General features: G+C 45.4%; 2 protein-coding genes and 1 long non-coding RNA gene across 5 annotated transcripts; 1 reads left to right on the top strand and 2 right to left on the bottom strand.

Moving 5' to 3' along the window:
- Positions 1 to 21450: 21450 nt before the first annotated feature.
- On the top strand, positions 21451 to 44864 carry LOC138663321 (oocyte zinc finger protein XlCOF8.4-like). The gene is made up of 7 exons (XM_069749498.1): positions 21451 to 21531; positions 34594 to 34743; positions 34873 to 35053; positions 35137 to 35260; positions 35344 to 35438; positions 35631 to 35721; positions 42959 to 44864. Exons 3-7 carry the CDS (start codon positions 35030 to 35032, stop codon positions 43723 to 43725), a joined length of 1101 nt encoding a protein of 366 aa, XP_069605599.1. The 5' UTR covers positions 21451 to 21531; positions 34594 to 34743; positions 34873 to 35029; the 3' UTR covers positions 43726 to 44864.
- LOC138663322 (uncharacterized) lies at positions 42925 to 62335 on the bottom strand. Of its 3 annotated transcripts, none has more exons than XR_011318157.1 (4): positions 61992 to 62335; positions 58469 to 58528; positions 45540 to 47464; positions 42925 to 43147 (listed from the first exon to the last, which is right to left on the bottom strand). It is a non-coding gene; the product is annotated as an uncharacterized lncRNA (long non-coding RNA). The 3 variants fall into 3 exon arrangements; XR_011318156.1 differs by having other exon boundaries at positions 42925 to 43144; XR_011318158.1 differs by lacking the exon at positions 58469 to 58528 and having other exon boundaries at positions 42925 to 43144.
- A 3295-nt stretch (positions 62336 to 65630) lies between these two features.
- On the bottom strand, positions 65631 to 70248 carry LOC138666447 (oocyte zinc finger protein XlCOF8.4-like). The gene is made up of 6 exons (XM_069754670.1): positions 70162 to 70248; positions 69862 to 70032; positions 69653 to 69779; positions 69472 to 69569; positions 69183 to 69273; positions 65631 to 67301 (listed from the first exon to the last, which is right to left on the bottom strand). Exons 1-6 carry the CDS (start codon positions 70246 to 70248, stop codon positions 66544 to 66546), a joined length of 1332 nt encoding a protein of 443 aa, XP_069610771.1. The 3' UTR covers positions 65631 to 66543.
- Positions 70249 to 72089: the final 1841 nt, after the last annotated feature.

Raw genomic sequence — 72089 nt, 5'->3', positions numbered from 1 at the left:
CAGCAAGATTTTCTCTGCCTGATCCACTGAATTTGGTTCATCATAAAGCAATCCAAGCGCCAGAAAAAACGCATCAACATCACGCAATGCCGGATCTCCTGGCGCAAGGGAAAATGCCCAGTCTTGAGGGTCGCCACGTACAAAGAAATAATGATTTTCACTTGTTGAACAGGGTCACCTGAGGAGCGAGGTTTCAAAGCAAGAAACAATTTACAATTATTTTTGAAACTCAGAAACTTAGATCTATCCCCAAAAAACAAATCAGGAATTGGAATCCTAGGCTCTGACATCGGATTCTGAACCACAAAATCTTGAATGTTTTGTACCCTTGCAGTGAGATTATCCATCCAAGAGGACAGACCTTGAATGTCCATATCCACACCTGTATCCTGAACCACCCAGAGGTCTAGGGGAAAAGAAAGGCAAAACACAGTGCAAAGAAAAAAAAATGGTCTCAGAACTTCTCTTATCCCTCTATTGAGATGCATTAATACTTTGGGCCACCTGTACTGTTATGACCTGGTGGTTAGGACAATAATGGACCAGGTGGTAAAGAGCACACGGAAAGACCTGATAGTTAATAATAATACAGGACAAGCTCTGGGAGGTGGGAACTCTGCTGACCGCAATCCCTAATCCTATCACACACACTAGAAATAGCCGTGGATTGCTCCTAACGCTCCCTATGCAACTCGTCACAGCCTAAGGAACTAGCTAGCCCTAAAGATAGAAAAATAAGCCTACCTTGCCTCAGAGAAATTCCCCAAAGGAAAAGGCAGCCCCCCACATATAATGACTGTGAGTTAAGATGAAAATCACAAACACAGAGATGAAATAGATTTAGCAAAGAGAGGCCCGACTTACTGAACAGACAGAGGATAGGAAAGGTGACTTTGCGGTCAGCACAAAAACTACAAAAAAACCACGCAGAGGGCGCAAAAGACCCTCCGCACCGACTCACGGTGCGGAGGCGCTCCCTCTGCATCCCAGAGCTTCCAGCAAGCAAGACAAAAATCAAAATAGCAAGCTGGACAGAAAAATAGCAAACGAGAAAAACAAGCAGGAACTTAGCTTCTGCTGGAGAAGACAGGTCACAAGAACGATCCAGGAGCGAACAGACCAATACTGGAACATTGACAGGTGGCATGGAGCAATGATCTAAGTGGAGTTAAATAGAGCAGCCAGCTAACGAATTAACCTTGTCACCTGTGGAAGGAAACCCAGAAGCCGCAGCCCCACTCACAACCACCAGAGGAAGCCCATGGACAGAACCAGCCGAAGTACCATTCATGACCACAGGAGGGAGCTTGACAACAGAATTCACAACACAGCTGTTATGGCTGGCAATCAGGCAACACAGCGTGCAGTAATCAGCGCACATACAGAGATCTGGCAAAAACCCAAAACAATAGGACGAGCTCTGAGACGTGGAATCTCTGTAGACTGCAGTACCTGAACTGTCCTCACACAACTGGAAGCAGCAGTGGATTGCGCCTATCACTACCTATGCAACTCGGCACTGCCTGAGGAGCTGACTAGCCTGAAGATAGAAATACAAGCCTGACTTACCTCAGAGAAATACCCCAAAGGAATAGGCAGCCCCCACATATAATGACTGTTAGCAAGATGAAAAGACAAACGTAGGAATGAAATAGATTCAGCAAAGTGAGGCCCGATATTCTAGACAGAGCGAGGATAGCAAAGAGAACTATGCAGTCTACAAAAAACCCTAAAACGAAAACCACGCAAAGGGGCAAAAAAGACCCACCGTGCCGAACTAACAGCACGGCGGTGCACCCCTTTGCTTCTCAGAGCTTCCAGCAAAAGATAATAACAAGCTGGACAGAAAAAACAGAAAACAAACTAGAAGCACTTATCTAGCAGAGCAGCAGGCCCAAGGAAAGATGCAGTAGCTCAGATCCAACACTGGAACATTGACAAGGAGCAAGGAAGACAGACTCAGGTGGAGCTAAATAGCAAGGCAGCCAACGAGCTCACTAAAACACCTGAGGGAGGACGCCCAGAGACTGCAATACCACTTGTGACCACAGAATTCACAACAATACCCCCCCCTTGAGGAGGGGTCACCGAACCCTCACCAGAACCCCCAGGCCGACCAGGATGAGCCACATGAAAGGCACGAACAAGATCTGGGGCATGGACATCAGAGGCAAAAACCCAGGAATTATCTTCCTGAGCATAACCCTTCCATTTGACCAGATACTGGAGTTTCCGTCTAGAGACACGAGAATCCAAAATCTTCTCCACAATATACTCCAATTCCCCCTTCACCAAAACAGGGGCAGGAGGCTCCACAGATGGAACCATAGGTGCCACGTATCTCCTCAACAACGACCTATGGAATACATTATGTATGGAAAAGGAGTCTGGGAGGGTCAGACGAAAAGACACCGGATTTAGAATCTCAGAAATCCTATACGGACCAATAAAACGAGGTTTAAATTTAGGAGAGGAAACCTTCATAGGTATATGACGAGAAGATAACCAAACCAGATCCCCAACACGAAGTCGGGGTCCCACACGGCGTCTGCGATTAGCGAAAAGCTGAGCCTTCTCCTGGGACAAGGTCAAATTGTCCACTACCTGAGTCCAGATCTGCTGCAACCTGTCCACCACATAATCCACACCAGGACAGTCCGAAGACTCAACCTGTCCTGAAGAGAAACGAGGATGGAACCCAGAATTGCAGAAAAATGGAGAGACCAAGGTAGCCGAGCTGGCCCGATTATTAAGGGCGAACTCAGCCAACGGCAAAAATGACACCCAATCATCCTGGTCAGCGGAAACAAAACATCTCAGATATGTTTCCAAGGTCTGATTGGTTCGTTCGGTCTGGCCATTAGTCTGAGGATGGAAGGCCGAGGAAAAAGATAGGTCAATGCCCATCCTACCACAAAAGGCTCGCCAGAACCTTGAGACAAACTGGGAACCTCTGTCAGAAACAATATTCTCAGGAATGCCATGTAAACGAACCACATGCTGGAAGAACAAAGGCACCAAATCAGAGGAGGAAGGCAATTTAACCAAGGGCACCAGATGGACCATTTTAGAAAAGCGATCACAGACCACCCAAATGACAGACATCTTTTGAGAAACGGGAAGGTCAGAAATGAAATCCATCGAAATATGTGTCCAAGGCCTCTTCGGGACCGGCAAGGGCAAAAGCAACCCACTGGCACGTGAACAGCAGGGCTTAGCCCTAGCACAAATTCCACAGGACTGCACAAAAGCACGCACATCCCGCGACAGAGACGGCCACCAAAAGGATCTAGCAACCAACTCCCTGGTACCAAAGATTCCTGGATGACCGGCCAGCACCGAACAATGAAGTTCAGAGATAACTTTACTAGTCCACCTATCAGGGACGAACAGTTTCTCGGCCGGACAACGATCAGGTTTATTAGCCTGAAATTTCTGCAACACTCTCCGCAAATCAGGGGAGATGGCAGACACAATGACTCCTTCCTTGAGGATACTCGCCGGCTCAGATAACCCCGGAGAGTCGGGCACAAAACTCCTAGACAGAGCATCCGCCTTCACATTTTTAGAGCCCGGAAGGTATGAAATCACAAAATCAAAACGAGCAAAAAATAACGACCAACGGGCCTGTCTAGGATTCAAGCGCTTGGCAGACTCAAGATAAGTAAGGTTCTTATGATCAGTCAAAACCACCACGCGATGCTTAGCACCCTCAAGCCAATGACGCCACTCCTCGAATGCCCACTTCATGGCCAGCAACTCTCGGTTGCCCACATCATAATTACGCTCAGCAGCAGAAAATTTCCTGGAAAAGAAAGCACATGGTTTGAACACTGAGCAACCAGAACCTCTCTGTGACAAAACCGCCCCTGCACCAATCTCAGAAGCATCAACCTCGACCTGGAACGGAAGAGAAACATCAGGTTGACACAACACAGGGGCACAGCAAAAACGACGCTTCAACTCCTGAAAAGCTTCCACGGCAGCAGAAGACCAATTAACCAAATCAGCACCCTTCTTGGTCAAATCGGTCAATGGTCTGGCAATGCTAGAAAAATTACAGATGAAGCGACGATAAAAATTAGCAAAGCCCAGGAATTTCTGCAAACTTTTTAGAGATGTCGGCTGAGTCCAATCCTGGATGGCCTGAACCTTAACCGGATCCATCTCGATAGTAGAAGGGGAAAAGATGAACCCCAAAAATGAAACTTTCTGCACACCGAAGAGACACTTTGATCCCTTCACAAACAAGGAATTAGCACGCAGTACCTGGAAAACCATTCTGACTTGCTTTACATGAGACTCCCAATCATCTGAGAAGATCAAAATGTCATCCAAGTAAACAATCAAGAATTTATCCAGATACTCACGAAAAATGTCATGCATAAAAGACTGAAAAACAGATGGAGCATTGGCAAGTCCGAACAGCATCACCAGATACTCAAAATGACCCTCGGGCGTATTAAATGCCGTTTTCCATTCATCTCCCTGCCTGATTCTCACCAGATTATACGCACCACGAAGATCAATCTTAGTAAACCAACTAGCCCCCTTAATCCGAGCAAACAAGTCAGAAATCAATGGCAAGGGATACTGAAACTTAACAGTGATCTTATTAAGAAGGCGGTAATCAATACACGGTCTTAGCGAACCATCCTTCTTGGCTACAAAAAAGAACCCTGCTCCCAATGGTGACGACGATGGGCGAATATGTCCCTTCTCCAGGGACTCCTTCACATAACTGCGCATAGCGGTGTGTTCAGGTACGGACAAATTAAATAAACGACCCTTAGGGAATTTACTACCAGGAATCAAATCGATAGCACAATCACAATTCCTATGCGGAGGAAGGGCATCAGACTTGGACTCTTCAAATACATCCTGAAAGTCCGACAAGAACTCTGGGATGTCAGAAGGAATGGATGACGAAATAGACAAAAATGGAACATCACCATGTACTCCCTGACAACCCCAGCTGGTTACCGACATAGAGTTCCAATCCAATACTGGATTATGGGTTTGTAGCCATGGCAACCCCAACACGACCACATCATGCAAATTATGCAGTACCAAAAAGCGAATAACTTCCTGATGTGCAGGAGCCATGCACATGGTCAGCTGGGCCCAGTACTGAGGCTTATTCTTGGCCAGAGGTGTAGCATCAATTCCTCTCAACGGAATAGGACACCGCAAAGGCTCCAAGAAAAATCCACAACGTTTAGCATAATCCAAATCCATCAGATTCAGGGCAGCGCCTGAATCCACAAACGCCATGACAGAATATGATGACAAAGAGCACATTAAGGTAATGGACAAAAGGAATTTGGACTGTACAGTACCAATAACGGCAGAGCTATCGAACCGTCTAGTGCGTTTAGGACAATTAGAAATAGCATGAGTAGAATCACCACAATAGAAACACAGTCTGTTCAGACGTCTGTGTTCGTGCCGTTCTACTTTAGTCATAGTCCTGTTGCACTGCATAGGCTCAGGCTTACTCTCAGACAATACCGCCAGATGGTGCACAGATTTACGCTCGCGCAAGCGACGACCGATCTGAATGGCCAAGGACATAGACTCATTCAAACCAGCAGGCATAGGAAATCCCACCATTACATCCTTAAGAGCTTCAGAGAGACCCTTTCTGAACAAAGCCGCTAGTGCAGATTCATTCCACAGAGTGAGTACTGACCATTTTCTAAATTTCTGACAATATAGTTCTACATCATCCTGACCCTGGCATAAAGCCAGCAGATTTTTCTCAGCTTGATCCACTGAATTAGGCTCATCGTAAAGCAATCCCAGCGCCTGGAAAAATGCATCAATATTACTCAATGCAGAATCTCCTGGTGCAAGAGAAAACGCCCAGTCCTGTGGGTCGCCGCGCAAAAAAGAAATAATAATCAAAACCTGTTGAATAGGATTACCAGAAGAATGAGGTTTCAAGGCCAAAAATAGCTTACAATTATTTCTGAAGCTCAGGAACTTAGTTCTGTCACCAAAAAACAAATCAGGAATCGGAATTCTTGGTTCTAGCATCGATTTCTGATCAATAGTATCTTGAATCTTTTGTACATTTACAACGAGATTATCCATTGAGGAGCACAGAGCCTGAATATCCATGTCCACAGCTGTGTCCTGAAGCACTCTAATGTCTAGGGGAAAAAAAAGACTGAAGACAGAGCTAAGAAAAAAAAATGATGTCAGGATTTCTTTTTTCCCTCTATTGGAAATCATTGAATTGGCTCCTTGTACTGTTATGGCTGGCAATCAGGCAACACAGCGTGCAGTAATCAGCGCACATACAGAGATCTGGCAAAAACCCAAAACAATAGGACGAGCTCTGAGACGTGGAATCTCTGTAGACTGCAGTACCTGAACTGTCCTCACACAACTGGAAGCAGCAGTGGATTGCGCCTATCACTACCTATGCAACTCGGCACTGCCTGAGGAGCTGACTAGCCTGAAGATAGAAATACAAGCCTGACTTACCTCAGAGAAATACCCCAAAGGAATAGGCAGCCCCCACATATAATGACTGTTAGCAAGATGAAAAGACAAACGTAGGAATGAAATAGATTCAGCAAAGTGAGGCCCGATATTCTAGACAGAGCGAGGATAGCAAAGAGAACTATGCAGTCTACAAAAAACCCTAAAACGAAAACCACGCAAAGGGGCAAAAAAGACCCACCGTGCCGAACTAACAGCACGGCGGTGCACCCCTTTGCTTCTCAGAGCTTCCAGCAAAAGATAATAACAAGCTGGACAGAAAAAACAGAAAACAAACTAGAAGCACTTATCTAGCAGAGCAGCAGGCCCAAGGAAAGATGCAGTAGCTCAGATCCAACACTGGAACATTGACAAGGAGCAAGGAAGACAGACTCAGGTGGAGCTAAATAGCAAGGCAGCCAACGAGCTCACTAAAACACCTGAGGGAGGACGCCCAGAGACTGCAATACCACTTGTGACCACAGAATTCACAACACACAGCACATGGTTGATTTAATTCTGCAGTGCCTGAGAAACGACCGCCGCATCGACCACATTCTCAACACGGCTGATTATTGGGTGTACACCTTCCTAGATCCTCGCTACCGGGACAACTTACAAAGCCTCATAATACCCTTGAACCGGGAGCGCAAAATGCGGGAGTACTAAGACACACTGGTGCATTCCATCATCTCCATTCCAACTGAGAACAGTGCTGCTAATGCTTTACAACGCCGCTCAGTGCGTCGAGGCAGTGGAGGAAGCTCTGCACAAAGAGGGAGCAGAAGCAGTGCCTCAGCACAAGGCAAGACCAGTTTGGCCCAAATGTGGCAAAGTTTTGTGTGCCCTCCACAAATGTCTACAGCATCACAGACGGCTCCAGTCAGCAGGAGGCAACTTTTCCAGCAGATGGTGACAGATTACATGTCTTGCCCTCTCAGTGTTGTCCCAGACAGCTCTTCCCCCTTCAAGTTTTGGGTCTCTAAGCTGGATACATGGCCAGAGCTTAGCCATTATGCATTGGAGGTGCTGGCTTGCCCTGTTGCTAGTGTGTTATTGGAACGCATCTTTAGTGCCGCAGGTGGTGTACTAGTAGACCGTCGCATGTGACTATCCTCCGATAACGGTGACCGGCTTACTTTTCTGAAAATGAACAAGGCCAGGATCTTGCAGGAATTTGCTACTCCTCTTCCAGATTAAATAATTGGTTGGCAACAGTATCCAGGTCTCCTGTTGTGTTCATGTTTCTACCACCTGAACTGTAATCCCTGGGCTCCAACACTGCCAGTTGCTGCTTAGAAGTGCCGTCTGCACAGTCAACACATGACCCAGTGTTATTGGGTTTCAGTAACGTCAGCTGATCACCAGCTGTGTATCCGGCAATTTCTCTTGCTCCGTTCACTCTCACACTACTTCAGATATTAAACTTGCTTCAATTAGGCCTCAGCCTACACTCTGTTTCTTGCATTGACCCTGGGCTCCAACACCGCCAGTTGTTGCTCGGAAGTGCCATCTGCACAGTCAACACTTGCTGCCGTGTTATTGGGGTTCAGTAATGTCAGTTACTAGAATTAACCTACAAGGAAAGAAAGGGTTTATTTTAATTCCAATATTTTTGTCCCATTGACTTGCATGGGTATTGGTATCAGCGGTATCCAATATTTTTGTGATATCGGCCGATCCAATCCCATACCGATATTTCAGAATATCGGAAGGTATCGCTCAACACTAGTCCTGCGGCTTCTTCTCTAAGCTCTTCTGTGCACCAGAATACAATTACTCTATTGGCAATAGAGAACTGCTCGCAATGAAGCTGGCTCTGGAGGAGTGGCAATACTTGCTGAAAGGAGAGTTGCACCCAGTGGTAATATACACTGACCATGGGAATCTTGCTTATCTGCAGTCTGCACAAGGCTTAACCCTTGTCAAGCCAAGTGGTCTTTGATCTTCACTCGCTTCATCTTCACTCTCCATTTTCAGCTGGCTGATAAAAACGTTAAGGCAGACGCGCTATCCAGGTCCTTTCAGGCCTCGACTAGGAAGAGGAGCTTAAACATATAATTGAGCCCTCCACAATAATGACAGTCACTCCACTGGATTTATCTGGTCTTCCCTGTGGTAAGACTTACTTGGCTGAGCTTGACAGGAAGCGGGTTCTTCTCTGGGGTCATTCATTTAAGGTGGCGGGCCATGCTGGACAGAAAAAGACAACTCTCCTTATCTCTCAACACTTGGTGGCTGACCATGCACAAAGATATTGTGAATTTTGTCTCTGCTTGTCCCTCGCGTGCCCAAAATAAGACTCCTAAGCAGCTTCTGACCGGTTGGTTGCTTCCCTTGCCTGTGCCATCTGGCAGCATATCTCCATAGATTTCATTATGGATCTGCCAGTGTCAGCTGGGAGTACTGTCATATGGGTGGTGGTAGATCATTTCTCGAAGATGGCTCACTTCATCCCGCTATCTGGTCTTCCATCTGCGCCAGTGCTGGCAAAAGAATTTATGCTTCAGATTTTCCGCCTCCATGGTATACCGCTTCACATGGTCTCCGATAGAGATGTTCAGTTCACTTCTTTGTCACTTTGTCAATGCTCTGTAAGCAGGTTGCAGGATGCTGTGATGGACAGGAGGCAGAGCAAGAGTTACCAGGTTTAATAACGGGAGCCACGCAGGGAGGTAAAGGGTTAAACAGGGGAATAAACAGTTCAAATTGCAAAAGGATATACAGAGTTCAAGAATAAAGAATCAGGTAATGGCGATTCCGGTGAATATGGTTAACAAGTCGGCAGTCACTCAGACAATGAAGTCCATAGTGCTGACAACGGCAGATGCGGGGTCTTTTCTAGTGGGCTCCTGTAGAGAACAATGCCTCATCTTCTGGCGGCAGCGGTTGGTCTCCGGTACCTTCCGCTGCCCCTAGTCCATATACTGCAGTGGATGGCAAGGGTGCGGGCCACAGCACTGTACGAGCCCAACGTGGCTCAGCAAATATAAACTGGCAAAAACAAGGTCTCACGTGAGCGGGAAAGTATATGCTGGTAAGGTGGGTTACACAAGTCTATCCAGTACTCAGTTCTCTCTTTGCGGCACGTGCGCTGTACTCATGGTCATTAAGCACCTCGATCTCTGTCAGTTACTGGGCCTGCTGCAATTTTCTCTCTATGCTGCGCACTGCCTGTTCCAGCTAAGACTGAAGCGCCAACAACCACTGGTGCACTGACTCTCTGGCGGAGTGCTGCACCCAATCTCTCTCTGGCAGCACACACACAGTATTCACTAGTCCGGAACGTTCAACACCTCGCTCCGTGGTAACCAACGGTCACCCTGCACGTCTCTCCTCACAGTCTCTGTCAGCGGTGGTGGTGCTTGGGCTCGGGCCTGCGGATTCTTTGGGGCCGCAGCACTCACTGGTACCTGCTGCTCACTGTCTGTTCCCACCAAGTCTCTCCCTGAGCTGATGCTGAGCGCATGGCTCCCCTCAGTGCAGCGGTCCTCCTGCAGATGGTGGTGGACCCTCTCAATGCAGCCCTTCGCGGCACCAGTACTCTGTGAGGGACGGGGTGCGCCGCTCACCTGTCTGCGCGTTTCCCCGGGTTGGTGCCAAACTCCTTTCTGCTGCGCGCCGCTTTCTGCTTTCTCCCTGCCTCCCATGGTCAGGAGGTTCATGCGCCTTACCCGCGGTCTGGTCGTCATCCTTACAGCTTACCACAGTGGCTGGGTTAACTTCCCGCCTTGGGCTGAATTCTCTTACAATAACCACTTGCATGAGCCTTCTGCCAAATCTCTGTTTTTTATGGTCTACGGCCAATACTCCAAAGTCCCATTTCCTGTGGCTGTCACCTCCTATATTCCTGCTGCCAGTTCACTCGTTAGGAACTTTTCTGAAACCTGGGAGGACACCAAATCATCCTTAGTGAAATCCTCCAGCGGATGAAAAGAGACACAGATAAGAGAAGCCTGGATTCACTTCTGTTTCATCCTGGAGATAAGGTCTGGCTATCATTTAAGCATATCCGTCTCAAGATACCTTCCTATAATTTGGGTGCTTGCTTCATCGGTCCATTCGAGGTGTTGAAATGAATTAATCCAATAGCCTACAAACTCAAACTCCCGGCCTCCTTGCGAATCCCCAATTCCTTCCATGTGTCTCTTCTTTAACCTGTTGTTCTTAGTTCTTTCTTCAAGGTTCCTGGTACCACTCCAGCTCCTGTCAGCAATGAGGACATTTTTGAGGTAGAGAACATTTTGGCCACCAAGAGGGTAAGAGGAAAGACCTTCTTTCTTGGGAATTTCGAAGGGGTTTGGTCCTGAAAAGAGGTTCTGGGAACATAGGGAAAACATCCATGCCCCTCTCCTTCTGGTGAAGTTTCTGGAAGGCTTAAAAATGAGGAGGTGTAAGGTAGGGTACTGTAGTACCTGCGTCTCTGCCTGCAGTTCTTCTCTCCCTGCAGAGTCACCATCGTACTCACTGCTGCGGCTCCCATCCTGCTCTTTCTGGGTCCTCTGTTGCCCGGGGTGCATGCCCTGCAAGCAGGTCTCCAAGGAATGTGCTTAGGGTGCGCGCACACACTTCCTCTTTCTTAAAGGGGCCATGCACATTCCTCTAAAGTGTCCCCAGCCAATAGCTGGAGGATATTTACTATTTAAAACACTTCCTGCAACATAGAGATGCCTGTGCAATGTTCTGTCTCTTGTCAGTTCTCGGGTCCCAGTGCTTGTACCTGAGTTTGCTGCACCCCCGTGATCTTCTGAACTGCAGCCGAGTCTGCTGCACACGCCAGTTGTCACCTCAAAGGCAGCCGGTCCAGTGGCACTTGCCTGTTCTCACTTCAACGACAGCCGTGCCAGTTGCACCTGCCAGTGCTCACCTCAATTGCCGTTGACACTGCCGCACCCGTCAGTTCTCACCTCAACAGCAGCCGGTCCAGTTGCACCCGCTAGAGCTCACATAAAAGGCAGCCGAGCCTGCTGCACCCACCAGTGCTCACCTCTACGGCAGCTGGTCCAGTTGCTCCTGCAAGTGCTCATCACTCCGTCAGCCTGTCCTGTCTACAACTGCGGTTCTTGTCATCTTCTCTACCTGCCTGCATCTGTTGGACAATCCATTGGGCCGCCCCAGCTATCCATTCCTAAGGGTCAGCAGCCAAGGTCAGTCCTGTAGTAGCCTCTGTACCACCTCCTTAGTCTCTCCTCGGATCTTAGTGTCGTTAGCCGCTGCATATCCGTGGTCATATTGGGTGAGGCTCCTAATCACGCTCCTTCAGGTCTTCCATGGGCTTCTCCACAATGGTTACACCACCCACCCTGTTACAAGTATAAAGGATGAACTCACTCTATTTGAAACCTTAATCACTCAGCTAGCTCCTTGTACTAAACTTCTACCTTGTATGCAGAAAACAACACAGAGGGACACCTGCAATGACCCTCTGCCCTTCACTGGGGCTTAGGAGAAGGAATTGGGTAGTCAAATGTCAGAGGAGGATTGGCAAAAAGCATTCATACTCTACCTTAAATTATCTATTACTTGCCATGTTCAGAAGAAAAACTATGAGATTCTATCTAGATGGTACCGTTGTCCTACTGTGCTACATAGGATCTTCCCCTGTGTTGGACTTGTGCTGGCGATGTGGTGCTGCAGCTGGGTCTGTTACATATATGGTGGAATGCCTATTGGCTTGTGGGTTATGGATTTTAATTTTCTCACTGGACAATAGTCTCACTGGTAGCAGGGTCACAACCTCCCCCCAAATAGGACTACTTTCCATTACACCAGATTCAACCTCAAATGCAAACAAAGATATCTTTAGTAACTTTCTAATAGTCCTAGGAATCTGACATAGTCCACAAATAGATACCTGAAAAACATAAAAAGAGAGAAACAAAAACAAGACAGAGGGTCCCACGAGGGTCCGGTATAGTTCAGCTCTTCCCACAACATTCCCTGAATGCGTCGCTAAAAGCCTATAGAGACTTGTTCTGAGTCTCCATATTGTTTTAGCAGCAGACAATCCTGGCTCCTGCTGTGCTCCACGAGATATGGTATCTCTGAACAGCTTTTATGTCAGCAGGGCTGCCACTAGGAATTTCGGGGCCCCATACTGGCTACATTTTGGGGACCCCTTCGAGAGTCTGCCCAGGCTCCACCCCTGGCCCGCCTCCACTCCTTGAATCGTCCACAGTCCCACCGCCCTCTCTTGGAAAAACTCCACTTCTGTACCACATCCTCACCAATCACACATTAACAGTTCCCAACACCACATACATAACCAGCAGCTTTTGTTTCGGCCAAAATATTTTTTAATCCTTGCTATGACAAGGTAGATTCTTTTGGCCGGACTCCACTGTAACTTACTAAATATTTTTTAAAATATCCAACACAATTTAGGTATATCTTTATTTATTTTTCAATTTTTAAAATGACCAATAATATTACAAAAAGGAACAAATACCACCACACCATGATCAGATCACATATTACCACCATATAGTGATCAAATAATACAGCATACAAGGAACAAATACCACTACACCATGTCCAGACCACATATTACCACCATATACTGATCAAATAATACCATATTAAAGGAATAAATACCGCCACACTATGACCAGATCACATATTACCACAACATAGTGACCGAATACTTCAGTACTGACCGTTAATAAAAAAAACACAATACTAATATCAGCATAAGTGCAATTATACACAGGAGATCTGTACTTCGTATACAGTGTCCATGTACAGGTAATAGAGAGATCACCGGTGACATATACCGCTGCTCTGTATTTAGTATCAGTGTACAGGTAATACAGTGATCACCAGTGACATTATACACAGGAGCTCTGTATATAGCGTACAGGTAATACATTGATCACTGGTGACATTATATACAGGAGCTCTTTATATAGTGTCAGTGTACAGGTAATACAGTGATCACCAGTGACATACACAGGAGCTCTGTATGTAGTATACAGTGTATAGTGTCAGTGTAACACACTTACTCACCGGTGACATTGCTAGTTGAAGTCCTTCATCTTTGCTTTTCATCCTCATCCAGCACACACTGCCATCACTTCTTCCAGACAGGACTCCTTTACCCAGAAAATAACAGTTATCTAGAGCACATTCCCCAATTTTTCCCCAACCTCTACAGTACGCCAGATGAAGAAAAAAGCGACCTTGTCACCCTGCGCAGTAACAGGACCTCTCCTCCCCCACACTGAAAACAGTGTCCTCAAAAATAATATCCTATAATTAGCCCCTTCAGTAATAATCCCACATTCTGGAACCCACGTGTCCTCCTTTTCTGCCTCATGTCTCCATATTTCCCCCATGTCTCTCCATATTGCCCCATAGTCATCCTTAATATTATAATATACCCCATAGTCATATATAGCATTACTATAATGTACCCCATTGAACTGTAATGCACCCCCATAGAACTATAATGCACCATATAGTACTGTAATGCAGCCCCCATAGGAGTTTAATGCAGCAGCCCTTTAGCAGTATAATGCAGCAGCCCCACAGGAGTGTAATGCAGCAGCCCCATAGTATAATGCACCCATAATATAATGCAACAGCCCCATAGTATAATGCACCTATAGGAGTTTAATGAACCCCATAGAATAATGCAGCAGGTCCATAGCAGTATAATGCACCCATAGTATAATGCAGCAGGTCCATAGCAGTAGAATGCAGCAGTCCCATAGCAGTTTAATGCGCCCCATAGTATAATGTTGCAGGTGCCTAGCAGTATAATGCACCACATAGTATGATGCAGCAGTCCCATAGTATAATGCACCCCATAGTATAATGTACCCCTCCCTCATAGTAGTATAATGCAGTACCATATCGATATACTAGACCGCATACTGCAGCTTTACAAAAAGAAGTTTTTCCTTACCTGGCCAAGCTCCGAGGTGCGCAGTGTCGTTCTAGTGTATGACAGTGATGTCATACATTGACGACGTGCACGCTGGTGTCAGCTGCCGGCCTGTGATTGGCGGCTGTTAACTGTTGCTGTGCGGGAGGAACCCCCTACACGACAACAGATTTTTATTGATCGTGCGTCGGAGGATGCGCGGTCAGTTACCAAAATGACAGGATCCTGCTGCAGTGGGCCAGGTGAGCAGCACAGAGGGGGCCCGCTGCGGGCACCCTCTGCTGATCAGGCCCCATACGCCAGTAAGGGCAGTAATGCCCTGGTGGCGGCCATGGACATCAGAAACTAGACTGCTCATCAGAATCGCAGGGTCACGCCACCCTCTGTGAGACATGGCAAATCTGATGAGTGTTAGGCCGGCGTCACACTCAGCATATGCAAATAGTGGTCCGTAGCTCCTCCGTAGGCAGGGTGTGTCACCGTTTTTTGCGCATGGCATCCTCCGTATGTAATCCGTATGGCAGCCGTACTGCGTGTTTTTATCGCAGGCTTGCCAAACTGACATACGCCTATACAAGGGATCCATGTGTTAAAAAAACACAAAAAAACATATACTGTCTATATATATATATATATATATATATATATGTCAGTAGACATATATATATATATATATATATATATATATATATTATTCCTTCATACAGCGCGAGATAGCAAAAAGCCGGTAATTCAATTACCGGCTTTTGCTTTCTCCTTCCTAAAACCCGACATGATATGAGACATGGTTTACATACAGTAAACCATCTCATATCACCATTTTTTTTTTGCATAATCCACACTACTAATGTTAGTAGTGTGTATCTGCAAAATTTGGCCGTTCTAGCTCTTAAAATAAAGGGTTAAATGGCGGAAAAAATTGGCGTGGGCTCCCGCGCAATTTTCTCCGCCAGAGTAGTAAAGCCAGTGACTGAGGGCAGATATTAATAGCCTGGAGAGGGTCCATGGTTATTGGCCCCCCCCTGGCTAAAAACACCTGCCCCCAGCCACCCCAGAAAAGGCACATCTGTTAGATCCCAGGCTTTCTAGGAAAGTTCCCACGATCTATGAACAGCCAGCAGAGGGTGCCTCACCGCAAATGAAGCTAAATATAGATCATTGACCTATATTTAGCTTCATTCCCCGGGGTTTTGCAGCAAGGAGCAGCCTGCATTAGCGGAACTCCTTGCTGCAAAATGTTTTAACCCCTTCAGAAGGATTTACATCGTTGGACTTTACAGATCTGCGGAAGGTAAGTATATTGTTGGTTTATTATGTTTTTTCTTTTACAGAACGAGGGTCTTCAGTGATTGGATTGGGTGTTAAATAAAATATTACAACAACCTTTGTTTTTATTTCAATAAAATAATTTTTAATAATGTGTGTGTGTTTTTTTTAACCCTTTCATTCAATTGGATTAATAATGGATAGGTGTCATAATTGACGCCTCTCCATTATTAATTAGGCTTAATGTCACCTTACAATAGCAAGGTGGCATTAACCCTTCATTACCCCATATCCCACCGCTACACGGGAATGGGAAGAGAGTGGCCAAGTGCCAGAATAGGCGCATCTTCCAGATGTGCCTTTTCTGGGGTGGCTGGGGGCAGGTGTTTTTAGCCAGGGGGGGGCCAATAACCATGGACCCTCTCCAGGCTATTAATATCTGCCCTCAGTCACTGGCTTTACTACTCTGGCGGAGAAAATTGCGCGGGAGCCCACGCCAATTTTTTCCGCCATTTAACCCTTTATTTTAAGAGCTAGAACGGCCAAATTTTGCAGATACACACTACTAACATTAGTAGTGTGGATTATGCAAAAAAAATGGTGATATGAGATGGTTTACTGTATGTAAACCATGTCTCATATCATGTCGGGTTTTAGGAAGGAGAAAGCAAAAGCCGGTAATTGAATTACCGGCTTTTTGCTATATCGCGGCTGTATGAAGTAAGAATATATATACATATATGTGTCTCACTGACATATATATATACCTATTCTATGTGTACATATTTATTCTACCTATTCTACTGTAAGCTGTCAGTGTGATTTTACTGTACACCGCACTGAATTACCGGCTTTTCTCTGTAGCAGCGCTGCGTATTTCTCGAATGTCACACTGCTGGTCCGTGTGTAATCCGTATTTTTGGGGCTTCCATAGACTTTCATTGGCGTTTTATTTGCGCAATACGGTGACAAACGCAGCATGCTGCGATTTTCTACGGCCGTAGAAAGCCGTATAATACTGATCAGTAAAATACGGCAGATAGGAGCAGGGGCATAGAGAATAATTGTGCCGTATTTTTTGCGAGTTTTACGGACGTAGTTTCTGCGCTCTTACGTCCGTAAAACTCGCAAGTGTGACGCCGGCCTTATAGTTACTGACATCACCACTCTTCAGAGCCGCTGGGTCTCTCAGAGCGCAGCGGGAGGCGGGATTGGTTGCTGATAAAAACCTATGGAATCTTAAAGCGAATCTCCATAGCCTATCATTGACGGTTTCAGGGAACGTTGTGGGAAGCGCTGGACTACATCGGACCTTCAGGGGACCTTTATGTTCTAAGAAATTGGTGATTGATGGATAGTGTCTTGTTCTTGTGTCTTGTTTTTGTTTCTCCAGTACGTTGGATTTGGTGGACTACGTCAGATCTGCATGTTTTGTTTTTTTAATAAATTAGTGAACCAGAAATAGTGTCGGAGAGTGTTTTATTCAAAGAAAGAGTATTTTTTTGTGTGTATGTGAGCAGGAAGCGGGATGCAGTAACGGACAGGAGGCAGAGCAAGAGTTAACAGTTTTATTAACAGGGGTATACTCCATGTAGGGAGGTAATGAGTTAAACAGGAGGTATGGGAGGTGATATTAGAACGGTATGAGTGCAGGGAAAGGTAACGGGTAAAGCAAGAGAGGTACCCCCGATCCGGTCCATCTTCTTACATGTATGTTTTTATTTTTAATTACTGGGTCAGTGATAGGGGGGTGTCTGACAAACCCCTCTCCATTAGCAACACCAGAGATTGAGGCCAGCTGTGATGTTTGACAAATCACAGATGACATCAACCCCAAGACCATTTACACCAATTATCAACGCACCAGGACAATCGGGAAGAGAGAAGGCAAAGTGGCATAATTGGTGCATCTCATGTGATGTGCCACTTCTGGGGGCTACGGGCCAGTATTTATAGGCTGGGAGGGGGCCAATAACCAGGGACCTTCCCAACCTCAGGAGAAGTTTCCATGTAGCAATAACTCCACATATTATTCACTGACTCCCCTGATCATGTGACCCCTGACTCCTCCCCTCCTGTGACCTCATCACAAGTCCTGTGCGCACAGAACTGCCATATCTGAGGAGTGCGGCTCTGCGGGTGGAGGTTGGTGCTGGAGGCTCCATTATTCTCTATGTGGAGTGCGGCTCTGCGGGTGGAGGTCGGTGCTGGAGGCTCCATTATTCTCTATGTGGAGTGCGGCTCTGCGGGTGGAGGTAGGTGCTGGAGGCCCCATTATTCTCTATGTGGAGTGTGGTTCTGCGGGTGGAGGTCGGTGCTGGAGGCTCCATTATTCTCTATGTGGAGTGCGGCTCTGCGGGTGGAGGTCGGTGCTGGAGGCTCCATTATTCTCTATGTGGAGTGCGGGTGGAGGTCGGTGCTGGAGGCTCCATTATTCTCTATGTGGAGTGCGGCTCTGCAGGTGGATGTCGATGCTGGAGGCTCCATTATTCTCTGTGGAGTGCGGCTCTGCGGGTGGAGGTCGGTGCTGGAGGCTCCATTATTCTCTATGTGGAGTGCGGCTCTGCTGGTGGAGGTTGGTACTGGAGGCTCCATTATTCTCTATGTGGAGTGCGGCTCTGCGGGTGGAGGTCGGTGCTGGAGGCTCCATTATTCTCTATGTGGAGTGCTGCTCTGCGGGTGGAGGTCGGTGCTGGAGGCTCCATTATCCTCTATGTGGAGTGCTGCTCTGCTGGTGGAGGTTGGTACTGGAGGCTCCATTATTCTCTATGTGGAGTGCGGCTCTGCGGGTGGAGGTCGGTGCTGGAGGCTCCATTATTCTCTATGTGGAGTGCTGCTCTGCGGGTGGAGGTCGGTGCTGGAGGCTCCATTATTCTCTATGTGGAGTGCGGCTCTGCGGGTGGAGGCTCCATTATTCTCTATGTGGAGTGTGGCTCTGCGGGTGGAGGTCGGTGCTGGAGGCTCCATTATTCTCTATGTGGAGTGCGGCTCTGCGGGTGGAGGTCGGTGCTGGAGGCTCCATTATTCTCTATGTGGAGTGCGGCTCTGCGGGTGGAGGTCGGTGCTGGAGGCTCCATTATTCTCTATGTGGAGTGCGGCTCTGCGGGTGGAGGTCGGTGCTGGAGGCTCCATTATTCTCTATGTGGAGTGCGGCTCTGCGGGTGGAAGTCGGTGCTGGAGGCTCCATTATTCTCTATGTGGAGTGTGGCTCTGCGGGTGGAGGTCGGTGCTGGAGGCTCCATTATTCTCTATGTGGAGTGCGGCTCTGCGGGTGGAGGTCGGTGGTGGAGGCTCCATTATTCTCTATGTGGAGTGCGGCTCTGTGGGTGGAGGTCGGTGTTGGAGGCCCCATTATTCTCTGTGGAGTGCGGGTGGAGGTCGGTGCTGGAGGCTCCATTATTCTCTATGTGGAGTGCGGCTCTGTGGGTGGAGGTCGGTGCTGGAGGCTCCATTATTCTCTATGTGGAGGGCGGCTCTGCGGGTGGAGGTCGGTGCTGGAGGCTCCATTATTCTCTATGTGGAGTGCGGCTCTGTGGGTGGAGGTCGGTGCTGGAGGCTCCATTATTCTCTATGTGGAGTGTGGCTCTGCGGGTGAAGGTCGGTGCTGGAGGCTCCATTATTCTCTATGTGGAATGCGGCTCTGCGGGTGGAGGTCGGTGCTGGAGGCTCCATTATTCTCTATGTGGAGTGCGGCTCTGCGGGTGGAAGTCGGTGTTGGAGGCCCCATTATTCTCTGTGGAGTGCGGGTGGAGGCCGGTGCTGGAGGCTCCATTATTCTCTATGTGGAGTGTGGCTCTTCGGGTGGAGGTCGGTGCTGGAGGCCCCATTATTCTCTATGTGGAGTGCGGCTCTGCGGGCGGAGGACGGTGCTGGAAGCTCCATTATTCTCTATGTGGAGTGCGGCTCTGCGGGTGGAGGTCGGTGCTGGAGGCTCCATTATTCTCTATGTGGAGTGTGGCTCTGCGGGTGGAGGTCGGTGCTGGAGGCTCCATTATTCTCTATGTGGAGTGCGGCTCTGCGGGTGGAAGTCGGTGCTGGAGGCTCCATTATTCTCTATGTGGAGTGCGGCTCTGCGGGTGGAGGTCGGTGCTGGAGGCTCCATTATTCTCTATGTGGAGTGCGGCTCTGCGGGTGGAGGTCGGTGCTGGAGGCTCCATTATTCTCTATGTGGAGTGTGGCTCTGCTGGTGGAGGTCGGTGCTGGAGGCTCCATTATTCTCTATGTGGAGTGCGGCTCTGCGGGTGGAGGTCTGTGCTGGAGGCTCCATTATTCTCTATGTGGAGTGCGGCTCTGCGGGTGGAGGTCGGTGCTGGAGGCTCCATTATTCTCTATGTGGAGGGCGGCTCTGCGGGTGGAAGTCGGTGTTGGAGGCCCCATTATTCTCTGTGGAGTGCGGGTGGAGGTCGGTGCTGGAGGCTCCATTATTCTCTATGTGGAGTGTGGCTCTGCGGGTGGAGGTCGATGCTGGAGGCTCCATTATTCTCTATGTGGAGTGCGGCTCTGCGGGTGGAGGTCGGTGCTGGAGGCTCCATTATTCTCTATGTGGAGTGTGGCTCTGCGGGTGAAGGTCGGTGCTGGAGGCTCCATTATTCTCTATGTGGAATGCGGCTCTGCGGGTGGAGGTTGGTGCTGGAGGCTCCATTATTCTCTATGTGGAGTGCGGCTCTGCGGGTAGAAGTCGGTGTTGGAGGCTCCATTATTCTCTGTGGAGTGCGGGTGGAGGCCGGTGCTGGAGGCTCCATTATTCTCTATGTGGAGTGTGGCTCTTCGGGTGGAGGTCGGTGCTGGAGGCTCCATTATTCTCTATGTGGAGTGCGGCTCTGCGGGCGGAGGACGGTGCTGGAGGCTCCATTATTCTCTATGTGGAGTGCGGCTCTGCTGGTGGAGGTCGGTGCTGGAGGCTCTGTTATTCTCTATGTGGAGTGCGGCTCTGCGGGTGGAGGTCGGTGCTGGAGGCTCCATTATTCTCTATGTGGAGTGTGGCTCTGCGGGTGGAGGTCGGTTGCTGGAGGCTCCATTATTCTCTATGTGGAGTGCGGCTCTGCGGGTGGAAGTCGGTGCTGGAGGCTCCATTATTCTCTATGTGGAGTGCGGCTCTGCGGGTGGAGGTCGGTGCTGGAGGCTCCATTATTCTCTATGTGGAGTGTGGCTCTGCGGGTGGAAGTCGGTGTTGGAGGCCCCATTATTCTCTGTGGAGTGCGGGTGGAGGTCGGTGCTGGAGGCTCCATTATTCTCTATGTGGAGTGTGGCTCTGCGGGTGGAGGTCGATGCTGGAGGCTCCATTATTCTCTATGTGGAGTGCGGCTCTGCGGGTGGAGGTCGGTGCTGGAGGCTCCATTATTCTCTATGTGGAGTGCGGCTCTGCGGGTGGAGGTCGGTGCTGGAGGCTCCATTATTCTCTATGTGGAGTGTGGCACTGCGGGTGGAGGTCGGTGCTGGAGGCTCCATTATTCTCTATGTGGAGGGCGGCTCTGCGGGTGGAGGTCGGTGCTGGAGGCTCCATTATTCTCTATGTGGAGTGCGGCTCTGCGGGTGGAGGTCGGTGCAGGAGGCTCCATTATTCTCTATGTGGAGTGCGGCTCTGCGGGTGGAGGTCGGTGCTGGAGGCTCCATTATTCTCTATGTGGAGTGCGGCTCTGCGGGTGGAGGTCGGTGCTGGAGGCTCCATTATTCTCTATGTGGAGTGCGGCTCTGCGGGTGAAGGTCGGTGCTGGAGGCTCCATTATTCTCTATGTGGAGTGCGGCTCTGCGGGTGGAAGTCGGTGCTGGAGGCTCCATTATTCTCTATGTGGAGTGCTGCTCTGCGGGTGGAGGTCGGTGCGGGAGGCTCCATTATTCTCTATGAGGAGTGCGGCTCTGCAGGTGGAGGGTCCACACCAGAACTCTAGCAGGTAAAGACTCCAATATCCACAGGTGTCCCTTCTAATTTGGGGGAAACTGTCGCCTCTAATAATCCTCAGACAGTTCTGACAAACACGGAAAAGTGCCCCTTTATGGAGGTGACAGTAAGTCTGTTTAGTCACCAGGGCTCTGGAGTCAGTAAGCCACAGTTGCGACTCCGACTCCTGGATTTTATCAGGTTCCGACTCCGACTCCTTCATAAATGGCCAATTCGTAACAATAAATTTACTGTTGTCAAATATTAGCATCGTGCTTATTCAGTTTCTCACCATCACATAAGTAATCAGACCACTTAGAGCAAAAACTATATTTATTAGAATACAATTAGAATTTTGCAAATAACTTTTCTAAACTCTTGTATGTAAATATGCAATAAACACTTATGCAGTTAATAAGAAGAAATCTATAAATTTGTCCTCAGAAAAAGTATTGCCTCTGTGAGATCCTCCTTCATGGATGCCCTCAAATCTGATCTAATTATTTTGAGAGCAGAGAACAACCTCTCTACACTAAAGGCCCCGTCACACATAGCGAGATCGCTGCTGAGTCACAAGTTTTGTGACGCAACAGCGATCTCAGTAGCGATCTCGCTATGTGTGACACGTACCAGCGATCAGGCCCCTGCTGTGAGATCGCTGGTCGTGTCGGAATGGCCTGGGCCATTTTTTGATCGTTGAGGTCCCGCTGACATCGCTGAATCGGCGTGTGTGACGCCGATTCAGCGATGTCTTCGCTGGTAACCAGGGTAAACATCGGGTTACTAAGCGCAGGGCGGCGCTTAGTAACCCGATGTTTACCCTGGTTACCATCCTAAAAGTAAAAAAACAAACGCTACATACTTACCTATCGCTGTCTGTCCTCGGCGCTTTGCTTCTCTGGTCTGGCTGTGAGCGCCGGTCAGCCGGAAAGCAGAGCGGTGACGTCACCGCTCTGCTTTCCGGCCGCTGTGCTCACAGCCAGACCAGAGAAGCAGAGCGCCGGGGACAGACAGCGATAGGTAAGTATGTAGCGTTTGTTTTTTTTTACTTTAACGATGGTAACCAGGGTAAACATCGGGTTACTAAGCGCGGCCCTGCGCTTAGTTACCCGATGTTTACCCTGGTTACCGGGGACCTCGGGATCGTTGGTCGCTGGAGAGCGGTCTGTGTGACAGCTCTCCAGCGACCAAACAGCGACGCTGCAGCGATCCGGATCGTTGTCGGTATCGCTGCAGCGTCGCTATGTGTGACGGGGCCTTAACTTGGGTTGGTGGCAAAGCAATAACCACTCGGGCAACATCTCTGACAATGTCAGGATACAGAGGAATCGCTTGTTGCACTGTTATTTTTGATGAACGGTCAAATTTCTCAATTTCTTTTAGTGCACATGAAACATTCTGCTGAAATGTACTGGCTGTGTTCTTTGATGGGGATGACTCTTCTATACGGGAACGCTTTGCACGGTCCTTGTGATCCAAATATTTTTCGAAATTAAATTCTTCATCAGTTGATGAGGGTGAAGATGTGGCAGGTCAATTGCCAATCAGTGCAGCAGCATGTCCTTCTTGCATGCTGTCTCTTCTAGCCAGCTGTAGCGTATGCACAACACAGCGCATGTGATGAATGAAAGTACGTATTGACACAGTTTCAACAAGATCATCTAAACTATCATGTTGCTGTTCATCTGAAGCAACTTCAGTTTGCTCCTAAGTTACAATACTGTGTTCCTCTATTTCAAACATTTCTGTGTCTGTGGACCCAGAATGTTCTTCTAGCTGCTGGTCACCATCATTACTCTCATTCATTAGCTTAAAGGGACACTGTCACCCCCTCCAGCCGTTATAAACTAAAAGAGCCACCTTGTGCAGCAGTTATGCTGCATTCTAACAAGGTGGCTCTTTTAGTTTTTGCTTCTGGGGCGATTGTCGCCGCCCCCTCAGCGCTGTTATCGTCCGAAATCCGGCGCCTGCGCTGTGCTCTTCTGCCTGGAGCAGGCGCATAGAGCATTGGCCGTCCTAGCTCTGATGCCGGGTTCCGGTCTGCACCTGTGCGGGCAGTGCGGCCACCCTGTTGCTGAATCTCCGCCCCGCACTGTGTTATGCATTATGCACAGTGCGGGGCTGGGATTCCTGGGCATGCGCACTGCGCTTGTCAGACGCCCCCCCAGGTCCCCCGCCTTCCACCGTCGGTCTGTGCAGCTGATCCATCCTCCTTCCAATCGCCGGCAAGGATACTTGTATATTCCTGCAAGGATGGATCAGCTGCACAGACCAACGCTGGAAGGCGGGGGACCTGGGGGGCGTCTGACAAGCACAGTGCGCATGCCCAGGAATCCCAGCCCCGCACTGTGCATAATGCATAACACAGTGCAGGGCGGGGATTCAGTAACAGGGTGGCCGCACTGCCCGCACAGGCGCTGACCGGAACCCGGCATCAGAGCTAGGATGGCCAATGCTCTATGCGCCTGCTCCAGGCAGAAGAGCAGAGCGCAGGTGCCGGATTTCGGACGATAACAGCGCTGAGGGGGCGGCGACAATCGCCCCAGAAGAGATGAGTGACTGCAGTTGGGCGCTTCAAAGTGGAGGCTTCAGACCTGCCTCCAGGTACAAATATAGGTATTTGTAGAAAATTATAAAACGCTTTATTGAGGGAGTAACAGAAGCAAAAACTAAAAGAGCCACCTTGTTAGAATGCAGCTTTACTGCTGCACAAGGTGGCTCTTTTAGTTCATAACGGCTGGAGGGGGTGACAGTGTCCCTTTAATAGTACTTATCATATTTGAAGCATTGTCAGTTACAACAGAAAGAACTTGCTCTTTTTTAAGTTCATAGTCTTTAATGTTACAGGGTAAATACACTAGATTCCTTGATAGGGCGTTGATCCAGGGAACTAGTCTGGTTGCTGTATGTGGAGTCGGGAAGGAATTTTTTTCCCCAATGTGGAGCTTACTCTTTGCCACATTTTTTTTTTTTTTTGCCTTCCTCTGGATCAACATGTTAGGTTAGGCTATGGGTTGAACTAGATGGACTTAAGGTACCTTCACACTCAGCGACGCTGCAGCGATACCGACAACGATGTCGATCGCTGCAGCGTCGCTGTTTGGTCGCTGGAGAGCTGTCACACAGACAGCTCTCCAGCGACCAACGATCCCGACGTCACCGGGTAACCAGGGTAAACATCGGGTTACTAAGCGCAGGGCCGCGCTTAGTAACCCGATGTTTACCCTGGTTACCAGCGTAAAAGTAAAAAAAACAAACATTTCATACTTACCTACCGCTGTCTGTCCCCGGCGCTCTGCTTCTCTACACTCCTCCTGTACTGGCTGTGAGCACAGCGGCCGGAAAGCAGAGCGGTGACGTCACCGCTGTGCTTTCCGGCTGACCGACGCTCACAGCCAGTACAGGAGGAGTGCAGAGAAGCAGAGCGCCGGGGACAGACAGCGGTAGGTAAGTATGTAGTGTTTTTTTTTTTTTTACGTTTACGCTGGTAACCAGGGTAAACATCGGGTTACTAAGCGCGGCCCTGCGCTTAGTAACCCGATGTTTACCCTGGTTACCAGTAAAGACATCGGTGTCACACACGCCGATCCAGCGATGTCTGCAGGGAGTCCAGCGACAAAATAAAGTTCTGGACTTTCCTCAGCGACCAACGATCTCCCAGCAGGGGCCTGATCGTTGGTCGCTGTCACACAGAACGATTTCCTTAACGATATCGTTGCTACGTCACAAAAAGCAACGATATCGTTAACGATATCGTTATGTGTGAAGGTACCTTTTATAGTCTTCCTTCAACCTTAATAACTATGTAACTAGAACCTTTTCCACCAAGACCTGGAGAAACTCACTGGTGTGATGAGCTTTGGTGTCTTTTACTGCCAATGTCTTGGTAACTATTTCATTTTTGTCACAAACAAATCAGACATTGATGGCAAAATAGCTCACTCTGTGACATGTCAGCCATCCATTTTAAGAAACAGAAAGCGTCCCTTGAGAGTTTTTTTAAGTTTTTCCTTTTGTCTAAAAGCTTCTTTGATTACTAATTTTCTAATACTCACTCTCACTCTCTCTCTCTCTCTCTCTCTCTCTATTTCCCCATTCAGACACATAAAAGCTGGTCGTGAAAATAATGAGCTAGGCACTATCCTTTACAACAAGCTCTATGATCTGTTTTTTAAATGTATCTGCTATCATTGTCACAGTAACTTTATCACTGACAAAATATCTTGCAACTGATGGCTGCAAAGTTCTCTGCTCCTTTGTTTGGCTGGAAGAGCTGGGCACTGGTTCATTGGTTTGGATGCAGTCTTTCTCATCCACTGCTTTCAGTACTTCTGGATGAAAGCGCTGTAAATGTCTCTTTAGATTAGAAGCTCTGGTAGGAGCATTTTTATCTTTGCCTGAATATGCACTGATCTTGGCTTCACAGCATTTGTTTTCGTCTGGATCATTTGTCATACACTGACAGACATAATGTTTTATATCTTGAGTGATAGTGAAATGTTCAAATACAGCTGATTTAATGTGACGCTTCTTTGACACTCAGGTTTTTAATTCTGCATTCACAATCCAAATGACAATTGTTTTTCCTAAAAACAATTGTACAAAATTATTGCCAGGTCATACAACTGATATAGTGGTCAGTAATACTTTTATTCCTCATGTACTCACAGTTAACAGATGCAAAGTTTGTTGAAAGGATAATACTTCTTACAGTCTTCCTCTTCTGAGTAGCAGCTGTGAGATGCTTGGAAGACGCACACCAAATATCTAGTCTAGGGGAGGAGCTTTACTACTAAGAATTTGCAACACATTTTGCTATTTGCCACGACAGCACCCACGAGAGAGGGGATCCGCCCCTAGGAACAGGAAACCTACAGAGATAAAAGGGGTGGCCCCCCTCGCTCCTCAGTTGGTTTCCTGTTCCTAGATGGGAACCCTCAGAGAGAATCTCTGCATGTTAAGGAAGAGGAAAGCTTGTCTGGACTGCCGCCTGTACGTCTCTGCTGAGCGGCAGGGGCTCCAGAGCGAGTATCAGAGACGGAATGTTCCTGTCGGCTCCCCCCTCTTCTGATCGCATCAGGATGGATGGTCAGAGGCAACAGTCTCCCTGCTGGGAGAAGGTTGTAGCGCTCCACCGCATATGGCAGAACGGCAATGGCCGGTGAGTACCTGTTGTGTGATCATGGGCGGTGCAGATAGCGATGGCTGCGGCAAACGCCTTCCTCCTCCATGGTGGTGGATTCGGCCGCATGGAGAAGACGTACGCACAGGTGCGGTATGGTCGGCGTCCCGGAAGTAGTTCCTTGAACTTCCGGGGGCGCGGGGTCAGCCTGGCGTTTCTGGAATGGATGCCATTGAATGCAGCTGCGGTGGACGCAATGTCTGAGGCCCCTAATGGAATAGGTAAAAAAAAAAAAAAAGGGGCAGGAAGGGGTGTGTGTCCTCCGGCGCTATAAATTGCAGCTCAGCTGTGCAGAGGGTGCGTCAGCATGTCGTCCAATGAGGAGGTCTGTGAGCGCCCTGTGGAGGAATTAGTTGCACCCAGTGACAATGCTAGAAAGAGAGGCAGTGGACTATCCAAAGTGAGCGACTCCACTGATAAGTCAGGGAGGAGGTCGTCCCATGGCACACCCCAGGCTGAGCAAAGGAGCCGAGACCCGGTATACAAGTATACTTCAGGGTGAGTGTTATTTAGCTTCATGGAAGCTTATGTGGGTCTCCCCTCCTTATGTTTTAATAGGCGAAGAGGACTAGGAAGACCAAGCACAAGCAATGTGCAATATGTACTGAGCCCTTACCTGACTCGTATAGTAAAAAACTGTGTCAGGCTTGTATAGAGAACACCCTGCGGCAGGAAGTCTGTTAAAATGAATGAAATACGCCTTATGATTCGGGAGGAGCTTCAGAGTTTAAAAGGAAGCAGTCCATCCATAAATATTGAAAGGAGAGTTAGCAGAGCATCCTCGCCTAAAGCTGACACGTCGGCAGAAAGCGGGGAGGTCGAGTCAGACGTGTCTCAGTTATCAAGTTCATCAGATGAGGAGGACTATGTCTGCTTTCCTACGGATGGCATAAAAAACCTGGTTAAGTCAGTAAGGAGTACTATGGGGGTTTCAGAATCAATAGAACCCCAGACCCAGCAGGAGGTGATGTTCGCGGGTCTTTCTCAACGGAAGGGCCATGTGTTTCCAGTAAACCAGGCTATAAAGGACCTTGTCAAGAAAGAATGGAGTAAAGGTCAGAAGGGGTTTGTGCCAGTGTCCTGTAAAAGACGCTACCCCTTAGATGACGAGGACTTGGCCACCTGGGCTAAAGTACCGAAAGTTGATGCAGCTGTAGCATCTACCGCTCGCCGCTCCTCTTTGCCAGTAGAGGATGCGGGTTCTTTGTCCGACCCAATGGACAGAAAATCTGATGCACTTCTCAAAAAATCATGGGAAACATGTGTTACTGCATTTAAACCAGCAATTTCAGCTACATGTACTAGTAGATCCATGTTGGTCTGGCTGGAACAACTAGATCAAAACATCAGAAGTGGCGTTTCCAGAGAGAAGTTGCGAGCCTCTATTCCATTGATTAAGGGGGCTGCGGCATTTATATCCGATGCCTCAATAGACTCTCTCCGCCTAGCGGCTAGATCAGCTAACCTCTCTAATACGGCTCGTCGGGCATTATGGCTAAAGAACTGGAAGGGAGATGCCCAATCCAGGTCTAAGTTGTGTGCCATACCCTGTCAGGGTGAGTACCTTTTTGGAGCTGTCCTGGATGACATACTCACTAAGGAGGGCGAAAGGAAAAAGGGGTTTCCTAATCCCTTTATTCCTTCCCTACAGAAGGGCGTTCAGGAAGCCACCATTTGGAAGGAAAGGAGGCTTTAAAGACCGCTGGAGTAACAGGGAGTTCAGGCAGAAGGGCAATCTGTTCAATAAGCGTCCCTTCAGACCAGCGGATAAGTTCCGTGAACCCTATTCCACCGGTGGGCGGTAGACTACTACAATTTGTTGAACAGTGGAAAGAGATAATGGCCAATACATGGGCCTTAAATTTAATTTCGTCAGGTCTCACCTTAGACCTCATCCGGACGCCTCCGGATTCTTTTCTTCTTACCTACCTAAAATCCAGGCTGCAGCAAGAAGCACTGGAAACTGAAATCAAATCTCTTTTGTCCAAACGAGTACTAATAAAAGTTCCATCATCTGAAATAGGAAGGTTCTTTTATTCTCCCTTATTTCTAATTACTAAGCCTGATGGGTCCTTTAGGACTATATTTAATTTGAGGAAGTTGAACTCCTTCATAAGACCTAAAGCCTTAAAAATGGAGTCCATTGGGTCAACCATTAAAAATCTATTTCCCAACTGTTACATGGTGGTACTGGATCTTAAGGATGCTTACTACCATCTGCCTATACACCGGTTACACCAGCAGTTTCTTAGGGTAGCAGTTGTATTAGATGGTCAGGTTTGTCATCTGCAATACAGGGCAGGCCAAAGGGCATTATCTATGGCTCTGAGGGTGTTCACTAAATTATTGTTGGAAGTAATGTCATGTTTGCGGTTAAAGGACACACTAGTCATCCCGTATCTAGATGATCTACTAATAGTGGGAAAAGACTCCCTACAGTGTGAGCAAAGATTAGAGGAGGTAGCTTTTTCCTTACAATCTCTTGGCTGGATTATTAATTGGGAGAAATCCAGACTCCGGCCTATTACATGTCAGAAGTTCCTTGGTCTCCTTTTAGATTTGGTTGGCCTCCAGATAGTAAAAAAACCCTCCATAATTGATAAAGTGAACTTAGCAATCAATAGGCGTAGTATGACTTTGAGAAGTGCCATGTCATTGCTAGGGTCTTTAACTTCTTGTATTCCTGCAGTTGAGTGGGCACAGTTTCATACCAGGCAGCTGCAGAAATTTATATTACAAGAGAGTATTAAAAATCAGGGACGTTTAGATCAGATAGTTTTTCTACCGTCAGAAGTGGTACACTCCCTTACATGGTGGTTGGATTGGGAAAATCTGTCAAAAGGAGTCCTATGGGTAATCACTCCTTCAAATATAGTTACCACGGATGCTAGTCCTGAAGGTTGGGGAACACATTTTCGGGATCAGATGGTTCAGGGTCTCTGGTCCAGATCAGAGTATAGTAATTCTTCTAATGTTAAAGAGTTTAGAGCTATATATTATTCCCTGCTCCACTTTCTTCCTCAGCTGCGAGGCTCTCACACAAGGGTCCTCTCCGACAACACCTCTGCGGTGGCCTATCTAAACCGTCAAGGAGGTACACGGTCAGACGCTCTCATGGAGGTGGCATCAGACATCATAATGTTAGCCGAAAGTCATCTGTTGTCCTTGTCAGCGGTACACATAAGAGGCATAGACAACTTTCAGGCCGATTTCCTCAGTCGTCACACTCTTCATCAAGGAGAATGGATGCTCAACAGGAGGATTTTCAAAATGATAACAGCCCGATGGGGCATGCCTCAAATAGACTTGTTCTCAACAAGGTCCAATCGTCAGGTCAGAAGGTTTGCCTCCCTATGCAGGCTAGACAATCCAGACATATTCGATGCCCTTCAGGTACCATGGACATTCGACCTGGCATACGCATTTCCCCCATGGAATCTATTGCCCATGGTGATAAGGGAGGAAGGGGCAAGAGTTCTGTTAATAGCCCCCTTTTGGCCCAAGAGGCCATAGTTTTCATGGCTCAGAGCCATGTCAATTACAGACCCTTGGATTCTGCCTCAGAGCAAGAACCTGCTGTCTCGGGGTCCGTTTTTCCATCCTCAGGTGAAGGGCATGAACTTAACTGCCTGGAATTTGAGAGGCAATTACTAAGTAGGAGGGGGTTTTCTAGTGGGTTGGTAGATACCCTCATGAAGAGTAGAAAGCCTTCTACCTCCAAAATTTATGTTGGGGTCTGGAAAAAATTTCTTCAGTTTCACACTACACAAATTTCTTCAGAGGTACCTATATTTTCAATACTAGAGTTTTTGCAAAAAGGACTAGAATTGGGACTTTCGGTTAATACTTTGAAAGTTCAGGTCTCAGCGTTAGGGGCCCTCTTCAGTTATGATGTCGCAGGTGATAGATGGATATCCCGTTTTATATCTGCATGTGAACGGTCGAGACCAATAAATATACCACAGGTGCCCCAGTGGGATCTCTTTGGTCCTGGATGCATTGACACAAAGCCCGTTTGAGCCTATTCATGCAGCCTCATTAAAGAACATCTCGTTGAAAGCGATATTATTAGTAGCATTGGTATCAGCTAGAAGAGTGAGTGATCTGCAGGCGTTGTCAATAGATCCTCCATACTTATCTATAACACCTGATAGAATAGTTTTGAAAACAGACCCATGTTACCTACCTAAGGTGGCCACTAGTTTTCATAGATCCCAGGAGATCCTATTACCTACTTTTTATAAAGACCACTCGACTCCAGAGGAAGTAAGACTTCATACCCTAGATGTAAAAAGGACTATTCTGGCCTATTTAGAGAGAACTAGGGACTGGAGGAAGAGTAGGGCCCTGTTTGTGTCTTTTCAGGGTAAAACCAAGGGATCCAGAGTCACGAAGGGCACATTATCTCGTTGGATCAGAGAAGCCATAATTTTGGCTTATAAGGCCAAAGGAAGAGATCCTCCAATGCATGTGGGGGTGCATTCTACAAGGGCCTTGTCGACTTCCTGGGCAAAAAGGGCGAACGTGCCAATAGAGCTTATATGTAAGGCCGCAACTTGGGCTTCGCCTGGCACCTTTTTATAGGCACTATAGATTAGACCTATCTGCTGCTTCTGATCTAACCTTTGGGGTTTCGGTTCTTGACTCGGTTAACCCACCCAATCTATAGTCTCTGTAAATCTCTCGTGGGTGCTGTCGTGGAGAATAGAAAATACCGGATTACTCACCGGTAATGCTCTTTTATAGAGCCCACGACAGCACCCATTCACATCCCTACCTTTTCTTTATATAGTTGCACGTGGTGTTTTGGTGAGGTGTAAATATTAGAAAGATATAGTATAAAGGTACCATCACACTAAGCGACGCTGCAGCGATACCGACAACGATGTCGATCGCTGCAGCGTCGCTGTGTGGTCGCTTGTGAGCTGTCACACAGACAGCTCTCCAGCGACCAACGATCCCGAGGTCCCCGGTAACCAGGGTAAACATCGGGTTACTAAGCGCAGGGCCGCGCTTAGTAACCCGATGTTTACCCTGGTTACCAGCGTAAACGTTAAAAAAACAAACACTACATACTTACATTCAGCTGTCTGTCCTCCGGCGCTCTGCTTTCCTCTGAACTGTCAGCGCCGGTCAGCCGGAAAGCAGAGTGGTGACGTCACCGCTGTGCTTTCCGGCTGGCTGGCGCTGACACAGGATGCAGGAGGAGAGCAGAGAAGCACAGCGCCGGGGACAGACAGCTGAAGGTAAGTATGTAGTGTTTTTTTTTTTTTTACCGTTTACGCTGGTAACCAGGGTAAACATCGGGTTACTAAGCGCGGCCCTGCGCTTAGTAACCCGACGTTTACCCTGGTTACCAGTGAAGACATCGCTGGATCGGTGTCACACACGCCGATCCAGCGATGTCAGCGGGAAGTCCAGCGACGAAATAAAGTTCTGGACTTTCCCCAGCGACCAACGATCTCCCAGCAGGGGCCTGATCGTTGGTCGCGGTCACACATAACGATTTCCTTGACGATATCGTTACTACGTCACAAAAAGCAACGATATCGTTAATGATATCGTTATGTGTGACGGTACCTTAAGGTTGTAAATATGTATATATGCCTAAGCCTATTAACTAAAACCTGGTGGCGGTTCCTCCTATTCTCTGTAAAACAACTGAGGAGCGAGGGGGGGCTGCCCTTTTATCTCTCTGTAGGTTTCCTGTTTCTAGGGGCGGATCCCCTCTCTCGTGGGTGCTGTCGTGGGCTCCATAAAAGAGCATTATAGGTGAGTAATTCGGTATTTCACTTTCATACATTGTAAGTTTCCGCTGATAGATACAAACGACCCAACTATGAAAGACGGGAACCAAGGAAAAACGAATTACACTCATAGTACAGTGCACCTTTATTGTCCTCCCCACACAATATATTTCCACAGTACCTCCATCCCCAATTTTTTTTTAGGTGTTTTTCATGTAATATATGGACTCCTACAAGAAAATGCTAAAAAAAAAAGTACATCATATCTAGAAAAAAAACCTGTACATGGAGACATTGGCCTCATATTTCTCCTGTCTTGATGGTCTTACAATAAAGCTTTTATAAAAGCCTCAGACTTGTGTGTGAATCAGACCTGAGATCTTCATTCTTCAGCATGGGGTGGTTGTTGCGGGGGTATCCTCTGAATTGGAGCAGGAGATTCGAAAGGCAGTCTCTTGCTCCTCCCTCTTTGCCTGACAATAAGCTTTTTGTCCCAGTTCAGTACCGATTGAGGATTCTCCGGGAGTTCCACGATTCTGCTCTTAGTGGTCACCCGGGGATCTCTGCCACCCGGAAAGCTATTGCTAGGCTGTTTTGGTGGCCCTCCATGAATTCTGATATTATTGAGTTTGTGTCTGCTTGTGATACCTGTGCCCGTGCTAAGAGCTCCCATAACCGGCCGGCCAATTGGTGCCAATTCCAGATAGACCTTGGACTCATTTGTCCATGGATTTTATCACTGATCTCCCTCTTTCCAATGGCAAAACTGTAATCTGGGTAGTGGTTGACAGATTCAGTAAGCAAGCGCATTTTGTACCTCTGGCAGGATTGCTGAGACACTATCTAGATTGTTTGTTGAGCACGTTGTACGGCTGCATGGCGTGCCTTTGAGTGTGGTTTCTGATAGAGGAGTACAATTTGTGTCCAAATTTTGGAGGGCATTTTATAAAAGATTGGGTATTTGTTTGACCTTCTCCTCTGCTTACCATCCTGAGACCAACGGGAACAGATTTTGAGGTGTCTTGCTACATCTCAGCAGGATGATTGGTGTTCTTCATTGCTCGTGGCTGAATTTGCATTTAATAATTGGATTAACCAGTCCACGGGCACCTCTCCATTCTTCTGTAACTACGGTTTTCATCCCCATTTTGGTGAATTTTATAGGCTGGATTCAGGATGTCCAGGGGCTGATGCGGCAGTGCAATGGTTGGGGGAGGTGTGGAGGGAGGTCCAGTAGAACATTGGGAAGGCTTAGGGCAAACAAACTTTTTGCTGATAAGCGACGGTCTGTAGGACCTATATTCCTGGTAGGAGATAGTGTGGTTGTCTGCCAAGAACATTCGTCTAAAGATTCCTTCTGCTAAGCTTGGTCCCAGGTTTATTGGTCCTTAGAAGATCATTGAGGTGGTCAATCCAGTTGCCTTTCGTTTACGCCTTCCTCAGTCACTTCGGATCCCCAATGTGTTCCATAAATCCCTTCTTAAGTCCTTTGTACCATCTTCCGCTGGGCCTCCATCCCCTCTGCCTCCTGTCTCTGTGGATGGTCAGACCGAGTTTGAAGTAGAACGGAGTTAGACAGAATGAATAGTCAGGACATAGCAAGGGATAAGTAAACCAGGACGTGCAAAATACGGTATAATAGCGACAAACAGAAACAGAGTCAAAGAGCCAAGCCAAGAGATCATAACCAGGGAGTCAAGCATATATACAGACAAAGAGACACTGGGAAAGGGCAGGCAGGGGGAGATAACAGACACAGGACAAGTCAGGGTTCACAGTAGGACAAACCAAGGGCTTCCAGAGTCAGGTTCACATGCCAAAGACAGAGCTATAGCTGACACCACCCTCAGGATACCTGGGAGCTAAATAGCAAACCCGAGCTCAGAGTGAGGCAGATCAAAGTTAACCCTTGACGTGATCCACCCAGAGAAAGAGCAGACAGGACTAAACTCCGGAACGGATCATGACTCCGAGGAAGAAACTGCTTGTTGTCTGTGGCCTAAAATATATAGGTTTTATTAGTAGATGAAAAGAAGAAAACTAAATACTGTAAAATAATAAATCTCATATGTTTCCCCTTATTACCTCCAGTAATTGTATCACACAGGATTTTTATGATGTTACATCGTATCATCTTCTCATTCAGGTCTCTACAATATTGGATCCTCTCAGTGAAAATCTTCTATATAAAATAATCTTCCTGATTTACCCATCAAGGATGGATATGGACAGAGACAAGATGGCGAAGAGTATATTGCACCTCACTCTAGAGATCCTCTTCCGGCTTACTGGAGAGGTGAGAGATTCTGATGATGTCACATTACATCATTCTTATCTGTGGGAATAACAGATGGACAGAACTGGAGAGGTGAGGACTCTGGAAATGTCTGTAGTGAGATTTATTAATGTGTCTCTCCATAACCAGGATCACACAGTAGTGAAGAAGACCTCTAGTGAGCGCTGTCAGGACCCTGTGTCTGAGGGATGGTTGAAGACCCCTGAGCCCAATCACGGGGCCTCCACCTCACCCCCTGATACATGAGGACATCAATGACCAGAAGATCCTAGAACTCACCTACAAGATGATTGAGCTGCTGACTGGAGAGGTGACACTGCTGGGAATGCTGGGACATTACACAGTAATGCTATGAAGGGATTGGGGGGATGACGGTATCATTGTATGTGTCAGGTTCCTATAAGATGTCAGGATGTCGCTGTCTTTTTTTCCCTGGAGGAGTGGGAGTATTTAGAAGGACACAAAGATCTCTACGAGGACGTCATGATGGAGGTTCCAGAGCCCCTCACATCACCAGGTAATAGACAGAACTAAATACACACGGCCTAAAATTATCTGTATGCAAAGAATGAATTCAGTCCCTGTATGTGTTTCCTCCAGATCTATCCAGTAAGAGGACAACACCAGAGGGATGTCCCCATCCTCTTCCACGGGAGTGTATACAAGAACATCCCAATGTTCCTCAGGATCATCAGGTAGATGGAGAGAAGATATAATGAGACCCCCCTATGATGTGCAGATGGCTGTGGCTTGTGCTCAGTCTTGTTTTATCCACCAGTATTGTTTTATACTTGTGTAATGAGAACGGTGGAGATGGCAGGATTAGAGCTGATCATAGATGTGACTTCCCCTTCTGTCTGTTTTATTTTTTCCAATGTATGTTTCAGGGTGAAGATCTGACCCATATTAATGTTACAGAGACATATGTGAGGGGTGATGAGCGGTGTAAAGAGAAGATTCCTACGTATGACTATCCAGGTGAGTAGTAACCACTAAATGCAGAGAAGTTACAGATTCTTCTCAGTCATTGGCTGTGGCTGCTTTATCGGTCGTGTAGACTAACCATATCACAAACGTGTCATCACGATTTTTGCCTCTAGCCCACAACATTCTCATCCACCCAAAACCGTTGAAATGAATTTGGGCATTGAATGTCCTTTTCTACAGAACTTACAACCTAACTTAGAAGATGCTGATCATTACCTACGCAGGTCTGTAAATTACAAAGCCAAATGACGGCGCATGTAGAATGTGCTGACAAGTTAGGCTGGTTTCACATTTGCATTCGGGAGGGCTGCGGATGGCAGCGCACTTCCTCCCTGAAGCCCCGCCTACGTCTGTATGCATCCTGCGTTGCCCTGCGTACCTGTTTTTAACATTCGGTACATGCGTTGGATGTGTCCGCACGCGGCAATTTGAGGTGTGTGGCGACCGCACGAAAACGCAAAATTATTTTCACTTCTAATGGTGAAGATGCCAGTGCCTTGTATCTTGCTAAGCTCCTGAATCCTCCCTCATTGTGACACACACACACACACACACACACACACACACACACACACACACACACACACACACACCTGTAATACACCAACCAGAGTATAAAGATAATATGTACAGGGATAAAGAAAAATACCAATCATACAAATATGCTCTCACAAACAGAGGAAAACACTGGGAGTGAATGAAGGGGAAAACTAAAGTAGGAGAATAAGATTTGCACACAAGCAAAAGCAAGCAACAGTCTTTAGCTAAATCCATCAAATGCCATCTCAAGCAGCAAAACTGCACCAACTCTAAAACATGGAGCATGAAGCTAACTCTGGCAATGCCTGCTTGCCAAAGGCCAGTATAAATAGGAGAGGGGAGTGGCTAGCACTGAACAGCTGAGAGCATCACCCAGGAAAGTTTCCAGGAGCTCTCAAGTGAATAGATTAACCCTGCACAGCTAAAAGAAACTTGCACCATTTAGTATGAAGGTGATGTGCTTTCAGTCAGTGCAGTAGTAGGAGAAATCAGATGGCGTGGTGTTCTGGCTCCTCTCTGTCGTGGTAAACCGTGACAGTAACCCCTCTCCTACGAGGAATCCCTGGAATTTCAGGGCTGGACCTATCAGGATGAAAAGACCGGATCAACCTGACCGCATGGACGTCAGATGCTGGTACCCACATCCTCTATTAAGGACCATAACTAGAGATGAGCGAACTTGTTCAGAAAACGTTTGCAAATCTCAAATTTGGCACCAACATTGCATGTTTGGATTCCAAAGCATTTTCCTCAAAACTGGCAAAATTCAGTCAAAGTTTGGTAAATGCTTTTGGTAGGCCGTGTTCACATTGCGTTAAACAGCAGCCCATTCAACACATACGTGAATGGGCTGCTGACGCAAGTGCCAACATTCTAGCACTATCTGCGCTAGCAGTGACGGACCCGCGCCTCAAGGTCCGTCACTCAATGATGGCACATCCCTAGCGCATGCCCATTGTGGGCGTGCGCTAGCGATGCGTCCGACATAGGAATTAATGGCGGCCTTAACGGACTACGTTACACCGCGTTTATGCCGCGGTGTAACGTAGTCCGTCTAACCTACTGCCAGAACGCAGTGTGAACCCAGCCTTAGCACTTTGGCTAGGACAGTGGTACTGAATGATAAGCGAGGTGGTGCAAGGGCAAAGAAGTGATGGACTGTCCTTTTTTTTTTTTTTTTTAAATTTTTATTCTTTATTACCTTAATGTGTGGAGATTCTGGCAGCCAATCGGGGCACAGAAACCATCTACAACGTCCAGACACAAGGGCTTATGAAAAGCTAATTGTGTAGTCCAGCCAGCTGTCTGCATTTCGGCATCTACCATAAATCCTTTGTGCCAATTGTGGGGTACAGTCACCAATCCACATTTTTGCATTTAAATCCTTTGTGCTAATTGTATGGTCCTGTCAGCAGTCCACATTTCAGCATATAAATCTTTTTTGCCCCTTGGGGTGTAGGTGATCCTGATGAGACTCAGATACCTTAGCCGCAAGCGGATTGTACTGTGCTGTTTGGGCAAGATGAGGAGGAGAGTGACTCTCAGGGGTGAGGAGTGGGAGAACAGAGAGGATGTCTGTGAGGTTGTAGATACCACTTACTTTGAACCCAGAGGCATCCAGCTGAGTAACTCATTAGAGGAGGTGGAGGAGGAGGAAGATGAGGAGTTTACTTTGTGGCTTCCCACACAGACAAGGAGTGATGCAACCACGACAAGCACTGCATCCTTATCCACAACTCTGGCTGTGGCTAGCAGCTGTTGCGGGTCAGCAGTTCACAGACAAGGCAACCTGGACCTTTTTTGAAATCACACAGGATGGCCCACCTCACGTTATCTGTAGAGGCAAAAATTGCACATGCGTTAGTCTGGGAATCTTACTGCACTAAAATGAGGCCTAACAGGCCTTGCCAACCAACGGCCACCCCATCAACCACATCTGCTGTTTCTTCCTCTGTGAATATGGTAAATGTTCTCTGCAGAACCTCCACTTGTTTACCCGCATCAGTCAGGGTAAGAGCCCATCAGCTGTTACGGAAGAGGATGTGACTGGTGTTTTTGACAAATCTCAGACTCCGAGCACACCTCATCTTTCTCAATCCATCATAACATCTCCGCCTGTACCTCATTTACAGTTCGGTAGTTTGTCGTGTTTACCCTACTCCATCCTCTCTCAGCACAGCAGCCAGCCCTTAACCCCGCAGTTGTGGTCACGTAAAAAAAAAAAAAAGAGGAGGATGCAGAAGGGATAACAGTATCTCTAAGTTCCCGACTGTCGTCGCATAGGCGAGTGTCATGGGAGGGTGGATTACAGCGATCGAGGGAGGGTTCATGGGACCAGACTAACTGTTAGTGAAGGTGAAGGAGCCGAGGAACAAATGGAGGAAGAAGAGGTGATGGGCATGCAACAGTCAAGAGATGAAGAGGATGATGATTCCCTTTCTGTTGTCCATGGTTCGTGGGTGGGGGATGGAGGTAGCAAGCTTGGGTGTTACCCTGCAATGATGCAAGATCAATGCAGCACAATAAAACAACACTATCTCCTAGTCTTGCCAGTGTGTGACTGGGGTGCAAAAGTCTTTGGAGATCCATGACTTGTTCATCTTGATGAAAATTAGGCAGTCTACACTTTTTAGTTCACTACCTCCATCTATGCTCATTGTTGATGGAAACTTGGAGTTTCAGATTCGAAGATTGTTGATTCTTGCATGGTTTGTCAGTCGCTTTAGTATCTGGTACACTGGAAGGGTTACGGTTAGAGATGAATGTTGGGTTCGGTTTGGCGAACTTCCCGATATTTGCCAAAAATTTCCTCGAAGATAACCGTATCCCATTGTATTCAATGGGAAGCAAAGCCATATGCATAGACCCCACCTGTGGGGCCCAAAAGCTGCCAAAACAGCTCAAATTAGGGACCAGCAGCAGTCAGGCATGGGCCATGAGTGAGACAGCGTCTGGCCAGCATTTACAGCTTTGAATTTAAGTTCAGATTAAGAGGTGGGTGAGGGACCAGTAGGCCTACTGTGATGGGTCTCCTAATACCTCATGCAGCAGCTCAAATTGTTTTACTGCTCAGCCACACTCAGATGGCACAAATATCAGCTTCATAGACTACTATTGTTAGAAACATTTAAGGGTAACACAGGTAGTTGACTGAAAGTAAAGTGCAGGCCTATTGGTCTGGGAGTCCTACTGCTACAGGCAACACACATGAAGGAGACCCAACTTGGAGTACAAACATTTCAAAAAATTATTGGCACACCCCACTATAGTGGCATCAATTTCCCCAGAGTAGAAATGGTTCTGACACCCCTTCCACTACAGGCAACCCACCAGATGGAGACCCAGTGTGGAGTCACCACATTTCCAAAAATTGTTAGTAACATCAGCAGCAGTAGCAACAGATGCCAAGACATAGGTGTTAGACTTTCAGTTTGCCCATTAGACTGGGGATGAAACGCTGAAGAAAACGACAAATGGATCCCCAAAGGAACGCAAAATGCTTTCCAAGATTTGGAAATAAATTGCACAAAAAAATAATTCTTCCACTGTCTGTAGCAACTGAAAGTCCGACAGGAGAGAAAATGCACATGCTTGGGGGTCACCCTAAAAGAGTGAGATTATTATTCCCACCCATTCCTCCTTGGTTACTGAGGAGTGGGGACATAACTTGAAGTAAAGCTTACAGGCCTCCCTTAAAACCACAAACTTGTGATGCCACCCCTCAGAACCAGTCAGGCAAAGCACGTTTCTACTCGTACCACCATGACCACACAGGTAATCACCTTCTACGGCACTATTCAGCTCCACTAAGTTTTTGTGGCTTTTCTTAGGTGCTGCACTCCCTTTACGGCTATTAACCATACAGTGCTCAGGTCTCCTGGCACCATAATGATATTTGTATCTCGGATATCATGATTAGACTACCCATTGCGATTCTATAAATATCTACGTCCTCAGCACATGCACTTTATTGCCACTTTGCACCTGCTGATGTTGCACCTTTGGAGTTAATAGCTATTTACCTGTGTATCACTATCAGGCATATGCCATGCTGACATCCTATGACCTATACCCTTAAACTGACACACATGTGTTTTTTTTGTAATCTATAGTCTGCTGCTCTTTGTTTGCATCTTTTGTAGGTCACTCATTTATAGTGATATCATTTATTTATTCATGTTATGAAAACCTGCTATCACACTAGTGTATGCATATAAATCTATTTAAATTCACCAATTTTTGTAACATTGCTCAGTGCAACTATTTTTACAGGTGTCATACTACTTTTGTTGTCAGTTCTGTATGGTTTATTTTTGGTCATCGTGTACAACGGGCAGATACACACATTGTGCTGTTAACACCATGTTATCATCCTTTGCTTCCCTTTTTTGTCTTCAATAAAAAACATTGTACTATATACATTCAATGGTTTCTATTCTTATGTATTGGACCTTATAGTTTGGCCTTTTCTCTCTGGTTTCACTCTGATTTTCTCCGAATAGTCTGCCGTTCACTCCATAGCAAGCACTGCAATATTTATGTTCTGTTTATTACCGGTTATACATCAATATATGTATTTTCTGCTTGCACAGTGTGTAATCATTTTAAAACTACAATGCATAGATCTGCCACCTCTAGGCTGGGTTTCTGGAGTTACCCTGTCAAAGCAGTAATAGGATCTATCATGGATTGGAAAAAAAACATTTGGGCCAGAGTTAATGCCATGACTCTGCTGTCGGGTATGCCAGGGTGAGGGGCTCCTTCCTTGTCCTTAATGCTAGTTGTGCAATAGCTATCCCTGTTCCCCGGATTACTTCTAAGGCCGGTGTCACACTTGAATGCAGTGCGAGAAACTTGCGTGAGTCTCTTGCCTCAATACCCGGCGCTACCGCCGACAATCGGGACCGGAGCGTTCAGCTGCATAGAAATACATGCAGCTGTACGCTCTGGTACCGAGTGCCGGCAGCTGGAGGCGAGAGACTCGCGCGAGTTTCTCGCATTGCACTCGCAAGTGTGATCCCGGCCTAATGGTGAAGATGCTGGGGCCACGTACCTTACTGAGCTCCTGAATCCACCCTTGGTCTGTCTTTCCCCCAACCACCCAGGAAAGAGGGGAGAAGTAATGTATGGTAGCACATCGACCCGAATAACCAGGTAATACGTACAGCAATAAATTAATCCAATCATACAAATATGCTCTCACAAACAGAAGGAAACATCGGGCGTGAAGGAAGAAGAAAACCAAAGTAGGAGAAGGAGAGGATTTGCACACAACCAAAACCAAGCAATAATCTTTAGTTAAATTCACCAAAACCCTTCTCAAACAACAAAACTCCACCAACACTTGAACCATGCAACATGAAGCTAATTCTGGCAATACATGCTTGCCAGAGACAAGTAAATATAGGAGAGGGGAGTGGACAACACTTACAGGTTCATTCTGTTTGATAGTTTGATTGTGGTGGGATCGGCCTGCCTCACTTATGTGATTCTCTGCACTATTAAAAGTTCTTTTTAAATATCTTGAAACGCATCTGATAGAAAATAATGACTTTTACGATAGTTTAGATTGCCAAGAGCCACTGAGTCACATACTCAAATTACCGCTAAGAGGTTTCACCACTAGTTAATCATTTTTTACTGATGCTGATTTACTGTTGAGATTGATCATTTCAGTAGAGGTGTTCTATACTCACAATTTTTGACTACAGTAGTTAGTTCATAAAATACTCTAATTTTAACCACTTCCCGCAGCCAGTTTTGTGTTGCTAATCAGGCCCAAATCTGATGTGGGTCACTTTATGTGGTGATAACTTTGGAATTCTTCACAAAGGATAATGGGAAACAAATGAACCTTACAAATTATTTTCCAACTTCTCTTGAATCCAATAAAACCCCACATGTGTTTGTACAGTACTGTCTGGGCACATGGCAGGGTTAAGAAGGGAAGCAGCACCATTTAGCTATTTGAATGCAGATCTTGCTGGAATAGTTTGCAGACAGTGTATTGGGGCACTGTTCATGATCACCTGGCAGCTCAAAAAATGGCCACCACGAACAGGCTTGGCACTATCTATTCTGTTTTCTAGATCCAAGGGATTGTCTTGATCATCCTCCTATAATCCCTCTACATGATTATGAACTTACACAGAGACCCCTAGGCTTGGGTCACAGTATTACCTTCTGTTCTTTGATGTCAGATGGGAAGAAGTATAGTCGGATAGCCGGGTCAGAACCAGGAGAGCAGAGAAAATACAAAAACAGAAGACAGTAGTAGTCGGTAAACAGACTAGGGCAACAACAGGAAACAAATACACAAGTCGTGAGTCAGAGGACTGAAGCAGAGGGGAACGGGGCTGTATCTGGCAGCTTCAGGCAATATGCTTCAAGCTTTAGTAGGGTGTTGTGCTTTCCAATTGGCTGAAGTTGGACCGCACATACACATCCTTTCTGCCAAACTGGAAGGTACTACAGGTCCCAGGCACCCTAATCTTAGTGGCTGCACCGAGACTGTGCCACCCCAAAGCTTCATCCTATCAGGTTTTCGATTAGACTGTGAACTGTCATTGTCTTGGTCAATAATTCAATATTTTTACATAACTTGTCATTTTTACAGTTTAACTAGCAATATTAAAAATATAAAATTCAAGGATATTTTATTTAAAAAAAATGGTTTTATTCTTGGCAGATGACTCTAATAGGAGATCAGAGGGACAGCTGAAATCTTCAATTTTTAAATTGGATGATCTTGAGATCCCAAAGGATACAATTGAAGTGAATACCATTACTCCAGATATACCATCATCCATTCACAGCAAATATCTATCATCCGATCCTTTGAAACAGGTCCTGTCTTCTGATTCATTGTTGACTACTGCTGAAAATCAAAGTCACAAAATAACCATAAAAAAGCGAATTGCTCCTAAAGCAGAAAAGCCATTTTCAGATTCAGAATATGGAAATAGTTTTTCCCTCAAAAAGTCTTTTCTTAGTCAAAAAATTCACACAGGGGAGAAGCCTTTTTCCTGTCCAGAATGTAGGAAATATTTTAAACATAAATGCAGTCTTGTTGTACACCAGAGAACTCACACAGGGGTGAAGCCGTTTTCCTGTTCAGAATGTGGGAAATATTTTAGCCATAGATGGAGTCTTGCCATACACGAGAGAACCCACACAGGGGAGAAGCCTTTTTCATGTTCAGAATGTGGGAAATGTTTTAAGGATAAATCAGATTTAATTAAGCACCAGAGAACCCACACAGGGGAGAAGCCTTTTTTCTGTTCAGAATGTGGAAACTGTTTTAACTTGAAAGCAAATCTTAATAGCCATCAGAGAACCCACACAGGGGAGAAGCCATTTTCATGTTCAGAATGTGAAAAATGTTTTGTAAAGAAAGCCTCTCTTTTTCGTCACCTAAGAATTCACACAATTGAAAAGCCTTTTTTATGTTCTTAATGTTTGAAATGTTTTACACAGAAATCAACATCACACCCCATTAATAAATGGTCACACAAGGGAGAAGTCTGTTTCATGTTCAGAATGTTGGAAATATTTTAATTGAAAATTGTATTGTCTTAAAGGGGTTGTCCACTACTGGGACAACGAGTGGCATTCCTCATCTTCGGCCTTGTTAAAATAAAAGCACTCATTATCACCTTTCATGCAAACTCTGTTCCAGTGGTGTTGAGACTTGCATTCCCGGGGCTCATGTGAGGTTGTTACATCATATGAGCCCTGCTTCCAATCGGCTTCTCTATCCCTGACTTCAGACGTGTTGAACATCAACAGTAAGCCAGGGCTGCGGCTGCTCTACAACTTACTCTTAATAGTTGATTTGTTAGAAGGTTGGGACAGTCACGCCAGTGCTGACTAGATGCAGGGCTCACTTGACGTAACAACCTCACATGAATCCCTTGAACGGAAGTGCTGACATCGCTGGATTTGGAGGTTTGTATAAGTGTTTTTATTTTAACAGGATCAAACATGAGGAATGAGAAGGGGTTGTCCAAGTAGTGGGCATCCCTTTAAACATCAAAAATCCTGCACAGGGAGAATTTATCATACCTAGAGTGTGAAAAAATAAATTACTGGAAAATTGTATTTTGCTGGCCATCAAAAACAACTCAGTTGTAGAGAAACTATATGTCACGGATGTGTTGCACTGTATCTGTCTGCAGAAGGTCTCGGTTATTTGCTTTGCAGACTAGTGGCCAACAACCCCCCTGTGCAAATGACCACAACTGGACCTGGGTGTTTATAACTCCCTACTTCCTGTTGGGAGGTGCGGGTGTTATGTCCTATTTGCACTTCTCTGTTGAAGCTTGGAGCTGTAGCAGTTGGCATTTCTCTCTGAGTCTACTCAAGCTAAGTGTCACCCTGGTTTCTTTTATCCTTACTGTCTTTAGTGTTAGTGGGATTGACTAGCGGAGACCCTGTCCTTCCCGATGCAGGGCTTATCGCCAGGGTCACACAGGGACTAGGTATCCTGCATGGCAATAGGTGCGGAACCTATATAGGGACATTAGGACAGACAGGGTAACGTTAGATCAATCTAGGGGTCTCCACTTCCCTAGTGTTTGGTTCCCCTTCCCTTATCCCCTTGTGTTGCTCTTAAGTCTGTCCTGCACTGTGCGTGACACTACAACATATAGACAGTTGTGTAATTAAATGAGAAATGGTAATTACTTTAGATCTTACTGTATTTTTTGGCCTATATACATCAACCTGATCTATTGCAGTCAATTGTCTCTAGACAAGAAGCGATTCCAACTCACAAATAATGACCTAAAAAGTTAATTTTTATTTCTAGAGAATAAAAGACAATAAAATAAATAAGGGCTAAAAAGACAGGGCTATAAACCTTCAAAAAAGGGAGAAAAATACACCGCATTATAGCATTAACAATATGAAGGGACCAAAAATATAAACTGCAGAAAAAAAACCACTAAAACATACTAAAATGCACCAGAATAAATACTACTAATAAACTAATAAGTATTGTGCAGTTTGCAGGTGTCAGACAGTACTAGTGGGTTAACTTCAAGTGCAGAGAAATAAATTACCAATGCTTCCGTTAAGAGTGCTCCATACAAGGAGGCTTTAAAAGATGCAGGGACTGAGATATGCAAGTGCACAATTTTCTATACTTGTACAACAATATTATCCCCAAAGAATAAAAAGCAATCCTAACAATGGTCCTATAAGTTTTCACAAAACCCTTCCAACTGTATCCCAGTCTTGTAAATAAGATGCTCATACACCCATATTACCTGGGTAATGACTGTGCAGGGTAAGGGATGGTGCTATAGTCCGAGTAGCTGACTTTGCTTCCCTCACACCCGATGGGCGCTGTTTCGCTGCTTGCTTCTTCCGGGGGCTTCTTCACCAAAACTCAGCCGTGACCAGGTTTCAGACAGAAGAATGAAAAGAATGTCCAAAAGTCAAGGATTATCTGAGGAGAGCTACAGAAAGACCTGGAGTCAGCAGATACCATTGTTTCAAAGAAAACTATAAGTAATGCACTCAACCTTCATGGCATGTATGCACGCTCACCACGCAAGACTCCTTTGCTGAACAAAAAGCAAGTTCAAGAGCATTTAAAGTTTGCTCGACAGTATTTAGGCAAAAATTTGAAATCCTAGAAAAGTATTGTCTAGTCAGAAGAGTCCAAAATTGAACTCTTTGGATGCCATAATACACACTAAATTTGGAGACCAAAAAGCACTGAATATTACCTCAAATACAGCAGTGAAGTTGGAAGGAACATCATGGTGTGTGGCTGTTTTTTTAGCACCCGGCAATAGCAAACTTCATATAATTGAAGGAGGGATTAATGGACACATGTACCCAAACATTCTTGATAAAAATCTGCTGCTATCTACTAGGATGATGAATATGGAATGAAAGTTTATGTTTCAGTAAGACAATGATGCCAAACACAAAGCCAAGGAAACTCTCAATTGGTGTTAGATAAAATATATAAAGCTGCCAGAATGGCCCAGCCAATCACCTGGCCTGAATCCAATAGAACAGACCGGGGCAAAGTGTGACCTGTGGGCCACATCCGACCCTGTGGCTGCCTCAGACCAGCCCGCGAATCGAGACTGCCGCGGGGTTGGAAAACAGAGGCCCACGGGCCGCTCCGTGCCTGCCCGTTCACTGCCTCCATGACTTAATTGGTGGAGGAGGGTCCTCCAGCCACTTGCTCCACCAATCAGCATGTGAAACAGCTGACACGATGACGTAAATTTCATCATGTCAGTTTTGTACTGCTGTTAAATATACTTATATTGTATATTTATTTTTTCAGGACTCTTTACCAGATGTGATACTCTAAAGAAAATGTCACAATGTTTCTTTTAAAAAATGTTTTGGTTTGTTGGACTGTCCACCAAAAAGCATCATTGCAGCAAAACATAAAATAGGTGAAATAGTTACAAAGATTGTCCATACCAAAGTTTGTTTCCCATCTTTCCTGGAATCCTGAATGGTAGATTGCATGTCTCTGTCAAAAGCAAGGCTGGAAGAAATGCGTGGTAAACTCACCACCTGTCAGTACAACCTAGTGTTCATCAGGTGTCTGTGTAAAGGGAGCTCCCCCCCTTCCTGTGGGTCATGTGTTATATACGTCCCTCCATAGCACATGTTCTCTCTATATGGTGTTACCATCTACTCTGAGCCAAGTACAGGAGTAACTCATGTAATGTCAGCTAAACCTTCCATGACTCAGTACAGAATTGAGAATAAGAATAAAGCAATAACCAATAATATTTAACAATTCCCCTTTTGAGGGTGATAGACATTAACCCCTTTCTGTCCGAGGACAGAATAGTATGTCCGAGGGCAGAACCCCCACTTTGATGTGGGCTCTGGCGGGGTGCACGCATTAAAGCCAGGAAATGTCAGCTATTTTGAACAGGTAATAGGAAATCAATGGAGCACAGTCCATTTTAGCATCATATGGTCATCGTCCTCTGCAGTCATGGTTGTCAGTCTAGATCATCGTCCTCTGCAGTCATCATTGTCAATGGTGAAATTGTAATTGACACGATCTATTATTACTCAGAAATCATAGCTTGTTACCTTCTGAGACTTCTGGATAGCAGCTTTTCTTGCAACTTTTGAAAATCTCTTGAATGTAGAAATATGAAAAGTCTTAACATAATTCCAGTATTTTGCTTGAAGTCTTCATTCCCTAATTTATACCAAATCTGGTAAATTTCCTGACCTATAATATCACAGCGTACCATATCAATCAGTAATCCTATATAATAATCACCAGGTGGGACTTCCGTCCGCTGTCCCCCAATCCCATAAGGCACCGCGGCAGTGTCACTTGCGCAGGCGCAGTTCATGGCTGCAAGGCTCGGCTTCCCCTTTCCCTGGTAGTATGCATGGCTCACATTGCCCTCCTCGTCATACTCGCCCTCCATCGCTGCATCTCCTTTGTCCCAGTTCCGGCGGCACTCCTCTCCTGTGCTGAGTGGTCACGTGGTATTAAGGTCATGAATATGGATGCGTCTCCACTCCCATAGGCATGGAGCGCATATTCATTACCTTAATGAGTGGTGCCACGTGACCCCTGAGCAGAGGAGAGGAGAGCTGCCGGGACAACGGAGATGCAGATGTACGGAGGGTGAGTATGATGGAGAGGGGGGCAATGTGATCCATGCATACTATCAGGGGAAGGGGGGTAGCCAAGCAATGCAGGACCGAGGGAGCCATACATACATCAAGGGGAGTCACACATACCAGGACAGGATGGGGGAGCCACATACCAGGATGGGGGAGTCACATACCAGGATAGGATGGGAGAGCCACGTATAGCAGGACAGGACAGGGGAGCCACATACCAGGAAAGGACGGGGGAAGCCACATGACAGGACGGGGCAGCCATATACCAGGATGGGGAGCCACAGGACAGGATGGGGCAGACACATACCAGGACAGAACAGAAGAGCGTGATGTCATTTATTGTGATAGATAGATCAGGTAAGGAAGATATGTGAGATGGATGAAAGATGATGAGTTCAGATTTGTCCACATTGAGTTTGAGGAAGCGAAAGGAGAGGGAGGATATGGCTTATAGACACTCCGGGATTCTGGATAGCAGAAAGGTGACGTGTGGGTCAGAGATGTAGATCTGAATGTCATCAGCGTAAAGTTGGCACTGGAATCCATGGGACTTTCTGAGTTGTCCCAGGCCAAGTCTATATATTGAGAAGAGTAGGGGTCCTAAAGCAGAACCATGGGGGACGCCAACAGAGAGGGTGGGATGAGGAGGTACTGTAGGAATGCGAGATGCTGAATGTGCGGTTGGAAAGGTATGAGGAGATCCAGGATAGGACAAGGTCTTTGATGCCAAAGGAACAGAGAATCTGTAGGAGGAGGCAGTGGTCAACTGTGTCGTTAACAGATGACAGGTATGTAAGTAGGTCGTTAGTAATTTTGGTCAGGGCTGTCTCAGTGGAGTGATGGGGCGGAAACAAGATTGTAGATTGTCAAAGAGCAAGTTAGATGAGAGGTGGGAGGAAAGTTCAGCGTGGACGTGCTGCTCCAGGAGTTTGAAAGCAAATTGGAGCAGCGATATTGGGCGATAGCTGGACATATCGGTTGGGTCAAGGGTTGGCTTTTTAAGGATAGGTGTGATTGTGGCATGTTTGAAAGCAGAAGGGAAGGTACTGGAAGTTAGTTATAGGCTGAAGAGATGGGTTAGGGATGGGATGAGTGTTGTCACGTCAGCGAATACTCACCCGTCCATCGCCGGCCTCCAGCGCGCCTCCAATGGGGTCCCTCGCTGCTCCTCGCCTATCTTCTCTGGTTCACGGCACGTCACCGCTTTGAGCAGTCGCGCTTTTCCCACCGCTAAGCCCTCTGGGAGGTTGTGACCTGCTGGCTCCGCCCCATCATGGCGGCGCCCATCGGATATTTATTCTCGCCGTCTGCACAGGTAAGACGCCTGGTTATCTTTCGCGGTTATGCTAGTTAGCCAGCTGGCGTACCCCCCTTGGTCCCTGGCTCCCATTCACTGTCCGTACCTGCCCTGTACCTCAGCCGTACCTGCCCTGTACCTTTGCCGTACCAGCCCTGTACCTCAACCGTACCTGCCCTGTACCTCAGCCGTACCTGCCTCGTGTCTCATCCGTACCTGTCCTGTGTTTCACCCATGCCTGCTGTGTTTCTCCCGTACCTGCCCTGTGCCTCTGTCATACTAGTTCAGTGTCTCTGTCATATCTGCCCTGTGTCTAGTCGTGCCTTCCAGTTCCGTTTATTCTTGCTTGTTATCACCTTTTTCTTTCCTCTCTTTCAGCATCGTGCCACGGCTCCGTCTCTGGTCCTCCTGGTCCCATCTACCACCCATATTTCATTGAGCCAGTTTATTCTCTGTTCTCATCCATCGGCTTCATACCCCGGTCTCTTCCCTCTCTATTTATCCTTAGTCACCCCTTTGGCTGCAGCCATTGTGGTTCCATCCCCCTTGGGCCTGCCCCTAACGCTCCCTGTATAGGGGGTGGTCCCATCTTGTCCGCTCGCCCTTGGGGGCTCTAGAACTATAACCCAGAGGGTCCACTTTCGGGTCTTTCCTTTCGAGTCCTGATAAAATAACCAGGCCATGGATCCCGCTGGAGCCTCTGCCGCCCAGAAAGAGCTTGTTTTCTTACAGGAAAATCAGACCCATGTTATGTCCTTTATGAAAACTATGGACTCTCGCCTCTCTGCGCTCCAGACCTCTGATCCTAGGAACACCTCTCAGCTGGCGGGTCTGCAACAGCAGCGAGACACCCAGGCTCATATTCTTAGATATATGGCTTTGGTGGACGACCGGTTGCTCTCCTTGCAGTCGGCCGCTTCTACTTCCACCTTTGTTCTGGTTCCCCACCCTCCTCCCCGTTTGGCTAAACCACCTCGGTATAATGGGGATCCCAAACGGTGTTGGGGTTTTTTGAACCAATGTCTCCTCAATTTTGAGCTCCTGCCTCTGCAGTACCCTACTGATCGGGCTAAAGTGGCCTTCTTGATTTCCCACCTGGAAGGGGACGCCTTGGCATGGGTGAATCCTTTCTGGAAGCGCGATGATCCTTTGGTCTCACAGTTGTCAGTTTTTCTGGAGACTTTTCGTCGAGTATTCAATGAGCCGGGATGCCTAGCTTCTACTACAGAAGCTCTGTTTAACCTCCACCAAGGGTCTCGAACCATAGGTCAGTACGCTATCCACTTTCGTATTTTATCTTCCGATCTTGGTTGGAATAATGAGGCCTTGGTGGGAGCCTTCTGGCGGGGTCTCTCTGGGCGAATGAAAGACAAGTTGGCAGGTCGCGATACCCCAACTGCTTTGGAGGATTTAATTTCCCTGCCTACTCGTATTGACCTTCGTTTCCAGGAGCAAGACCGTGAGAGAAAACTTATTCGTCCTCCTCCCTTTACTCGCAGACCACCCAGTCCTTCGATCCGGAACGTCCTCCTCTTTGACTTGCATCGGCTCAGGCGCAGACAATCGGCTCAAGATGTCCAAACAACGTCAGAAGGAGAGACGCGCTCAGGGCCTGTTTTTACTGTGGGAGTGCCTCCCATCTACTTTGGGCTTGTCCAGAGCATCCGGGAAACTTCTGCACCTAGGTCAGGTAAGAGAGGCCTCCCTAAGTGTATCTGATACCTCTCTGCCCCTTACTCTGTCTATTCTGTTGCATGTTGGTACTAAAAGTTTTTCATCGACCGCCTATGTAGACTCGGGCGCAGCGGGGATTTTTTTTTAGTCTCAAGGAGGTCATTAAATTTTCTGTCCCTATGAGAACCTTAGAATATCCCCGGATCCTTGCATCCGTGGATGGTAAACCCCTGCTAGAGACCATTACTCAGGTTACGCAGGAGGTGGAACTTCAGGTAGGGGCCCTGCATAAGGAGAAAATTGCGTTTTATGTTTTAGCTAGAATTTCTCATCCGGCACTTCGCGGTCTTCCTTGGTTACATACCCACAAGCCCACCTTGGATTGGCATTCTGGTAATATTTTGCACTGGGGAGAGTCCTGTCGGGCACATTGTCTACTGCCGGTGCATCCTGTAGGTGTTCCTCATCCTCGCTCTCTCATCCCTGGGTTGCCTTCTGTTTATAGTTCCTTTTCGGATGTCTTCAACAAGAAAAAAGCGGAGTGTCATCCTCCGCACAGACTCTTTTACTGCCCTATTGACCTCGTTCCTGGAGCCATTTCTCCTAGAGGAAGGATCTATCCTCTCTCACCTGCAGAGACTCTAGCCATGTCAGAGTACGCTCAGGAGATCCTGGCCAAAGGTTTCATTCGGAAATCCTCTTCTCCTGCCGGAGCTGGCTTCTTCTTTGTAAAGAAAATGGATGGTTCCCTTCGTCCTTGTATCGACTACAGAGGCCTAAACAACATCACGATGAAGAACAAATACCCGCTGCCACTTATCCCTGAACTCTTTGATCGCCTGACGGGAGTGCAAATATTTACCAAGCTCGACCTGCGAGGGGCCTATAACCTGGTTCAAATTTGTGCTGGGGATGAGTGGAAGACCACGTTCAACACACGTGACGGTCACTATGACTATTTGGTTATGCCTTTGGCTTCTGCAATGCTCCTGCGGTATTCCAAGAATTCGTTTAATGACGTATTCCGGAATCTTCTCTATGCCTGTGTCGTGGTCTACCTTGACGATATTCTCACCTTTTCTCCAACTTTATCCACGCATCGACGAGACGTTTGTCAAGTTTTGCAACGTTTAAGGAAGAATCATCTATTCGCCAAGATTGAGAAGTGCGTCTTCAAGCAGTTGTCTTTGCCCTTCCTCGGTTACATAGTCTCGAAGTCCGGTCTGGAGATGGATCCCGAGGTTTCCGCTATTCTCAATTGGCCACGTCCTCTTGGAGTAAAAGCAATACAACATTTTCTTGGCTTTGCCAATTACTATAGGCAATTTATCCCTCATTTTTCCTCCATAACCAAACCAATTTCTGCTCTTGTTCGCAAAGGGGTCAACCCCAATCATTGGACCCCTGAAGCTGTGAACGCCTTCCAGACTCTAATAAAAACCATAAAAAATTGGCGCAGAGTGTCAAAAAAAGGGGCTAGATCCTGCAGCGAATCGAACAATTTCCACAGAAAATTGTAAGTATTAAATAGCCAAAAAGCAAAAGATACACATACGTGTATCTGATTCGCGCTAAGGAGAAAAGCCACTAGTAACTGAAAGTGTGTCCATAAAATTATAATCTTAAAAGCAACCAAAAAGGTACAACAGAGTGCGTATCTAAATATATCCCTAACAGCTGGCTGACAATCGTATACTTGCACGTAGTGGAAGACCGTGCCCGGAAAAACAAGTGTTCTTACCCGCCGTACAGGAGATCTCCCAGATGCAGGTGATAATCCAGTAGAATAGCGATGAAGGAAGATCTAAGACGGAGTCTTTTCATACAGTCTTGAGTGGCTGCCCCGGCCGGTAGCAGCCACTACTCACCAGGCTATAGCTCACAGTGGAGGTCTGATGACGCCGGTGCCGCGTGTGGTATGAGCGGCGATTCCGGCGTGAATGCAGGACCTGTCTGAGGAAGGAGACCGTTGTCTCTGAAACGCGTAAGATAGAGGTCCGTACCGCACTGCGTACTGTGCACACATCACCGGGATCGTAGTAGCGGTCACGTGCTACTATGTCAGACGGTTACGCTAGTTAGCCAGCTGGTGTACCCCCCTTGGTCCCTGGCTCCCATTCTCTGTCCGTACCAGCCCTATACCTCAGCCGTACCAGCCCTGTACCTCAGCCGTACCTGCCTCGTGTCTCATCCGTTCCTGCCCTGTACCTCAGCCGTACCTGTCCTGTGTTTCACCCGTGCCTTCCCTGTGTCTGTCGTACCAGTTCAGTGTCTCCATCATATCTGCCCAGTGTCTAGTCCTGCCTTCCAGTTCCATTTATTCCTGCTCGTTATTACCTTTTTCTTTCCTCTCTTCCAGCATCATGCCACCACTCAGTCTCTGGTCCCATCTACCACCCATATTCCATTGAGCCCGTTTATTCTCTGTTCTCATCCATCGGCTTCATACCCTGGTCTCTTCCCTCTCTTTATTTATCCTTAGTTGCCCCTTTGGCTCCAGCCATTGTGGTTCCATCCCCCTTGGGCCTGCCCCTAAAGCTCCCTGTATAGGGGGTGGTCCCATCTGGTCCGCTCACCCTTGGGGGCTCTAAAACTATAACCCAGAGGGTCCACTTTCGGGTCTTTCCTTTTGAGTCCTGATACGTGTAGTGGTGAGGTTGGGGAGGAGATGGGATGGGGTCTAGTGCACAAGTGGTGAGGTGTGATTTGGAGAGGAGACAAGTAGAGAGGGAGGTTATGGGGGAAGGGAATTGGTCTGGTATACAAAGATAGAAAGGGGTTGTGGTTGTTGAACAGTAAAGACTTGCCTTGATGGTCGATCTTATTTTTTAAGTATGTGGCAAAGTTCTCAGCAGAGATGAGGAAGGTTGGAGAAGGCAGTGGTGTGCAGAGGAGGGAGTTAAAAGTTTTGAATAACTGTTTGGGGTTGTAGGATAGGGAAGATACGAGGGTTGTGAAGTAGGCCTATTTAGCAGAAGTGAGGGCAGATTTGAAAGCGAGTATTGTTTGAGTGCAGTGAAATAATCTTGCAAATTTGTTTTCTTCCATCGCCGCTCTGCAACCATGGACACTTACTGGAGCTTTTTAGTGATGTTATTGTGCCAGGGTTGTCTATTGATAAGTCACACTCTGCCATGAATGAGAGGGGCGACCGTGTCAATAGCAGATGTGAGAGTGGCATTGTAGAAAGCAATGGCACTGTCTGTGTCGTGGAGTGAGGATATGGATGCCAGTGGTAGAATAGAATCAGAGCGTGTGGGTGTCTAGGTATGCAAGATTTCTGCGGGGTGTGCATGTTGCTGGACATGGGTGGCAGGTGAGGAGGACAGGGATGAGAAAGTGAGTAGATGGTGGTCAAATAGAGGGAGAGGGGAGGTTGTGAAGTTAGATAGGGAGCAAAGATGGGTGAAAACTTGTTCTAATGTATGTCCTTCTGTGTGGGTGGCTGAGGAGGACCACTAAGTCCAAAAGATGAAGAGATAGGAGTTTGGAGATGTTGAAGTCACCCATGATGATAGTGGGAATGTCAGTGGAAAGAAAGTGAAGAAGCCAGGTAGATAATTGGTCAATAAAGGCAGTGGCTGGGCCCGGAGGTCATTATATGACAGCCACTTGGAGGTTGGCGTAGAGTAGATGCAGACAGAGTAGACTTCAAAAGAGTGGAGGATAAGGGAGGGTAGAGGTGGGATTGGGTTAAAGGTGCAGTTAGTAGAAGACCCACTCCTCCACCATGTCTATTGCCGGGGCGAGGAGGCGGTGTCAGTGGGTGTCAGCCATGTTTCTGTGAGGCCAAGGAAGGCAAGCTTGCAAGAGAGAAAGAGGTTAAGAATCAGATGGAGCTTATTGCAGATGGAGCATGCATTCCAGAGTGCTCCAGAGACGGGGAGCAGGGGGGGTGGACGTCAAGAGCACGAGTTTTACGTTGGAGAGATAGCGGTAGTTCATATTAGATAAGGAGCAGTAGGAGGGGGAATTAATGGGAAGTATTAGCTGTGGGGGTCTAGGATTGGGAGATATGTCGCCAGCAGTGAAAAGCAGAGAGAGGGAGGGCCGATGGGAAAAAGAGAGTGGCCGGACGTATTGATCAAATGTGATGATGTAATCAGGATCAAAAACACGTTTCCCCTTAATACCCCAAAAAATATTTTATGAAATAAATAATTTATCAAAACCAAAATTAAAAATAATTATTTTATAAATAGTCAGTATCAATTCTATATCAGCTTTATACCATATATCCATTTGAAGATGTGTTCCCATCTATGTAATCATTAAAAACAACATGGAATACTATAAAATTATCATTTGGAAAAAATTATTCTAAATGTAAATTTTCTTGATAAACCATTTTGATGTGATTGCACTTATCCACAATTAACTAAATCAAGAAGTAATAGTTAAAGAAATATAGAAATATATGTTGTGTAGATCATATTTCATTATGCATCTTAATATTCTCACAATTAACTATTTGCATCATTTCACATAAAATCTATTTTTTATAGCATACATTACCCATGAGGCCTTTTTCACACACATTATTTTTACGTTATATTCTCTTAACAGCTGCTCATCTGTCACATCACTCAGACTGTGACAAATCTAAGTTTACACCACATATTCCACATACGAAGGTATGAATACATGTACATATAATAACCCAAATTATTGTATCCTAATTATAAGTGCACATTGTAAACTATTACATTTAATATCTTAATATTTCTTTGAATATTTCCCAAATACACATAAAACTTTATAAAGCATTTTATAGATAGGACACATAAGATAAATATTGTATCCGGGCCCTGGAACCTAGGAGGCCTAAATATTTCCTTTGACTTGCAAAAGTTCAGGTCTCTCAGAAATTCTTTTCACTGAGGCTGCAAGCTTTAAATGACACTAACTGAAAATAGGGGTATGGTATCCTTATTATCCCAAACTGCAAGTGTCACATGCCGTGACTGTAAAACATGACATACTGTAAAGTTACCTTACCATGCAAATAACTCTGCAATACATTCAGACATATTAAGGAGCACACAAAAACGTCATTTAAATGTTACACACATAACAGAACACACATATATATATATATATATATATATATATATATATATATATATATATATATATATATATATATATATATATATATATATATATATACACATATACATACAGTATATAGATATATATATCTATATATTTATACATATATATTTATACATACATACTGCTCAAAAAAATAAAGGGAGCACTAAAATACCACGTCCTAGATATCTTTGAATTAAATATTCCAGTTGAGAATTTTTATTCATTGCATAGTGGAATGTGTTCAGAACAATAAAACATAACAATTATCAATGTAAATCAAAACAAATATCCCATGGAGCTCTGGATTTGGTATGATACTCAAAATCAAAGTGGAAAATCAAATTACAGGCTGATCCAACTTTAGTGGAAATGCCTCATGACAAGGAAAAGATGCTCAGTATTGTGTGGCCTCCACGTGCCTGTATGACCTCCCTACTGTACAACACCTGGGCATGCTCCTGATGAGGCGGCAGATGGTCTCCTGAGGGATCTCCTCCCAGACCTGCACTAAAGCATCCGCCAACTCTTGGACCATCTGTGGTGCAACATGACGTTGGTGGATGGAGCGAGACATGATGTCCCAGGTGTGCTCAATCGGATTCAGATCTGGGGAACGGGTGGCCCAGTCCATATCTTCAATGCCTTTATCTTGCAGGAACTGCTGACACACTCCAGCCACTTGAGGTCTGGCATTGTCCTGCATTAGGAGGAACCCAGGGCCAACCAGACCAGCATATGGTCTCACAAGGGGTTTGAGGATGTCATCTCGGTACCTAATGGCAGTCAGGCTACCTCTGGCGAGCACATGGAGGGCTGTGCGGCCCTCCAAAGAAATACCACCACACACCATTACTGACCCACTGCCAAACCGGTCATGCTGAAGGATGTTGCAGGCAGCAGATCGCTCTACACGGCATTTCCAGACTCTGTCACGTCTGTCACATGTGCTCAGTGTGAACCTGCTTTCATCTGTGAAGAGCACAGGGCGACAGTGGCAAATTTGCCAATCCTGGTGTTCTGTGGCAAATGCCAAGCGTCCGGCATGGTGTTGGGCTGTGAGCACAACCCCCACCTGTGGACGTCGGGCCCTCAGACCATCCTCATGGAGTCGGTTTCTAACCGTTTGTGCAGACACATGCACATTTGTGGCCTGCTGGAGCTCATTTTGCAGGGCTCTGGCAGTGCTCCTCCTGTTCCTCCTTGCACAAAGGCAGGAGTAGCGGTCCTGCTGCTGGGCTCTCCCTCCGTTGCCCTTCACTTGCTGGCTGCCCAGTTCTTGCTATATTTTCTCTATATTTTGTGAGCCTTTTGTCTGGATCACCTTCTAGCTGCCGCAGCATGTTCCCCTCTTATGCTCAGGACGGGTGACAGCCGTGCTCCTTCTTCCTATTTGGGGTAATTATTTGGCCATATTTGCTTGTGCCCTACTCATTATATACTAGGAGGACTATTTGCTGTGGGTAAGCTGCAGCCTGACAGGGTTTTGCTCTCGACAGATATATCTTTTGCTGACCAGGACAGGGCGGATTTTTGCCAGTAATGATTTATATGTGTATACTATCTGACTATCTGCCATATTTGAAGCATGTTTTCCACTACTATATGGAAGTATTGTGTATTGGGCAGTGTTGGGCACACGTATATGGAGGGAGTTTTGTATGTATGGTTTTAATTGTTTTTATATGTTACCAATAAAGCTTGTTTGACTTATTATAACTTTTGGTGGTGTGCATACATTATAGTGGCTTTCCTTTTCTTGTTTATAATCGGTTTCTAACCGTTTGTGCAGACACATGCACATTTGTGGCCTGCTGGAGCTCATTTTGCAGGGCTCTGGCAGTGCTCCTCCTGTTCCTCCTTGCACAAAGGCAGGAGTAGTGGTCCTGCTGCTTTGTTTTTGTCCTCCTACTGCCTCCATGTCTCCTGGTGTACTGGTCTCTCTCCTGGTAGGGCCTCCAGCCTCTGGACACTACGCTGACAGATACATCAAACCTTCTTGCCACAGCTCGCATTGATGTGCCATCCTGGATGAGCTGCACTACCTGAGCCACTTGTGTGGGTTGTTGAGTTGGTCTCATGCTACCACGAGTGTGAAAGCACAACCAATATTCAAAAGTGACCAAAACATCAGCTAGAAAGCATTGGTACCGAGATGTGGTCGGTGGTCCCCACCTGCAGAACCACTCCTTTATTGAGGGTGTCTTGATAATTGCCAATAATTTATTTTCTGTTGTCTATTCCATTTGCACAACAGCATGTGAAATTGATTGTCAATCAGTGTTGCTTCCTAAGTGGACAGTTTGATTTCACAGAAGTTTGATTTACTTGGAGTTAGATTCTGTTGTTTAAGTGTTCCCTTTATTTTTTTGAGCAGTGTATATGTTAACTATACCTATCACCACTATAACTCAAGCTAATAAACTAATCTATGCTACTGCCTCAGCAAACATGGAAATGCTTGGCTATACAACCAGCAAGAACAACAGAAGTACATACCACCCTTGGAAAAGAAGACTGGAGATCAAGATCAAAGTGACACGAAGGGAAGTCGGCCAACTAACAGAAAAACAGAAGGGTGTAAAGATCAAGAATAAGACCAAGTTAGACAAGTACAAAGGCCTGACCTCAACTGAAGCCCTAGAGCTTGGGCTGAAATTTTCCCTCTCAGCTTATACTCGAGTCATACCTAGGGGTCGGCAGGGGAGGGGGAGCGGGGGCTATCTAATTATACTTACCTACTCCTGGCGCGGTCCCTGCACGTCCCTGCGTCTTCCAGCGCTGCATATTCTTCCTGTAGTGAGCGGTCACATGGTACCGCTCATTACAGTAATGAATATGCGGCTCCACCTCCCATAGGGGTGGAGCCGCATATTCATTACTGTAATGAGCGGTAACGGTGACCGCTCAGTACAAGAAGAATATGCAGCGCTGGGAGAAGCAGGGACTGCACCGCGCCAGGAGCAGGTAAGTATACGGGGAGGGGAGCGCTGCGTGATATTTACCTCTCCTCGTTCCGGTGCGGCTCCGTCATCAGCGTCCTCTGGCTGTGACGCTCGGGTCAGAGGGCGCGGTGACGTAGTCAGTGCGCGCCCTCTGCTGAACGTCAGTGCTAGACGGAGCCGCACCCGAACGAGGAGCAGGTGAAAGTGCCGGGGTCCTGAGCGACGGAGAGGTGAGTATGTGATTTTTTTATCGCAGCCACAGCATATGGGGCAAGTGACTGTATGGAGCATCTTATGGAGCCATAACGTTTGTGCAGCACTATATGGGGCAAGTGACTATATGGATCATCTTATGGGGCCATAACGTTTGTGCAGCACTATAAGGGGCAGTGTCTGTATGGAGCATCTTATGGGGCCATAACGACTGTTCAGCACTATAAGGGGCAAGTGTCTGTATGGATCATCTTATCGGGCCATAACGATTGTGCAGCACTATAAGGGGCAAGTGACTGTATGGATCATCTTATGGGGCCATAACGTTTGTGCAGCACTATAAGGGGCAAGTCACTGTATGGAGCATCTTATGGGGCCATAACGATTGTGCAGCACTATAAGGGGCAAGCGACTGTATGGATCATCTTATGGGGCCATAACGTTTGTGCAGCACTATAATGGGGCAAGTGTCTGTATGGAGCATCTTATGGGGCCATAACATTTGTGCAGCATTATATTGGGCAAATGTGTCTATGGAGCATCTTATGGGGCCCTTATTACCCTTTATGCAGGATTATATCGGGCATATTTTAATACGGAGCATTTAATGGGGCCCATCAAACTTTATGGAGCATTATATGGGGCTCCTGATTCAATATGGATATTCAAAAACACTTAACCTACTGATGTCTCAATTAATTTTACTTTTATTGGTATCTATTTTTACTTTTGACATTTACTGGTAGCTGCTGCATTTTCCACCCTAGGCTTATACTCGAGTCATTAAGTTTTCCCAGTTTTTTGTGGCAAAATTAGGGGGGTCGGCTTATACTCGAGTATATACGGTATGTTGAATAATATTATTTAAAAAAATCTATTTTTCCAAATCAATTATAATTCATGGCTGGCAAAAATTGAATAACTAAATGAGTGATAACATATCAGTGATATATAAAATGCAATAAAAACTATAAGTGATATAAAAGTGTTTTAAAGTTAATTATATTATGTATTAAAAACACCACAATAGATGTAATATATCCACACAAAATTGATTGAAAAAATTATGCTAGTGCAATATAATCTAGAATTTAAAAAGTTGAAGTGTCAAAAGTGTCAACATTAATCCGCAAACATGATTTAAATTCTCACATTTAAATCATGTTTGCGGATTAATGCTCAAGATTTATAAGTGGAATATTTTATTCAGTGATATCTATGATGTGGTATTTTATAGTGTTCCCTTCATTTTTTTTGAGCAGTGTATATACACTATTTTTTTAAATGTTAGATATATAACACCATGCCGTTATTACAACTTCCTGTGTAAATAAAGACATAAATCTATATAAGAGTTTTTTGATCAGATGCTGGTTTGAAATGAAAATTCTAAGGACAAACAAGAGAGGTTAAATATCAAATTCACACAGAAACAAAACAATTCAATATATATCTACAAAAACTATGGAACTACGGAATTATACACTATAAAATAACTTAAAATCACTAATACATTGTAAAACACTTAAATATAACAGATAATTATATTTTTAGACAATTCCTAAACCAAATCTTATTTCTCTGTCAAAAATGTCCTGAAAAGCTCGATTTATGGCCATTTTTAAACAGATTCTTTGAAGAGCTCAGATAATTGAGTTTTCAGTTTATACCCCATGAGGTCACTCTCAGAAATCACCTTTTTCTGTCATTTTTCTCATTACCGAGAGGTCAGAACCTTGAATTTTAACTCCTTCTGTGAAGTTCTTTCTGTTGACTCTTGGATCATTTGATAGAGCTTATAACAAATAAGTAATTTCCTACGTACTTCATAGATTAATTTTAGGAATAAGTCAATTTAGGAGATTTTGATTCTGGCTTCTGATAAGATTTCACCCCTTCTGATTTGACAAAATTAGCACGATCTATTTTCCTTTCATGATTCTCATGTTTTCTAGCAAAGTCAAGAAATTGTGCATATTTAAATAAAAAATCTTTTTGTGACGCAGAAACACAACAGATATAGAATTTAAGAACCAAAATTTTTTTATCATTGATTTTGTTCTGACATTTTTAATGAGAGTTCTGTACAACCATTCAAATATGGACATGAATGTAAAAGTACATTCTTTCCAACCAATTCTTAATTTTTTAAGAATATTAATATCTGCACAATTCTTTCATTGCACACCAGATCAGATTTCTCAGTCTGTCTGTATTGTTTAATCCTTCATGTGGCTTGTTATCACAAGATGTTTTTAAGGCTAAGCATCTGGAAAAAGTTACAGGAAGACACATTTTAAACAACTGATTCTTCTCCTCATCTCTGAATTTCTACACACATGGATTTTGTTATCAAATGCAGGAAAGATTTTGCATAATTTTAACTAATTTTTACTAACTTTAATTTGGAGTTGGGCCTCTGAGGCATCTAAGTTGTCTTCTATTTTTAGTGGCCTCTGTACATCTGTTCCAACATCATATCTTCAGTTTCTACATCTCCCATGTTTTCAGACACAAGGTCATCTTCAGTCACTGTTACAGACACGTGTCTCACATCTTGTTCAATCTCCACATTACAGTCAATCTCGATAACATCACTAGTATCATCTGACACTATTTCTACACAATCATTTTTGGATTTCTCTGGCACAAACTTGTGAAATATGTCAACCAATTGTAAAATATTTTTCAATTTCTCTTTTTCTCTATGAAAGGACACCAGCTTAGAATCTAACTTTAGATTTTCCATTCCACACTCTGCATATAAGCGGAGCCATAAAACTTATAAGCTAGACTCGTCTAAAGACATAAATCTCAATTTACTTTGCTTAGAAAAAAAATTGAATTACATCCACTTTCCTCACCTTGAAATATCACAGCTTGTGCTTCCTTTGTTAGACTATGCTGAGCTCTGGTCATCAGCAGGTCTACCTTCAGTATATCTGGCACTTGTAGTACGTCTGGTGCTGGTCAATCCATCAGGCACCTCTTAGTCTTCACTCGTAGATTGTCTGATCCTTGTGACTTGAAAAAGTGGAATTCCTGACACTTGGAAAACAGACGTTTAGCAAAGCTCTTCTCTCTTCCCCCATGTGCAAGTCCAAGGAAATCCACTCAAAATAGCACAAAAAAATTCAGAAATAGCTAAGCACGCCAATGTTAAACCTTTAGTGACAGCCAATTTGTTACTTGACGACCAGGCCAATTTTACAATTCTGACCACTGTCAATTTATTACATTTTAACTCTGGAACGCTGCAATGTACCCCACTGATTCTAAGAATGTTTTATTGTGACATATTGTACTTCATGTTAGTGGTAACATTTTTTTTACATAACTTGCATTTATTTATGAAAAATCAGAAATTTGGCAAAAATTGTAAAGGTTTTGCAATTTTCAAACTTTTAACCCATTTCTGCCATTGGACGGAATAGTACATCCGATGACAGATCCCCTGCTTTGATGCGAGCTCCGGCAGTGAACCTAGGTTTAGTGAACCTAGCAAAAAAGACAAACAAAAAACAAGTGTGGGATTGCACTTTGTTTTGCAATTTCACCGCACTTGGAATTTTTTTCCCATTTTCTAGTACACAACATGGTGAAAGCAATGGTGAAGTTCAAAAGTACAACTCGTCCCGCACAAAATAAGCCCTCACATGGCCAGATTGACGGAAAAATAAAAAAGTTCTGGCTCTGGAAGGAAGGGAACGAAAAATGAAAGCGCAAAACTGAAGAAACCTTCGGAGGTTAATTTTTGTACTCTTAAATCAGAGAGTGGTGTCACACAAAATAGTTAATAAACAACATTTCCCACAAGTCAACTTTACATCAGCACAATTTTGGAAACCTTTTTTTTGTTAGGACGTTATAAGGGTTAAAAGTTGACCAGCGAGAGGGGCGTGGCCAGCTATGGATCTGTGAAGACACACATACCAGAGCTCCTCTACATCAGTACCAAAAAGACCTGACTAATGGGCTCCCCACAGCATGGGAAAGACCAAAAGAGTGTTTATTGCCCATACATCATCCACTGCATAGGGAACCTACCTTCTCCACCGCAGCCTGTCAGCACCTTTGACCATCACCACCAGACATACTAACAGAGGCCAGGACAAACTGAGGTAATATGCAATCAATCCTTACCTCCCCGCCCAGATCCTTGCTTCACAGACTCACTCCTGTCATAGTATCAATTCTGTGGGAGATCATAGCTCCTGCCAGGCAATCACTGCTGATTTTGGGTCTCCTGAAGCACCACGTTATGTCCAAGATGGTGCTGGCCCCTTGTGTGGACATGGAGGCAGGCAAGCTCAGAGAGTCAGAGGATTGAGTACAAACCAGCCCTCACAGCCATTGCACAAAGACACATTGGAAAATGAAAATGAAAGCGAAGCCTGTGCATCTCAAACAGAGCAAACACAGGACCTGGCAGCTCCATGTCCAAGGAGACTAATTAACCCTCTCCTTCCTGACAACATACCTCCACAGAGGCCCCTTTGAGTGAGATACCCACACACAGAAACACAGCTGGCTTACAAAAAACATGTATTCACTGCTCACAGGGAATTCAGGATTATATATCAACCCCTTTGGAGCTTGATTAGAGTCTCATGGACCTCTCTTCAGAACCTCTCACACGGTTTCCACAGCTTCTAAGAACACAAACTGAACAATCCATGGATGATACCACTAACTATCCTTCCTCCACAGTACCCTCAGTTGCATCACAACCAGCACCGTCATGAGCCGCCAGCTCACGTCCAGTGACTCTAGCCGACATTTAGCCACTTTTGCAATGTTTCCCAACCAAAGATGATATTGCCTCATTTGCAAAATAAATCATGCATGAGTGGAAACAAGAATTTGCAAAACTGCAATCTGATGTGGTTACCCTGACAAAGAGAATGGACACTATAGAGCAGAATATAACTAATACCTCTTCCACCATTACAGCTCTCCAAGACACAAAACACGTCCACTCTACCCATAATCATCAATATCCAATCTCACCTGGATGACTGAGAACGGCGGAAGATGAATCAATGTACGTATTGGGGACCTGCCAGAATCAGTGGCTACTGCAGATTTACCCTCCGCTCTTAATCACACATTCAATAAAATACTAGGGAGGCTCACCCTTCCTCCATGATAAGAGCAAGACAAAGCTCACAGGCAGTTACGCCCATGGACTTAGACCCCAATAATCCAAGAGATGTCATCTGTCGAGTCCACTACTAAAAAGCTAAGGAGGAGATCCTGCTCAAATCCAGGGACAGTTCTGCAACAATATACAAAGGCAAGCGGTTGATGGTCCTCCTTGACTTATCTAGGTGGACATTAACAATGAGAGCAGCTTTGAAACCACTGACAGACACCCTTAGGGAGCGTGATATCCCCTACCGGTGGGGTTTCCCATTCTCCCTTCAAGATAGACACAATGGATGCTCAGGCAGACCACTCACCCCTGGAGACCTACTGGAGTTTATAAAACAGCTCAATCTCCCACAAATATCCATCCCACAGTGGTCACAGTTTTTCACACTGTCCTCAGTTCTGGTGGACAGCAGACCTCATCATGGGCAGGACAGGAAGGCTTCATCTGTTACTAATCTCCCCCAAGAGCCCCTAAGCACTTCCGGAAACCACCGCTTATACCCTTGATCCTGGATGCCCATGTTTAGCTACTTACTCCATCTGAACTGCCTGTTAGTCTAAAGATAGCCTAAAGTTTTCGGGTGGGAAATACGGGTAGCTCCACAGTGGAGCACATACAAATATTTGGCAAAGTGCATAGGTCTTAATGCCTTAACCTTGCTAGTACCTATCAATAGAATATTCACCTTAATCCGTTGGCCCCACTGTAATCCCGTGGGAGTTTCATAGTTTGCCTGTCAGTAATGTTTTCCATAGTCGGTCGTTTAGTCCTTTTTCCAGCAACGTAATTCTTAAAGGAGCATTGGTGCTCCTCAGATCAACACCTGGTCATCTAATGGTTAGACGGAGCCCTGGAGAGGCATACAAGCCACAGTGTCTTGCACCCTCTGTGAAATTTGGTGGAGAATCGGTGATCTGAGGATGCTTCAGCAAGGCTGGAATTGGGCACGTTGTTCTTTGCGAAGGACGTATGAATCAAGCTGCATACAAGTATCCTGGAAAAACAGATGATTCCTTCTGCTCAGGCAATGTTCCTCAACTCTGAAGACTGTTTTTTTCCAGCAGGTCAATGCACCATGCCACACAGCTAGGTCACTCAAGTGTGGATGAAGAACCACCACATCAAATCCCTGTCATGGCCAACCCCATCTCCAGACCTCAACCCCATTGAAAACCTCTGGAATGTAATTAAGAGGAAGATGGATAGCCACAAGCCATCAAACAAAGAAGAACTGCTTACAGGTCACCCAAAGCATTGTGAAAGACTGGTGGAAAGCATGGCAAGACGCAAGAAAGCTGTGATTAAAAATCATGGTTATTCCACAAAATATTGATTTCTGAACTCTTCCTAAGTTAAAACATTAGTATTGTTATTTCTAAATGATTATGAACTTGTTTTCTTTGCATTATTTGAGGTCTGAAAGCACTTTTTTTTCTTTATTTTGACCATTTTTCTTTGTCAGAAAAAAATACAACATTTATTGCTTGGAAATTCGGAGACATGTCAGAAGTTTATAGTACAAAGAACAATTTACATTTTACTCAAAAATATACCTATAAAGAGAAAAATCGGACAAACTGAACATTTTGCAGTGATTTCTTAATTTTTGCCAGAGCTGTATTTACCACTATTAACAAATCATCCAGACTGTGGTATGGAGTTCAGTAAGCTTCCGACTTGCAGACAGATCCTGAGTGTGGGTGATCTCTTCAGACTTGCACTTCCATAGTTTGAGCAATAGAACAAGTATATGCAGCAAGCCTATTTCCTGATCAAAGTATATGCTAAAATATATATATATTTGTATAGAATATATATGTATGTATACTAAAAAAAAAATAGAAGGAAGGAAAAAAGTAACCGCTACACAGCAAAAAGAATGGCCAACCATTCAGGGTACTAAAAGTAGGGTACTCATAGTTTGAGCAAGAAAGTACACAGAGCAGTGGCTATAACTGTGCCCAGACACTGACTGGCCACCGGCCCCAATGCAGAGACAGTCAGTCACGCAAGGGGCACTGATATAGCTACCGTTAAGTATTCTCAGAGCCGTGAATGAACCAGCGATGCCCCTTTGACTAAAACTGAATGCTGCCAAGGAGAATAAAGTTCATTTTCCCACAGCAGCTTTCGGCTAACTGCAGGTGCCAATCAAGTATTGCATTTTACCTGAAAATTACACCCCATCTGCAGGTTAATAGCCTTTTTGCTAGTGACAGGTTCCATTTAAGAGTTGATTTCCAACCAAACCATTTCCCACATTAAGAACATGAAAAAGTTTTCTCCCCTGTGTGACTGCTCTGGTGACTAAGAAGAGATGATTTCTTCACAAAATATTTTCCACATTCTGAACATGAGAATGGCTTCTTCCCTGTGTGGGTTCTCTGGTGGCAATCAAGATGCCCTTTCTGGTTAAAACATTTTCCACATTCTGAACAGGAAAAAGGCTTCTCCCCTGTATGAATTCTCTGGTGAGTAACAAAATTTGATTTATAGTAAAAACATTTCCCACATTCTGAACATGAGAATGGCTTCTCCCCTGTGTGGATTCTCTGGTGGCCATCAAGATGCGCTTTGCGGCTAAAACATTTACCACACTCTGAACATGAAAAAGGCTTCTCCCCGGTGTGAGTTCTCTTGTGACTAACAAGATTTGGTTTCTTGCTAAAAGATTTCCTACAAATGGAACATGAAAATCTATTCACTGCTGTGTGATTTTTTTGATGTTTAAGAAAACACTTTTCGAGGGGAAAACTACTTTTGTGTTCTGAATGTGAAAATGTCTTGTTTGCTTCAGGAGCAGTTCTTTTTTTGTGAGTTTGATTTTCCTTAGCAGTCGGTAATGAATCAGAAGACAAGACCTGTTTCAAAAGATCAGATGATTGATTTTTGCTGTGAAGGGATTTTGGTATATCTGGAGTAATGGCAGTCACTTCAATAGAATCCTGGGTGATCTCAAAATCATCTGATTTAAAAATTGAATATGTCAACTGTCCTTCTGATCTCCAGGTACAGTCATCTGTCAAGCATAAAACCAATTATTAATTTTGCATAAAATTATTTTTTTACCATTTCTACTCAAAATGTCTGCAAAAATGTCAGGATATGTAAAAATATTGAATTCATAAAACAATGTCAGTTCACAGTCTAATAAAAAAAGCTCATAGCATGAAGCAGTAGAGCGTGGTGTTTAATTGTTTGTTCATTCTGCCTCCCAAATATGGAATAAAAGGCCACCAAACAATGTTATGTAGGTGAAAATAATACTAATTCAAGCTTCTACTCATCCCGCAAAAAACAAGTCCCCACTCAGGTCCTTTATCTGTCAATGGAAAAATAGAAGTTTCCATAGTGTCTCAAAGGCTGTTAAAAAGCAACATGACTTCCATAAACCAATCCAGCAATATCCGCTCTCCCAAAGTCAAATCTCTCCCTCACTTCTGAGCCTTGCAGTGTTCCATTCCATCCCAGTGTCACTTGAATTCCAACCATAGTACACCTCATTCTACTTAATGTGCTTCTGATTAGGTGATCACCTGAACCAAATCTTATTTAATGAAGGAAAGTATAAAAAACACTGCTATGGTGTTCACAATCCTCTTGCAATAGGACAAGCTGGATGGCAAAACAAGTGCTAATAATATCCCAAAAGTAACAGGAATGAAAAAATAACTTTTACCCATGTCAAAGGATTTCAAAACAATAGTCTTGAGTGAGGAAAAGAAGGGCTCAATTCTGGCTTTACTAGCAGAGGGACAGAGTGAACGTCATGCTGCCTCCATCCTTAAAATTTCTGAGACGGCAGTCCATTGCAACAAGGTCAAGCAGCAGACATTGGGGACAACAAAGCTAAAGACCCGTAGAGGGGAAAAGCGACTCAAGTGATCCTTAATAGAATAAAAAGCCATAGAGATAATATTAGGAAAGGTGTAATTTGTCACAGCCTGTTTTAGGAATTTCGTTTTAGAACGTAAATGAGATCCCACCAGTTTAAGAATTATTATATTAGAACAAATATCAGAACGTGTGTCTAATAGGTCCCAAAGACTTGTGAATAGAGAATCCTATTGGATTTTTAAACTATCCACACTTAAACCGGAGAGCCTGAATGAGAGCATTGAAAAAAACGAAATAGGGGTATCTTTTTAAATAATCCTTAGGTATTTTGGTTGTTGCCATGTATGTTTATTTTTCTTTATATGTATTTTATTGTGCATCCAATATGCATTTTACATCTATTTGTATTGTTTTGTATAAGATGAAAGGTTTCTATACAAAAAACTGTGCATCATAAGCACGGTTTAATTAATGAATTAAGCAATTGATTAGTGACGCCGTTTTGGAGGATATTTAACATCCACAATGTATTTGTATATGCCTGAGGAATCAGCTGGTTCACATCGGAAATGTGAAGCATTTTAAAATTAAAACAATTTTTTATGTTAATTTGTTTTGATACCCAATTTTATGGCTCAGCACTTCGCAGAGCTTTTTGAAGCCCTGATTTTTCCCTTCTTCCCATATCAGGGATCTTGGAAAACAACAGCATTATTACCCTCCGATTTCTCCTAGAGGCCCATCATAATATATTTCCAACTTGTCAGCACATTCTACATATGCTGTCATTTTACTTTGTAGTTTACAGATGTGGGCAGGTAAGGGTCAGCGTCTGCTAATCCCAGGAGGTAGGTGGATCCTCCAGGTTGTAAGTTCTATAGAAAAGGGTTTTCAATGCCCAAAGTAATTAGATCAGTTTTGGGTTGAGGATAATGTTGTGGTCTAGAGGTAAAATGGTGATCACATGATTGTAATATGGTGGGACTACAACACTGATAAAACAGCCACAGCCGGTGACTGAGAAGAATCTGTGACTTCTCTGCATTTAGTGGTTACTACTCACCTGGGTAGTCATATGTAGGAATCTCCTCTTTACACCGCTCATCACCCCTCACATATGTCTCTGTAGTATTAATATGGGTCAGATCTTCACCCTGAAACAAATATTATAAAAGTCACAGACAGATGGAGAAGTCACATCTATGATCATCACTAATCCTGCCACCTCCACCGTTATCATTACACAAGTATAAAACATATAATACTGGTGGATAAAACAAGATTAAGCACAAGACCTTCACAGATGTCTACACATCACAGGGGAGATCTCATGACACCTTCTCTCCATCTACCTGATGATCCTGAGGAACATTGGGATCTTTTTGTTTACAGTCCTGTGGAAGAAGAGGACGGGGACATCTCTCTGGTGTTGTCCTCCTACTGGATAGATCTGGAGGAACACATACAGGGACTGAATTCATTCTTTACATAGAGATAATTATAGACTTGAGTGTATTTATTCCTGTCTATTACCTGGTAATGTGATGGACTGGGGAGCCTCCATCATCATGATGTCTTTGTACAGATCTTTGTGTCCTTCTAAATACTCCCACTCATCCATGGAGAAATAGACGGCAGCATCCTGACACCTTATAGGAACCTGACACATACAATGATACCGTTATGCCCCCGATCCCTTCATAGTGTTACTGTATAATGTCCCAGCAACTCAGCACTCTCACCTCTCCAGTCAGCAGCTCAATCATCTTGTAGGTGAGTTCTAGGATCTTCTGGTCATTAATGTATTCATGTATCAGGGGAGGCCCAGTGATTGGGCTCAGGGGTCTTCCCCATCCCTCAGTCACAGGGTCCTGACAGCACTCAGTAGAGGTCTTCTTTACTACTGCGTAATCCTGGTTATGGAGAGAAACATTGGAAATGTCTGTACTGAGATTTATTAGAATCCTCACCTCTCCAGTTCTGTCCATCTGTTATTCCCATAGATAAGAATGATGTAATGTGAAGTCATCAGAATCGCTCACCTCTCCAGTAAGGTGGAAGAGGATCTCTAGGGTGAGGTGTAATATCCTCTCCGCCATCTCCGCCATCTTGTCTCTGTCCAAATACATCTTTGATGGGTAATTCATTAAAATTCTCTTATACAGAAAATCTTCACTGAGAGGATCCGATATTGTAGAGAACTGACCGAGAAGATGAGCCGATGTAACATCAGTGTCCAGTTTTGGGCACCGGTGCTCAGGAAGGATATAATGGAACTAGAGAGAGTACAAAGGAGGGCAACAAAATTAATAAAGGGGATGGGAGAACTACAATACCCAGATAGATTAGCGAAATTAGGATTATTTAGTCTAGAAAAAAGACGACTGAGGGGCGATCTAATAACCATGTATAAGTATATAAGGGGACAATACAAATATCTTGCTGAGGATCTGTTTATACCAAGGAAGGTGACGGGCACAAGGGGGCATTCTTTGCGTCTGGAGGAGAGGTTTTTCCACCAACATAGAAGAGGATTCTTTACTGTCAGGGCAGTGAGAATCTGGAATTGCTTGCCTGAGGAGGTGGTGATGGCGAACTCAGTCGAGGGGTTCAAGAGAGGCCTGGATGTCTTCCTGGAGCAGAACAATATTGTATCATACAATTATTAGGTTCTGTAGAAGGACGTAGATCTGGGGATTTATTATGATGGAATATAGGCTGAACTGGATGGACAAATGTCTTTTTTTCGGCCTTACTAACTATGTTACTATGTTACTATAAAAATCCTGTGCAATAATACAATTACTGGAGATAATAAGGGAAACATATGAGGAGATTTATTATTTTACAGTATTTAGTTTTCTTCTTTCCATCTACTAATAAAACCTATATATTTAGGCCACATACAACAAGCAGTTTCTTCCTCGGAGTCGGCAGCTGAATACGTTCCTCATAGACTCATCTTCCATAACGCTAATTCTCGTCTCATTTACCGACACTGGAATCGGCATTAGTAATACTGCAGGAGATATTCATTACACGTGACAGGAGAAATAACTACTTCATGATGAGGACGACATCTTCATCTTCTACTACGGCTCTAGAATCAGATTTGGCCAGAGTCCGTCACTGACTCCATCCCCACCAGCCGTCTATATGAAGGTTTCCCGTCTTCCCCGCACTGTAATCTTCTATCACGTTAGATCTCAGGTCTGATTCACAGAAGTTTTAGGGTATGTGCACACGTTCAGGTTTTTTTTGCGGCTTTTTCGCATTTTTTCATACATTATGCATCCTATCATTTAGAATGCACTCTGCATGTTTTGTGCACATGATGCGTTTTTTTCCGCGAAAAAAACGCATTGCGGTAAAAAAAAGCAGCATGTTCATTAATTTTGCGGATTTTCAGCGTTTTTTCCCACTATTCTATGCATTTGGGAAAAAACGAACAAAAAACGCGTCAAAAACGCAAGAAAAAACGCAAAAAAAAACCGCATGCAGATTTCTGGCAGAAATGTCCAGTTTTTGTCAGGAACATTTCTGCAAGAAATCCTGACGTGTGCACATACCCCGAGGCTTTTATAAAAGCTTTTTGTTTGCACAAAGAATTTATCTGATTCCAAAGTCTACATGTACAGTGTTTTATGGGGTTTATTTCTTCCCTTAGGCTTTCCTATATTACAAGGAAAATACCATAAAAAACAAAACAGATATTAACTCCTTCACGACATGCGCCGTACATGTACGGAGCATGTCGGGTCTCCCTGTTTGATGTGGGCTCAGGCGCTGAGCCCACATCTTTTCCTGCACATGTCAGTTGTTTTCAACAGTTGACTTGTGCCCATAACGGCCGCGGATGGAATCGTGATACATCCACGGCTGTTAACCTGTTTAATGTTGCTGTCAATCTCTGACAGCAGCATTTAACACGATCGCGCCGAAGCACGTCACGTAACATGATTGCGGGTCA

The sequence above is a fragment of the Ranitomeya imitator genome, chromosome 2 (assembly GCF_032444005.1).
Source record: "Ranitomeya imitator isolate aRanImi1 chromosome 2, aRanImi1.pri, whole genome shotgun sequence".
Lineage (NCBI taxonomy): Eukaryota > Metazoa > Chordata > Amphibia > Anura > Dendrobatidae > Ranitomeya > Ranitomeya imitator.
The sequence above is the reverse complement of the archived record's forward strand: the minus strand, read 5'-3'. Positions and strand labels throughout refer to the sequence as shown.

Coding starts and splice junctions, on each gene's coding strand:
- LOC138663321 (XM_069749498.1), top strand. CDS start 35,030: ATGATTGAGCTGCTGACTGGAGAG. Junction 35,054..35,136: donor TTGAGCTGCTGACTGGAGAG/GTGACACTGCTG, acceptor TGTATGTGTCAG/GTTCCTATAAGATGTCAGGA. Junction 35,261..35,343: donor AGAGCCCCTCACATCACCAG/GTAATAGACAGA, acceptor TGTTTCCTCCAG/ATCTATCCAGTAAGAGGACA.
- LOC138666447 (XM_069754670.1), bottom strand. CDS start 70,248: ATGTATTTGGACAGAGACAAGATGGCGGAGATGGCGGAGAGGATATTA. Junction 69,780..69,861: donor TTGAGCTGCTGACTGGAGAG/GTGAGAGTGCTG, acceptor TGTATGTGTCAG/GTTCCTATAAGGTGTCAGGA. Junction 69,570..69,652: donor CCAGTCCATCACATTACCAG/GTAATAGACAGG, acceptor GTGTTCCTCCAG/ATCTATCCAGTAGGAGGACA.